This window comes from Salmo salar, chromosome ssa11 (genome assembly GCF_905237065.1).
Source record: "Salmo salar chromosome ssa11, Ssal_v3.1, whole genome shotgun sequence".
Taxonomy (NCBI): Eukaryota; Metazoa; Chordata; class Actinopteri; order Salmoniformes; family Salmonidae; genus Salmo; species Salmo salar.
Genome location: NC_059452.1, coordinates 8,523,981 through 8,596,069, shown reverse-complemented (window position 1 = coordinate 8,596,069; position 72,089 = coordinate 8,523,981). Strand labels below are relative to the sequence as shown.

The 72,089-nt window shown below is 42.6% G+C and overlaps 3 protein-coding genes across 4 annotated transcripts; 2 read left to right on the top strand and 1 right to left on the bottom strand.

Moving 5' to 3' along the window:
• Positions 1-3,401: 3,401 nt before the first annotated feature.
• Positions 3,402-6,047, top strand: arl14ep (ADP-ribosylation factor-like 14 effector protein). Its single transcript, XM_014126337.2, has 5 exons — positions 3,402-3,692; positions 3,831-4,020; positions 4,118-4,261; positions 4,412-4,473; positions 4,755-6,047. The coding sequence occupies exons 1-5, from the start codon at positions 3,622-3,624 to the stop codon at positions 4,981-4,983; spliced, it is 696 nt and encodes a 231-aa protein (XP_013981812.1). The 5' UTR covers positions 3,402-3,621; the 3' UTR covers positions 4,984-6,047.
• A 65-nt stretch (positions 6,048-6,112) lies between these two features.
• Positions 6,113-11,480, bottom strand: fshb (follicle stimulating hormone subunit beta). Of its 2 annotated transcripts, XM_014126338.2 has the most exons (3): positions 11,465-11,480; positions 7,883-8,107; positions 6,113-6,460 (listed from the first exon to the last, which is right to left on the bottom strand). In XM_014126338.2, exons 2-3 carry the CDS (start codon positions 8,066-8,068, stop codon positions 6,233-6,235), a joined length of 414 nt encoding a protein of 137 aa, XP_013981813.1. In that variant the 5' UTR covers positions 8,069-8,107; positions 11,465-11,480; the 3' UTR covers positions 6,113-6,232. The 2 variants fall into 2 exon arrangements, with proteins under 2 accessions (XP_013981813.1, XP_045544933.1); XM_045688977.1 differs by lacking the exon at positions 11,465-11,480 and having other exon boundaries at positions 7,883-8,162.
• Positions 11,481-24,794: 13,314 nt separating this feature from the next.
• LOC106561928 (potassium voltage-gated channel subfamily A member 1) lies at positions 24,795-62,337 on the top strand. Its single transcript, XM_045688976.1, has 3 exons — positions 24,795-25,568; positions 25,909-29,565; positions 61,307-62,337. The coding sequence occupies exon 2, from the start codon at positions 26,462-26,464 to the stop codon at positions 28,418-28,420; it is 1,959 nt and encodes a 652-aa protein (XP_045544932.1). The 5' UTR covers positions 24,795-25,568; positions 25,909-26,461; the 3' UTR covers positions 28,421-29,565; positions 61,307-62,337.
• The last annotated feature ends 9,752 nt before the right edge of the window (positions 62,338-72,089 follow it).

Genomic DNA, 72,089 nt, shown 5'->3' with positions numbered 1-72,089 from the left:
CAGGACGGACAGCTGATCATCCTAGCAGTGGCAGACCACGTGTATCAACACCTGCACAGGATCGGTACATCCAAACATCACACCTGTGGGACAGGTACAGGATGGCAACAACAACTGCCCGAGTTACACCAGGAATGCACAATCCCTCCATCAGTGCTCAGACTGTCCGCAATAGGCTGAGAGAGGCTGGACTGAGAGCTTGTAAGCCTGTTGTAAAGCAAGTCCTCACCAGACATCACCGGCAACAACGTCGGCTATGGGCACAAACCCACCGTCGCTGGACCAGACAGGACTGGCAAAAAGTGGTTTTGTCTCACCAGGGGTGATGGTCAGATTCGCGTTTATCGTCGGAAGGAATGAGCGTTACACCGAGGCCTGTACTCTGGAGCGGGATCGATTTTGAGGTGGAGGGTCCGTCATGGTCTGGGGCGGTGTGTCACAGCATCATCGGACTGAGCTTGTTGTCATTGCAGGCAATCTCAACGCTGTGCGTTACAGGGAAGACATTCTCCTCCCTCATGTGGTACCCTTCCTGCAGGCTCATCCTGACATGACCCTCCAGCATAACAATGCCACCAGCCATACTGCTCATTCTGTGCGTGATTTCCTGCAAGACAGGAATGCCAGTGTTCTGCCATGGCCAGTGAAGAGCCCGTATCTCAATCCCATTGAGCACGTCTGGGACCTGTTGGATCGGAGGGTGACGGCTAGGGCCATTCCCCCCAGAAATGTCTGGGAACTTTCAGGTGCCTTGGTGGAAGAGTGAGTTAACATCTCACAGCAAGGACTGGCAAATCTGGTGCAGTCCACGAGGAGGAGATGCACTGCAGTACTTAATGCAGCTGGTGGCCACACCAGATACTGACTGTTACTTTTTATTTTGACCCCCCCTTTGTTCAGGGACACATTATTCCATTTATGTCAGTCACATGTGTGTGGAACTTGTTCAGTTTATGTCTCAGTTGTTGAATCTTGTTATGTTCATACAAATATTTACACATGTTAAGTTTGCTGAAAATAATCGCAGTTGACAGTGAGAGGACATTTCTTTTTTTGCTGAGTTTACATGGAAAGAGCATGTCATAAATGTTCAAACAAAGTGTTAGAAGGTGGTGAATCTTATGCGTTCGGTCTCTGGTTATGAATGGGGTGCTGACCGACAATCGTTGATGGATATTTATAGAGCTCTGATCAGGACGACAATTGATTACTGGTGTATAGTTTATGGAACAGTGGCGACGACTTGGCTTCAGAGGCTGGACAGAATCCAGTATATAGTGTTATATATAGCTTTAAGGATATGTAATGGTACATTTAAATCAACATCTGTATGTGCCTTACTAGTGGAGGGAGGTGAGGTTCCTTTGGATATACAGTGGGAAAAAATGGTTATTAGCTTATTGGGTTAGGCTGTGAGGTTTACCATCCAACTGCTACTGTTCTAGATGACTGTTGGGAATATACTAGTAGACAAGGCAGTGGTTTTGGTTGGACAGTTGGAAAGCTTGCTGATGAGAGTGGTTTGAGGTTGGACCTTCTGTGGTGATAGGGAATGTTCCTCCATGGTTACTCCCAGATCCTGTTGTTGATCTAACCTTGATTGAGAAAGGGAAAGATTGGTCAGAAGTCAGTCATATAGTGAAACTGGTTGACAATTACATTGGTAAAAGTTTTTATGCATTTTTACTGCTTTTCACAGATGGATCCAATGACCCAAATAGTGAGTTGCACAGGAGCAGGTGTTTACCTTCCTGAATTTGATGTGCAGATATGTAGAAGACTAACAGAGAACTGTCAGTATACTCAGTTGAATTGTTGGCGATAGTAGTTGCCCTCCAGTGGGTGGAGGACATACAACCTGTCAGAATTATAGTGGGCTCAGATTCCCTTTGTGTATTGAATAGTTTATCATCTGGAAAATCTAATAGGAGTGACAAACTATTGGAGGTATTAACGTTATAATGCAGAATTGAGAGGCTGGATGTAGATGTGAGATTCTGCTGGGTCCCAGCCCATTCGGGTGTGGAATGGAATTAAATTGTAGACCGGTTAGCCAAAAGAGCTTTAAACAAGATATAATTGATATTACAAGATATATATATATATTGATATAACAAGATATAATTGATATTAATGTTCCACTGGTTAGAGGTGAGGTGAAATGTAAGATCAGAGCCATTTTGATAGATGTGTGTCAGAGGAGATGGGACTCTGAGCCAAAGGGCCGGCATTTACAGTATATGTCCTCAAAAGAAAGGTCGGTGGACCAAGATTCATAGGTCAGACTAGGAAGGAAGAGGTGGTGTTTTCTTCATTGTGCCTAGGACATTGTACATTGAACTCGTCATTACAGCTGGTTGGCAAGCATGTGAATGGTTTGTGTCTGGAGTGTATGTTCAATGAAACGGTGGCGCATGTGTTGTAATATTGTTGTATGTTAAAATCAAATCTAATTTTATTGGTCACATACACATGGTTAGCAGATGTTATTGCGAGTGTAGTGAAATGCTTGTGCTTCTAGTTCCGACAGTGCAAAAATATCTAACATGTAATCTAACAATTCCACAACTACCTAATACACACAAATCTAAGTAATGGAATACGAATATATACATATAAATATATCGATGAGCAATGGCAGAGCGGCATAGGTAAAATGCAATAGATGGTATTATATACATAAGAGATGAGTAATGCAGATATGTAAACATTATTAAAGTGGCATTATAAAAGTGACTAGTGATCCATTTATTTAAGTGGCCAATGATTTCAAGTCTGTATGCAGGCAGCAGCCTCTGTGTTAGTGATGTCTGTTTAACAGTCTGATGGCCTTGAGATAGAAGCTGTTTTTCAGTCTCTCGGTCCTAGCTTTGATGCACCTGTACTGATCTCGCCTTCTGGATGGAAGCGGGGTGAACAGGCAGTGGCTCGGGTGGTTGTTGTCCTTGGTGATCTTTTTGTCCTTCCTGTGACATCGGGTGCTGTAGGTGTCCTGGAGGGCAGGTAGTTTGCCCCCGGTGATGCGTTCTGCAGACCGCACCACCCTTTGGAGAGCCTTGCGGTTGTGGACGGTGCAGTTGCCGTACCAGGCAGTGATACAGCCCGACAGGATGCTTTCAATTGTGCATCTGTAAAAGTTTGAGGGTTTTAGGTGACAAGACAAATTTCTTCAGCCTCCTGAGGTTGAAGAGGCACTGTTGCGTCTTCTTCACCACACTGTGTGGGTGGACCATTTCAGTTTGTCTGTGATGTGTATGCAGAGGAACAGAGATGGAAAGATGGAAGTGTAGAGTCATTGAGAATGGCGGGGTTTGGAAGGGATTTTGGTGATGTGGGAGGGTGTATTGGAAGTTAGTAGGGCCCATTTTTTTATTTTCTCAGAAGTACTGAGTTAGGTAAGAGGATTTAGAAATTTGGAGCTGATCTTGTAAACCGTGATTTACGACACACTCCAGCACAGTAGGTGGCGGCATGCACCTTTAACGTTGGTTTGCAGACCGCAATTTTATCATAGAAGAAGAAGAAGAAACAACACAGGCGTTGGACTGGAAGCGGTGCTTCGGATAGTTTATATTGCTACTAAATAAATTGACGTCAGACCATACAAGCACGAAGTTCATCATGCCTGTCACCTGTGCAGTAAACGGCTGCTCCAACAAGTTTATCAAGGGGTCAGAAATAAGATTTTACAGGTAAGGAGTAAAGGACTACAAGCTAACGTTCTTCAAATGTTGTTGTCAGCTAGCCGCTATTGAGTTGGCAAGCTAGCTACATTTGGTGCGTTTATGCATGTTTGTGTTAAGCAGTGTTTCTTGTCCTATTCTTCTCAGGTTCCCCATCAGTAAGCCTCAGCTTGCCAACCAATGGGTACAAAGTTTGGGGATGAAAAACTTCATCCCTACACCTAACACTTGTCTCTGCTCAGAACATTTTAACCCAGATTGTTTCCGAGACTACAATGGCAAACAGTTTCTTAGGGAAGATGCCGTGCCCACCATTTTCGGTGCCGATTCATCGAAGGTAATGTATGGTTTCATAGTTGCTCAACCTAGTTTAGCCTACTGTCGTTTTGTTTTTATTCAGCTAGACTACAAGATGTATGTTAAAAACATTGCAGCCTGAATTACGAAAAAGGGGTATGATGACCAAGGACACAAATGCGGCTAACCGCTTCGGGGCACCGACAGACCGGGAGAGGGCTAAGACGCTGGAGAAGAGCAAGGTCAAGGAGAAACGACATAGTACCCGGGATACTGGCAAGGTGTGTCACCCCTCTAAATGAATGTTAGTGTAAATCTTTTTGCACAGTTAAGTGCTGTTTTTCAGAGCCTTTTGTTTTCACGTGCACAAGCGCATACTTGCCCTGTTTCATCTATCAACATTCACTCAAAGTTATATCTTTTTTTGGCAGGGAAGAGGTGATGGCAAAAAACGAGGTGGAGGACGAGGAGGAATCTCCTCCAACACTGACAGGTAAGAGTGGAAACGTGTTTCAGAATCCATCACTGCATGGGTGCACTGCTCTGCTACCTTCCTCGAAGGCTGCAACATATGCTTGTTTTCATTATTGCATTTCAAATGTTTGCCTTTTTTACTGGAGAGACTAGTCAGTAAAAATGTGTATCTGGGAGAAGGTAAACCAGCAGAAAGCAGTGTCATTCCGTAAATGATGCACAACCAAGTAAGCAAGACGCAGATGATAGTCACGTACAGGCAGCAGGTCAGACGTTCCCGTTGTTTTTGTGTATTTGCAGACAGACTATTGGGGCGAAGAGCAAAGTGTATGACAACAAAGGCCGCCTGCTCTCCTGCGGCAAGGACATGTGTGACTGCCTGGACGCGGACTGCATGGGCTGCTTCTACCCCTGCCCCGAGTGTGGTTCCCGCAGGTGTGGTGTGGAGTGCCGCTGTGACCGCAAGTGGCTCTACGAGCAGGTTGAGGTGGAGGGGGGAGAGATCATCCGCAACAAGTACGCTGGCTAGTCTCCCCCACCCTTAGGCCTTGAACTATGACTGTTGTCAATTATTTTTCTTATTTTTGTTTTCTGTAGAGAGAGAGAAGGGACAGAATAAGAAATGGTCTGAAGTTGCCAAAAGATACATAATCAAATGAAGTTATCAAGAGTAAATGAATAAGAAATAATACTCCCACAATGGTTTCAACCAAGTGTTCTAAACATTGCATATGTAGTTTAGTTCCTGTACCGAGAGGATCAATTCAAGAAAGTGTGTGCGCATGCACTACGCCGGTACCTCGCTACGAGAACTCATGCAAGGAAAAAGAGGTATATGACGGAGATTTGTTTCCACCTTTTTTAGAAAGTATGAATGCCTGAAGAATTTTCCATGATTCATTTTCTGCCTTTCCTCATGGTTTTTGCAATTCTCCACTTGTTTTGATTAGTGATTACATCTTTTTTTTTTGTGCCCACAGCTGTCAATTACATTGGTCTTAATTCATATAAAAAATATGTGTGTCCAGATTCCAACCCTTGTGGTGAGCCCTACAAAAAGTTTATAATAATTATCGGTGATGACTGGTGACTTCTTCAGTATCGTGTGTGTGTGGTTTTGCAACAGTTTCCTAGAAATGTCCACGAGGTGTTAAGCGGTCAAAACAAGTGTTCTGCTTTACCACAGATAATCTCCATTACTGGGTGTTCTGTGCAATTTCACAATTATCTTCTGTGACCTATTAGGTCTATTTTTGGGTAATGATAAATGTCCTATAGTCACAGTTGTTTAAAGTACTACTTAAGTAGTTTCTTTGGTTATCTGTACTTTTAAAAAATATTTTTGACTACTTTTTACTCCATACATTTTCCCTGACACCCAAAAGTACTTGTTACATTTTTAATGCTTAACAAGATAGGAAAATGGTCTAATTCACACACACTTATGAAGAGAACATCCCTGGTCTAATTCACACACTTATCAAGAGAACATCCCTTCTGCCTCTGATCTGGTGGACTCACTAAGGACATGCTTCGTTTGTAAATTATATCTTGTTGGACCCTGGCTATCTGTAAATAAAAAAAGTGGGTGCAGTCTGGTTTGTTTAATTATTTATACATTTACTTTTGATACTTAAGTATATTTTAAAAGCAAATACTTTTAGACTTCCGTAGTGTTTTATTGTGATAGCACATCAACAATGGAAACAGTACCATAGAATAGTCAAACCGTTGCTTAACATAAACTGTGGCTGCTGCAACAGCCTAACTCTACAGTATTACATTTCTAGTGGGCTTCCTAAGCAGCTGGGTGTTGCCATGCTTATGCGATCACAGTCGGTGTTGTCCGTCTTGCATTTGATGCAATCGCAGCTCTTGGCAACGGGTATGAAGAAGGGGTCAACCCCGGATGGACAGCCTTCCAGGTAGACCTTCTCGTAGGACCAGTCCTTGAAGTTACACGCCCCCTGGGAGCGCGGCAGCCATGTGCTCTGATAGTTCAGATCCTGCCAACAACAGCATTCATACCGGTAAGTTGAAATCATCTGAACACTGGCCTGGTCCCAGATCTGTTGTAATGTATAGTCAACTCATGGCATGACAATAACCATATGGCTTGGCAAGACAACTCAAACCGATCTGGGATTCGGCTAATGGAAACCATATTTTTAAATTATTGCATAATTCATAGTGTTACTCTTCTGCTGCCATTGTGATCTACACAAAACAAAAATATAAATGCTACATGTAAAGTGTTGGTCCCATGTTTCATGAGCTGAAATAAAAAAATCCAAGAAATGTTCCATATGCACAAAAAGCATAAGCATTTCTCCTTTGCCAAGATAATCCATCCACCTGAAAGGTGTGGCATGTCAAGAAACTGATTAAACAGAATGATCATTACACAGGTGCACCTTGTGCTGGGGACAATAAAAGGCCAATTTAAAATGTGCAGTTTTGTCACACAACACAATGCCACAGATGTCATAAGTTTTGAAGGAGAATGCAATTGTCATGCTGACAGGAGGAATGTTGCCAGATAACTGAATATTCATTTCTCTACCATAAACTGCCTCCAACGTCATTTTAGAGTACGTCCAACCGGCCTCACAAACATAGACCATGTGTAACCACGCCAGCCCAGGACTTCCACATCCGACTTCTTCACCTGCGGGATCGTCTGGGGGGGCCCTTTTGTGGGGAAAAACTAATTCTGATTGGCTGGGCCTTGCTCCTCAGTGAATGGGCCTAAGCCCTGCCCAGGCATGTGAAATCCATAGATTAGGTCCTATTGAATTTATTTCAATTGACTGATTTCCTTATATGACCTGTAACTCAGTAAAATCTTAGAAATTGTTGCATTTTGTGTTTATATTTTTGTTCAGTATATATTAAAGGCCTGCTGATGCAACGTCAAATAGTAGAATTAATGATTTAGCACATAGTCCTAGTCAATTAAATTAAACAGCAGAAACTGTAGCATGGCTGCACTACAATATATTACACAACAGCTCACATACAACAGAATATATATATTTTGTTATTTATTTAACCTTTATTTAAACTAGGCAAGTCAGTTAAGAACAAGTTCTTATTTACAATGACGGCCTACCCCGGCCAAACCCGGACGACGCTGAGCCAATTGTGCGCTGCCCTATGGGACTCCCAATCACGGCCGGATGTGATACAGCCTGGATTCGAACCAGGCACTGAGATGCAGTGCCTTAGACCACTGTGCCACTTGAGACCAAAAATATATATAACTCAATGTGTGTTCATTAGGGCACTCAACAGACTTTGTACATCAGAAAATAAAAATGTGTGTCCTATTGGCCAAGTAGGCCCTCCCTGTTTCAGTCAGTCTTGTCCAGTTTGGTACCTAATAAACACACAACCGTAAATAGTACTGTCTGTCCCTATTTAGCTACCGTCGTTTCGCACAGGCCGGCGCAGGTGGTGATGGTGATGCTTCCGTGACAGTCCTCTCTCTCCACGGTGATGGTCATGTTGTTTAGTCGGCAGCCATACCTGCAGTCTGTCCCCGCCCTCACTGGTGTCACCCACAGCGTTGCCATGACGACCAGCTGCAGCGTCCTTAAGCGGGTGCAGTACATAATGCTTCCACAAGGAGATCAGGTCCCTTCAGGAATCTGCTGTACAGCAGGGAAAGAGACATGCTGATCAGACCGCTCGCACGCGTGCGCCCGCGTTTGCCGTCACGCGCATGTTTATTTTTTTTCCACCAACACCAGACGCGTTCAGGACACGCAGGTTGAAATATCAAAACAAACTCTGAACCAACTATATTAATTTGGAGACAGGTTGAAAAGCATCAAAAATGTATGGCAATTTAGCTAGCTTGCTGTTGCTATCTAATTAGTCCTGGGATATAAACATTGGGATGTTATTTTACCTGAAATGCACTAGGTCCTCCACTCTTAACAATTATTCCACAGATTAATTGTCTCCACCTCCAGGCTTCTTCTTCTTTGAACTTTATAAAGCGGTTGGCAACCAACTTTAAGGTGCATTACCACCAACAACTAGACTGGAGTGTGGACCTCAGTTCATCTTTCAATCACCCACATGGGTATATGGTCCTAAAAACCAACGAGGAGATGGGAGAGGCGCGACTTGCAGCGGGTCAAGCAGAATAGAACCAAGTTCTATTTTAGCGCCAGGCTACGCAGACGTGCACGAGCAGTGTGGGTGTAATGATTGAATATCATGTATGTGTACATTTATTTTGTAACGCCCGCGCATGCGACGCGAGCGGTGTGGTAAGCATATTACCAATGAGTAGATGGGAGAGGCAGGACTTGCAGCGCATCAAGCATCACAAATGGAACCAAGTTCTATTTTAGCGCCTGGCTACAATGATTGAATAACATGCATGTGTACATTTATTTTGTAACGCGAGCGGTGTGGTCAGCATGTTACCAATGTGCCATCTCCTTGGTTTTTAGGAGCATATACCCACGTGGGTGATTGAAAGATGAACTGAGGTCCACAGTCCAGTCCCAAGACAAATTAGCTAGCAAAAGCAAGCTAGCTAGCTAAATTGCCATAAATACTTAATGCTTTTCAGCCTGTCCCTAAATTAATATAGTTGGTTCAGAGTTCGTTTTGATATTTTAACCTGCGTGTCCTGATCACGTCTGGTGTGGGTGGACAAAATCAACATGCTTGCGATGGTGCATGCGCTAGCGCTCTGGTCGGCATGTTACATTCTGACCACACCGCTCTCAGCACATGTGCGAGCGTTACAAAATAAATTTACACCGATGTTATTCAATCATTGCACACACACACACACGCACACTGTTCAGGCGCGTCTGCGTAGCCAGGCGCTAAAATAGAACTTGGTTCTATTTGTGACGCTTGAAGCGCTGCAAGTCCCGACTCTCCTATCTCCTTTTTGGTTTTTAGGAGCAAATACCCACATGGGTGATTGAAAGATGAACTGAGGTCCACTCCAGTCCAGTTGGTGGTGGTAATGCATCTTAAAGTTGGTTGCCAACCGCCATATAAAGTCCAAAGAAGAAGAAGAAGCCTGAAGGAGGAGAGATTACTAGAAACAAACTTGGTTTACCCTTTTATCTGTGGATTAATTGTCAGAGTAGAGGACCTTGTGCATTTCTGGTAAAATAATAACCCAATGTTTATATCCCAGGACAAATTACCTAGCAACAGCAAGCTAGCTAGCTAAATAGACATACATGTTTAATGCTTTTCGACATGTCCCCAAATTAATATAGTTGGGTCAGAGTTCGTTCTGATATTTCAACCTGCATGTCCTGATTACGTCTGGTGTGGGTGGACAAAATTAACATGCGTGCAATGGAGCACGTAGACATGCGTGATCGGTCTGGTCAGCATGTCAGGTCACACTTTAAACAAAGTATATCTTATAAGGCCTTCATACTCCCTTTCTAAGGCCACCCCAAATCATTAAGGAAATGTAATCCTATATGAAGGGTGGCATATAGGGTTATGTGTGCCACATTTGCCAAAGCACCAGACAAAGTACCTCACTTGTTGTATCACTTCTATTATATGGTACATTTTATTTATTCATTTACAACCTGAATATGATTATGGCCATAATGGATGTTTTCCATACTGAGATTTTCTCAGACCACATAACGTTCCCTCTTGGTCTCCCAATGGATATTTTATCTACCATTTCAATCAGGGATTCACAACCACTCAGAGGACATTGCTCCCAAGTGGCGCAGTGGTCTAAGGCACTGCATCTCAGTGCAAGACGCATCACTACAGTCCCTGGTTCGTATCTAAGCTGTATCACATCCGGCCGTGATTTGGAGTCCAATAGGAACGGCGCACAATTGGCCCAGCGTCGGCCACCATTGTAAATAATAATTTGTTCTTAACTGACTTGCCTAGTTAAATAAAGGTTAAATGTAAAAAATAAAATAAAAATATTTAAATTGCTGTGGATCTGTTAAAGATGTTTGTCAGAGATAATGCCGTCAAAATCTGAGATATACTGAAATCACCTAAAGAATACAGACAAGGTCAGATGAGTCATTTTTTATTTGGTCACGAGCCAAAACCAATAGTAGATTTGGGAGGAAAAAGATAGTATGCCGTTGGAAGCTACTTCGCTCATTGAGAAAGAGAATAGATGTTATTCTACATCAACATAGCCCTCTTAGACCTTTGTGGCCAGGATGAATGGAATGAGCTTAAGGCTATTGTTACTCTGCCATGGACAAGATAAGATTGTCTATAAAACTTAATTTGATGTAATTTAATGCAGGCATCCAAGGGAGGGAAGAAGGGAGGACAAATTTATCACCAAAATGATGTTGAATTAGATTACATTAAATGTTCAGATTAAATCATCAATTAGTTTATCAAATAATCTGTAACGCCCTAAAATAATGTGCTAGACTGAGTCTTTTGAAATGAGGAAAAATGTATTGATATTATTGTATTATTATGTTATTGTATTAGAAACAGCTACAGCCCTGGTACCAAAGTAAATTACAAGGTGAAAAGGGGAGACAATTAAGAGATGACATTACATCAGAATCTTAGTTTAAATATCCAATCTCATGAAAGGCTTTCAACTTTTCAACAATAGTAACAATTTAACATTCACGCAATTTAAAACCATTCGAATTCAAATGAGCATTACAATATCAATTTATCAATGGTAGTTTTCCCATATTTTTCTTCTATTCAGATTAGTCACGTTGAAAAGATCTCAGTAAGTGATGAAAATGCTTTCGAACTATTCTAAGTGCATACGGTCTTTGAACCCTTCCAGATCAAGTTATTCCTCTCTCCACAAGCTGTATCATCTATTTTGAGCATGACAAATACAAACATTACAGTCAAACATAAAGATTCAGGGAAAACACGCACGCCATTCAGATATACACTAGGCTACACACACACACACTAAGGAATTACATTTACCGGCAGAGATAGTCAATGAAATCAGCAGTGTACACAAAAGTCTGCAAAGCCAACATGCTCACCTGTTGGGTTCTCCCTTTTGATTTAGTGATGAAGAAGGGTTGCCCCAGCTCTTTTATCCTCTCTGCACCTATAAATATTATCATAAGGGTATTGCTCCATCTTTGATTGCTTTCATCCGACAAGGACCTTTCTTAAACCTTGCATGGGGGTGGACTCAAATCTCTTAAGCTCTGTTGCCTTGGAATAGTGAGGTTTTTCCTACCTGTCTGTCTAAGTGTAAATATAGGGGTTTAGCTCCTTTGGTACGTGGATAGGCTCAGGTCTGTAACTCAAGGGCAATACACCCACACAAGGGGAGCAAGTTCACGTATTTAGACTATCTGTATCAAAACACAAGGCAGAATGGCTTAAATGGATCAGCAATGTGTGTGCTCCCACTAGAACCAACATGTAACACTGCCAACGCATGGAAAACCCATATAACGCCTGCATGTTCCATACTGTAGGTGCCTGTCAGCCCCCTCTCAGAACGAGCACAGTACTCCAAATCTTCAGTGTCATTTCAAAGATTCGGACAGTGTTGTCCGCACTATAGATATTCCTTGGATACATTAATATGTAACAGAGATGGTTGTGTGACTAGACTTGTAGAAGTCCCGGGTTCAAACTCTGTCGGTCACAAATACAGTAATTGACCAATGCCTCCAATGGTTGACAATAACACTTCTGGTCTATTTGACCAATGCCTATGAAAGCACTTGGTTGACAATCCCATTCTGTGGTGTATCATCATTACTGCATTCCCTGCTGAACCATTGGCTCTCTTTATAAGTTCCCAATGCATAAAATGGGTAAATTCGAGGCATATCTCTAAAGAATCTTATTTGTCATAGGTCATTTTTCATGAGAAAGTGCAATAATCTGACTAAGCCATTCTTCAGTTAATTATTAATCCTTTGCTAGGGGAATATGCTTAGTGAATGACTCTAGTATTTTATAATTTCTGACACCTTCACCAACCATGCTCACACAAGATAAACCCAGTGGTGGGGAAAAGTACCCAATTGTCATACTTGAGTAAAAGTAAAGACACCTTAATATAAAATGACTCAAGTAAAAATTAAAGTCACCCAGCAAAATATTACTTGAGTAAAAGTCTAGAAGTATTTGGTTTGAAATATACTTCAGTATCAAAAGTAAATGAAATTGGTAAAATATACTTAAGTATCAAAAGTAAAAGTATAAATCATTTCACATCCCTTACATTAAGCAAAGCATTTTCTTATTTTTTTAATTTACGGATAGCCAGGGCGAGGGGCACACTCCAACACTCAGACGTAATTTACAAACAAAGCATTTGTGTTTAGTGAGTCCGCCAGATCAGAGGCAGTAGGGATGACCAGGGATGTTCTCCTTATAAGTCAGTGAGGTGGACCATTTTCCTGTCCTGCTAAGCATTCAAAATGTAATGAGTACTTTTGGGTGTCAGGGAAAATGTATGTAGTAAAACTTACATTATTTTATTTTGGAATGTAGTGAAGTAAAAGTTGTCAAAAATATAAATGAGTGAAGTACAGATACCCCAAATAACTACTTAAGTAGTACTTTAAAGTACTTTTACTAAAGTGCTTTACACCACTGGATGGACCAAACTAAGAAGGGTGGTGGCTAGTGTCCGTAGGTCTGCTGATGGACAATAACTAAACAATATGTTAACCATATTGTTAACCATATTGTCAAATAAATTGTTACCAAAATGTACACTTTGCACTGGTGCAAAGAGATATGGAGCTTATGTTGCCAATGAAGCAATGGTAGGGAAAGTTAGCCATGTCCCTAGCTGGCCAGGCTGTGCTGCATTCAGTAAAGTCAGTCCTGGAGGTTTCAACATGAAAACACACCACAGCCTAATAACAGTAACTTTGTGAGCAGCAGCCATGGTTTGTACAGAAGGTTCCTTGGACTTCAAGGTATAGTTTCTGCTCTGACATGCACTGTCAACTATGGGACCTTATATAGACAGGTGTGTTTCTTTCTAAATAATGTCCAAACAATTGATTTGGCCATTGGTGGAGTCCAATCATGTTGTAGCGACTGTTGTGGAAATTCTACACAGGTACACTCGAAGTCAATCTTAAATGATCCTTGTTTATTAACACTTAACTGGAGAAGTCACAGTCAAACTTAGATGCATAAAGTACTGGTCTGAAGTGACACACAGACAAGTTATATTTGTGTCACGTCCTGACCATTGAGTGCTCTTATTTTCTATGGTAGAGTAGGTCAGGGCGTGACTGGGGGGTTTATCTAGTTTATTTTTTCTATGTTGTGTTCGAATTTATTTTTTCTATGTTGGGGTTTTTGTATGATTCCCAATTAGAGGCAGCTGGTCATTGTTGTCTCTAATTGGGGATCATATTTAAGTAGTTGTTTTTCCCACCTGTGTTTGTGGGAGATTATTTTGAGTTAGTGCATGTTGCATCGCTGTCGTCACTGTTTGTTTATAGTTTGTTGTTTGTTTATAGTTTATTGTTTGTTTGGCTAAGTTTCACAATATAATAAAGATGTGGAACGATACCCACGCTGCGCTTTGGTCTCCTTCCTACGACGAACGTGACAATTTGCATGATTTAGCTGATCATAATTAATTCATCCTTAATGTTTGGTTCATGCATGTGACAGACCAATACCTCACGAGGCTTCTTCTCTCCAAGCTGAGACCTTGAAACGGAGATATCCTTTCGTTCTCCAAACAAGATTCTGGGCATACTGCCAAATTGCTGATACTGATAGTGAGGATTCGTTCAATCAGTCACTTGCATGAACACAGAAATTGGTTATTAGAAAAGCACAAAGATAGAACACAGAAATTCATTATTAGAAAAGCACAAACATAAAATGTTCCATCACATCCTCCTCTTATCACTGAATCTGTGATAATTATTATTACATTTTAAGGTAAGCATTAGATTATAGCTTCTATCAAAACGTTCTATACTTCTATTAAAGTAAGGGAAATCAACACAAAACTAGACACTTCATTTCAAACCATTCATTCTGGGTTATACAGTCTAATTAGTATGGTAATACTGTCCTCATAATAAAGGTTATACTTCTATTAACGGGAGTGAATTCATCAAAAACACACACACGTACACAGAATGTTAAATTTTGGCAATTTGGGATCCCCAACTTCCAAACAGGGATTCCAACCAAGTTGCAGGCGTCCACTCTGGTTGTGGGGAATTATTCTTAGCAACAGTGACAATGTATTCGGCAAAATCAATCATATTAGAAGAGTGATCTGGGACAAAAGTATGTTCAGGGCCAATGATTGAACAAGTGCCGCCTTGATCTGCCAAAATATAGTCAAGAGCCTCTCTGTTTTGCAGAGTAAATTCTTTTAGCATTACCAATTCTCTCTACGTCTCTAGAGATCTCCAGAATTTGTCTAGGGTATTTTTGTTAAGTTCACCACTTAACCAGACCCAACTCAGGGCCCAGCAGGGCTCTCCTTCCACGATGACTATCTACTTCTGGGCCTCTACTCCTTGCCGGCATTGGTCCCTTTCGCTCAGGACTCCTTCTACTTTGCCAAATACATTTGCCAAATACAAATACATTTGCACATAAATGATTCCATCTAACCCATAACACATGAATTGCTCCACTTATATAGTTAGAAACCTACTAAAAACTTGCTCAAGTCAATTAGCCAGTTACAAAATGTGTCAGTTTCCAACAATCCCTCATCTGGAACAATGATCACTCACATGTTCCACACGACCTAGAAACCATATTGACTTTCACAGGGAAGAGAGAGAACATGAGAGGACACTTTCACGCCAACCTTGATAAGAATGAGATCGGTGCAAGGTTAGCCCAAGCTACAATCTAGTGGCTCTCCTCACATTTTAGGGGCATTACTCTGTCTCTAGAAGCCTCGCCTTTCCGAATCATAATTAGAACTATTGATAAATTATCCAACCCAAATTTAGAATGACAGTCATTAGTGCGTCATGTTGGTTCTCTCACTCAAATTTTAAGACCCTCAACTTAGCACACACCGATACTGGCAGAATGTACATTTACATTGACGTACAGTATATTCATCCCATATTCATCATTAACTTTTCTAATCACGGCCCCCATTTGTGGTAATGACAGATTGGTATCTCAATGCGTTCTTAATCAACCTGATACCCCAAATAAATAATTTTGGACAAGCTTCAATCAATTATGGGGACGGTTGACCACCCCCTTCCTTCACGGCACTCATTCTTCTGCCGTTACTTCATTTTCTTCTTCAGATAGTGTTTTAATTCGTCCTCCCAATGGCACATGTTCAAAGTGGATGGCCCTTGACAATGTCCCGATTTCAAAGCAGACGAATCTCTCACCTGAGCCGCCACCCTCCTTTACAGTCCATTATGTCTTGTCCATTTTCCTACCAGTACACCAGCAGCATGAGAGACGTTTGGACGGGATCTCTCTCCATGCTCACTCCATGTGGACTCATGTCGCACTCCTGAGAGAAAAGACAAGAGAGAAAAGGCAGTTGATAGCTTCGACTGAATGCTGTGTACAGGTTGCTGGCTCGGACTCAAGTCTCATGGTAGAAGTGGTGACGTACCTTGCCATAGTGAACGCCATTGTTGCCATTACTTCAGCCAGTTAGAGGGGGTGAGGTTTACACTGTTCTTGGTCAAATTATCCCTTCCATAAATCTAGATACCATCTGTGGTCACCTTCGCTATAACCTCGAGAGAGGACAGACCAGAACAACAGTTTAGTTTGGGGCATTTCTGATTCAGGAAATCCCGTCAAACTATTCACTGTATGACAAATGACAAATGATTCACTGTATGACAAATTATTACTACTACCAATATTCTTAATACAAATGTCTAAGACAAATGTCAAAGAGAATAACAACACACAGTTGAAACAATTTTCTTTTCTCCCAAATTAGCTTATATGCCCCTATCATCTTGGCGATCTCACCTCAGAGTTACAGGGTCAGGAAGTCAGAGGGCTAATCCTTAGGGAGAAATCCCAACCATCCAGCAGACCCAATCTGGTGAGATTTGTATTGAAACAAGACAAAAACAAAACAACAACAGCAATACACTTCTTCATATATCACTCAAGGTGGGGAAAACGTCAATCCATTTGGAGTAACTGTCAACCATTACCAACATACCTTTTTTCCTTTTACAGGCAGGCATATGAAGAAAACCAATTTGCATATTTACAAAAAGGCCCCAGGGGGCTGGTAATTCCCCCTTTGGATACGACTCACATCGTGATTCATGCATCCCAAAAAAACAACAACACTGCCTGTTAAATCAAAATAACAAATAAAATTTGAATTCCAACAATTGATAACTCCATCTTAACTTAATTGTATCCCATAAGGTAAGGAAAATGGTAAAATAGACTAGAGACAGGTGTCCCTCATTCAGGGGCAGGGCTCTCTCTCTGTCCTTCTTGTGGTCCGAATCACACATAGGACTATTGATACATTATAAACTTCTTCCTAAGTATTAGTGTTTACATAGCCCATTTAAATGTCACCCAATGTCTCTAGTCCTTCCAGTGAGGGTGATCAGGCCTCACCAGAAAGTCATAACAGAGGTGTGAGGTCAGTCAACCGTATTAAGGGAGTGTCTCTTTCCCTTTTCTTTCCCTGTACCTCAGACATTATTTAAAGATATTTCAAACATTCCCAAGATTTTGTGTACCAGGTTTATATTGGGTTTTTCAGTACATTTCTTATCAAGAGAATGTGTGCAACCAAAACTCGGCCATTAGATACTTCCGAACATTTCATTTGTGTGCCCCTTAAGGTGCATCCTTAATAACCTGTGAAAAACCCACTAAAACCAAAATAAAAAGACCCCACACAATAAATCAGTATTAACACCACTAACAAATATTAATAACAGGTAAAAGCAAATAAAATGGCCAGGCCTTACTTAATTTGGGAGCTACCTTAACAACCCGATCCGGGTACTTTTATATTAACTCCCAAGGCACCTGCCTCAGAAAGCATTTTCAAAGGGAAGAGATACAGAATCATTGATTAACATGTAAAAAAAAAATGGTAGCGGACATTCCATCAGTCCTGGCAGAAAGAAAATAAACATGCATTTACAGTACCAGTCAAAAGTTTGGACACACCAACTCATTTCAGGGTTTCTCTTTATTTTTCTTATTTTCTACTTATTTTCTAATAATAGTGAAGACATCAAAACTATGAAATAACACATATGGAATCATGTAGTGTTAAACAAATCAAAATATATTTTAGATTCTTCAAAGTAGCCACCCTTTGCCTTGATGACAGCTTTGCACACTCTTGGCATTCTCTCAAGCAGCTTCATGAGGTAGTCACCTGGATTGCATTTCAATTAACTGGTGTGCCTTCTTAAAAGTTCATTTGTGGAATTTATTTCCTCAATGCATTTGAGCCAATCAGTTGTGTTGTGACAAGGTAGGGTTGGCATACAGAAGATTTGGTAAAAGACCAAGTCCCTATTATGGCAAGAACAGCTCAAATAAGCAAAGAAAAATGACAGTCCCTCATTACTTTAAGACATGAAGATCAGTCAACCCGGGAAATGTCAAGAACTTTGAATGTGTCTTCAAGTGCAGTCGCAAAAACCATCAAGCGCTATGATGAAATTGGCTCCCATGAGGACCGCCACAGGAAAGGAAGACCCAGAGATACCTCTGCTGCTGAGGATAAGTTCATTGGAGTTACAAGCTTCAGAAATTGCATCCCAAATAAATGCTTCACAGAGTTCAAGTAACAGACACATCTCAACATCAACTGTTCAGAGGAGACTGCGTGAATCAGGCCTTCATGGTCGAATTGCTGCAAAAAAAACACTACTAAAGGACACCAATAATAAGAAGAGACTTGCTTGGGCCAAGAAACATGAGCAACGGACATTAGACTGGTGGAAATCTGTCTTTTGGTCTGATGAGTCCAAATGTGAGATTTTTGGTTCCAACCGCCGTGTCTTTGTGAGATACAGAGTAGGTGAACGGATGATCTCTGCATGTGTGGTTCCCTTCCGTGAAGCATGGAGTAGGAGGTGTGATTGTGGTCCCGTTGTGAGGAGGAAGACTCAACAACGGGGCCATGCAAGCACCGCGGAACCAATGGAATAAGTCAGCTGGTCAAGAGGATTTATCAACAACTCCAAGGAGTTTTGAGGAACATTTGATCTAATTACTTGTGATCATTATGAACTTCAACAACGGAGCACCAGCATGCTAGCTAGCAAGTGAACTAGCTTTCCAGCTAGCTGGTTGATTGGGACAGAAACGTTACAGCTAATAGCGTTAGCAGCTAGCTAAGTAAGTCATCATCACAACTGTTAGCTAGCTAGCTGATTATCTATTTAGTGTTCAGTATAACCTACATGTTGTTGAACGTTTATCTAGCTTCTATAAACTAAAATCTTATATTACAACTAAGTTACGTTTACAACATTCGTGTGATAACTTTGTCTGGTGGTAGCTGGCTAGCTAATTTGTCTCCTGTTGCTATGACAACAACTATGTAGCTAGAGAAGTCAACTATCATCGCTGAATTATTTTGCAAGTTAGTACTCCACGTTTTTGCTACGTTAAGGCTTAATCATTCAGTCAATTGAGCATTTCTTGCCGTTCTTATATCTCCATTGTGTCAGTTAATGCAAGATATTTAGGCAATGGAGTGAGACATTCAGGGGTATTGGGAGGGTTTAAGTGATAGACACCGCTGCGTTCAGTCACGGGTCTAACATTGAGTGGAGAGGGCAGACTGTTGTGTCCTAACTTGTCATGGAAGGGATGGATTCTTTGTTTAAATGGTTTTGATACATTTTGCAGGGTTATTGGCGTGGAATGGCAATCTGAAGAGTTTTGTGATTTTATATATACAGTTGAAGTCGGAAGTTTACATACACCTTAGCCAAATACATTTAAACTCAGTTTTTCACAATTCCTTACATTTAATTCTAGTAAAACAAACTTTGGAAGTATGCTTGGGGTCATTGTCCATTTGGAAGATCCATTTGAGACCAAGCTTTAACTTCCTGACTGATGTCTTGAGATGTTGCTTCAATATATCCACATAACTTTCCTATCTCATGATGCCATCTATTTTGTGAAGTGCACCAGTCCCTCCTGCAGCAAAGCACCCTCACAAAATGATGCTGCCACCCCCGTGCTTCACGGTTGGGATGGTGTTCTTCGGCTTGCAAGCCTCCCCCTTTTTCCTCCAAACATAACGATGGTCATTATGGCCAAACAGTTCTATTTTTGTTTCATCAGACCAGAGGACATTTCTCCAAAAAGTACGATCTTTGTCCCCATGTGCAGTTGCAAACCGTAGTGGGGCTTTTTCATGGCGGTTTTGGAGCAGTGGCTTCTTCCTTGCTGAGCGGCCTTTCAGGTTATGTCGATATAGGACTCGTTTTACTGTGGATATAGATACTTTTGTACCGGTTTCCTCCAGCATCTTCACAAGGTCCTTTGATGTTGTTCTGGGATTGATTTGCACTTGTCACACCAAAGTATGTTCATCTCTAGGAGATAGAACGCGTCTCCTTCCTGAGCGGTATGACGGATGCATGGTCCCATGGTGTTTATACTTACGTACTATTGTTTGTACAGATGAACGTGGTACCTTCAGGCATTTGGAAATTGCTCCCAAGGATGAACCAGACTTGTGGAGGTCAGCAATTTTTTTCCTGAGGTCTTGGCTGATTTCTTTTGTTTTTCTCATGATGTCAAGCAGAGGCACTGAGTTTGAAGGTAGGCCTTGAAATACACCCACAGGTACACCTCCAATTGACTCAAATGATGTCAATTAGCCTATCAGAAGCTTCTAAAGCCATAACATCATTTTCTGGAATGTTCCAAGCTGTTTAAAGGCACAGTCAATTTAGTGTATGTAAACTTCTGACCCACTGAAATTGTGACACAGGGAATTATAAGTTAAATAATCTGTCTGTAAACAATTGTTGGAAAAAATACTTGTGTCATGCACAAAGTAGATGTCCTAACCGACTTGCCAAAACTATAGTTTGTTAATTAACAAGACATTTGTGGAGTGGTTGAAAAACGAGTTTTAATGACTCCAACCTAAGTGTATGTAAACTTCCGACTTCAACAGTATATTTTGATTTGCATAGCTTTGATATCTTCACTATTATTCTACAATGTATAAAATAGAAAAAATAAAGAAAAACCCTGGAATCAGTAGGTGTGTCCAAACTTTTCACTGGTACTGTATGTATATAGTGCATTCGGAAAGTATTTAGACCTCTTGACTTTTCCACATTTTGTTAAGTCACAGCCTTATTCTAAAATGTATTAAAACCTTTTTCTTCTCATCAACCTACACACAATAACCAATAATGACAAAGTAAAAAGAGTTTTTTTAGAAATGTTTGTGAATAAAATAAATAAATAAAATGAAATATCACATTTACATAAGTATTCAGACTCTTTACTCAGTTCTTTGTTGAAGCACCTTTGGCAGTGATTACTGCATTGAGTCTTCTTGGGACTTTCTCCCATTCTTCTCTGCAGATTCTCTCAAGCTCCGTCAGCAAGTTCGATCGGGTTCAAGTCCGGGCTTTGGCAGGGCCACTCAAGGACATTCAGAGACTTGTCCCAAAGCCACTCCTGCGTTGTCTTGGCTGTGTGCTTAGGGTTGTTGTCCTGTTGGAAGGTGAACCTTCGCCCCAGTCTGAGGTCCTGAGCACTCTGGAGCAGATTTTCATTAAGGATCTCTCTGTACTTTGCTCCGTTCATCTTTCCTTCGATCATGACTAGTCTCCCAGTCCCTCCTGCTGAAAAACATCCCCACAGCATGATGCTGCCACCACCATGCTTCACCTTAGGGATGTTGGCAGGTTTCCTCCAGATGTGAGGCTTGGTATTCATGGCCAAAGAGTTCAATCTTTGTTTCATAAGACCAGAGAATCTTGTTTCTCATGGTCTGAGTCCTTTAGGTGCCTTTTGGAAATCTCAATAAGTACAGGAGTAAACATTTGCTTAACAAGTCATATAAGTTGCATGGACTCATGCTGTGTGCAATTATAGTGTTTAACTCAGGGTTTCCAAAACTCGGTCCTTCGGGATCTCAAGGGGTGCAAGTTTTGGTTATCGCCGTAGCACTACACAGCTGATTCAAATACTCAACTAATCATCAAGCTTTGATCATTTGAATCAGCTGTGTAGTGTTAGGGCAAAAAACTAAACGTGCACCCCTTGGGGTCCCAGGGCCTGAGTTTGGGAAATGCTGGTTTAACAGGATACCCTACAAATACAATTATGTATAAGGTCCTCAGTCGAGCAGTGAATTTTAAACAAATATACTACCAAAGAGACCAGGGAAGTTTTCCAATGCCTCGAAAATAAGGGCTCCTAATGGTAGATGGGTAAAAAAAAAAATCTAAAAGCAGACATTGAATATCTCTTTGAGCATGGTGAAGCTATGAATTACACTTTGGATGGTGTATCAATACACCCAGCCACTACAAAGATACAAGCGTCCTTCCTAACTCAGTTGCCAGAGAGGAAGGAAACTGCTCAGGGATTTCATAATGAGGCCAATGGTGACTTTAAAACAGTTACATAGTATAATGGCTGTGATAGGAGAAAACTAAGGATGGGTCAACAACATTGTAGTTACTCCACAATACTAACTTAATTGATCAAGTGAAAAGAAGGAAGCCTGTACATAATACAAATATTCCAAAACAAGCATCCTGTTTCGAACAAGGCACTAAATTAATACTGCAAAAAAATGTGGCAAGGCAATTCAATTTCTGCCCTGAATACTACGTTTTATTTTTTGGGCAAATCCAATGCGACACATTACTGAGTACGACAGTTCATAATTTCAAGCATATTGGTGGCTGCATCTTGTTATGGGTATGTGTCACGCCCTGGCCATAGAGAGGGTTTTATTCTCTATTTTGGTTAGGCGAGGGTGTGACTAGGGTGGGCATTCTATGTTCCTTTTTCTATGTTCTTTATTTTCTATGTTTTGGCCGGGTATGGTTCTCAATCAGGGACAGCTGTCTATCGTTGTCTCTAGCCCTTTTTCCCTCCTTGGGTTGTGGGAAGTTGACTTTGTTTAGGGCACATAGCCTTTAGCTTCACGGTTTGTTGGGTAGAGTTTATTGTTTAGTTCTGCGTCTTGTCTAATAAAGAGAATATGTACGCTCACCACGCTGCACCTTGGTCCTCTCCTTTCAACTGGCGTTACAGTATGCTTGTCATCGAGTTTAAAAAATAAACGTAATGAAGCTAAGCACAGACAAAATGAAAACCTGGTTAACACTGCTTTCCACTAGACACTGGGATATTAATTCACCTTTCAGCAGGACAATAACCTAAAACACAAGGCCAAATCTACACTGCAGTTGCTTACCAAGAAGACAGTAAATGTTCCTGAGTGGTCAAGTTACAGTTTTGACTTAAATATATTTTAAAATCTCTGGAAAGACCTGATAATGGTTGTCTTGCAATAATCAACAATCAACTTGAAAGAAATTGAATAATTTTTTAAATAATTTTGTCCAAATGTTGGACAATCCAGGTGTGGAAAGCTCTTAGAGACTTACCCAGAAAGACTCACTGCTGTAATCGCTGCCAAAGGTGCTTCTGCAAAGTATTGACTCAGGGGTGTGAATACTTATGTAAATAAAATATGAATGTATTTCATTTTAAAAAATTCGTAAAAATGTAAAAAAATAAGTTCACTGTCATAAAGTATTCATACCCCTTGACTTTTTCCACATTTTGTTATGTTACAGCCTTATTCTGAAATTGATTCAATAGTTTTATCCCCCTCATCAATCTACTCACAATACCCCATAATGACAAAGCAAAAACAGGTTTTTAGACATTTTTCTTAATAAAACAAATAAATAAAATGAAATGTCACATTTACATAAGTATTCAGACCCTTTACTCAGTACTTTGTTGACGCACCTTTGCCAGTGATTACAGCATCGAGTCTACTTGGGTATGACGCTACAAGCTTGGCACACCTGTATTTGGGTAGTTTCTCCCAGTCCGGGCTCTGGCTAAGCCACTCAAGGACATTCAGAGACTTGTCCCGAAGCCATTCCTGCGTTGTCTTGGCTGTGTGCTTAGGGTCGTTGTCCTAAAGTGGACCTTCGGCCCAGTCTGAGGTCCTGGGTGCTCTGTAGCAGGTTTTCATCAAGGATCTCTCTGTACTTTGCTCCGTTCATCTTTGCCTTGATCCTGACTAGTCTCCTAATCCCTGCCGCTGAAAAACATCCCCACAGCATGATGCTGCCACCACCACGCTACAACGTAGGGATGGTGCCAGGTTTCCTCCAGACATGACGTTTGTCATTCAGGCCTAATCATTCAATCTTGGTTTCATCAGACCAGAGAATCTTATTTCTCATGGTCTGAGAGTCTTTAGGTGCCTTTTGGCAAACTCCAAGTGGGCTGTCATGTACCTTTTACTGAGGAGTGGCTTCTGTCTGGCCACTCTACCATAAAGGCCTGATTGGTGGAGTGCTGCAGAGATGGTTGTCCTTCTTGAATGTTCTACCATCTCCACAGAGGAACTCTAGAGCTCTCTCAGAGTGACCATCGGGTTCTTGCTCACCTTCCTGGCCAAGGCCCTTCTCCCCTGATTGCTCCGTTTGGCCGGGCAGCCAGCTCTAGGAAGAGTCTTGGTGGTTCCAAACTTCTTCCATTTAAGAATGATGGAGGCCACTGTGTTGTTGGGGACCTTCAATGCTGAAGACATTTTTTGGTACCCTTCCTCAGATCTGTGCCTCGACACAATCCTGTCTCGGAACACTACAGACAATTCCTTCGACCTCATGGCTTGGATGCACCTGAGCTCAATTTCGAGTCTCATATCAAAGGTTCTGAATACTTATGTAAATAAGGTATTTTTTTATTTGTATTTTTATAAATTTGCAAACATTTCTAAAAACCTGTTTTCGCTTTGTCATTATGGGGTATTGTGTGTAGATTTCTGAGGATTTGTATTATTTAATCCATTTTAGAATAAGGCTATAACGTAACAAAATGTGGAAAAAGTAAATGGGTCTGAATACTTTCCGAAGGCACTGTATATATATATATATATATATATATAAATAATAGCCATTAGAATATCAGTATACAGTTACCATAACATCAGGTTAACTTTGGCCTTATATACTATTCTATTCCATAATGGAATTCTCTAAATGTAGGCATAAGTTAATTGCAAGTAGTCCATTAGGTCAATACTTTGAAGACAGGTCAAAATCTGCCTGTACTTCTATCTGAATCTGAATAGAGACACAGATTTTCTTTCCATTTTATATAATTTGTTATGCCTGTTTTATTCGTTTTTTTGCTTTGCATTCGCTTTGAGATGTTATTAGGTGAGGTGCTCATCAGGTGCAGGATGCATGTGCCCCATGTGTCTTTCGATCTGGTTGCATAGTAGACGGTCAAATGATATCAATGGCATTTTGGAAGGTTACCTTTGATAGATGGCAACAGTTGCATTTGACCATCCCAGTGTTAGAAGTGGTGGTGGCTAAGGTGCGTAGTGACCCGCTCTATCCACTGGGGGATGATCGAGTTCTGCCTGCGCTGCGGCACATGCTCGACTTGGACGAGGCACAACTCCTCAATAACACGCACAATGGGAAATTGGGGAGGTAGAGGCAACGGACAGATGTGTGATGCGCTTACTTAACCGTGGGCGATTTCACATATCAACATAAACTTTTATTTGTCCTCTCTCCGACGCAGCTTCTTTGACCAGGCTGAGCTATTGATACTCGCTAGACCTGCGTTTTAATTGTATTTTTTGTTGCTGTCAGCACCGTTGCAGCGGTGGATATTTTTTTCGGGAATGGGGGTGATACTCAATAGATAGATCCTGTTGAATTGAGACAAGGCAACGCCGAGACGCGTCCAAAAAGTGTAATCCCTCGAGTGCAATCGACCACAGATGTATAGGTGATATGTTCGCCGGTTGGATACGTCGAGGGATTTTAATATTCCCAAAACAAGATGCGAAATTGGGCAAACCAAGGAATTGCATCCTCACCTACAGCACATTGTGTAAGGTGCTGAGACGATTTCGCTCGGCCTTTATCAAATGTAAGTGGAATGTCTAAATGAACGAAGGTGGGGCTTTTTTTTTTTAACAGAGTGAACACAATTTCGTGCGTAATTTAAAGAATGTTTACACAGACTGCAGTTCTCATGCGTTGTCTCCTGTTGCCATGTTAGTTGTTATTATTAGTATGATTAATTATTAATTCGTGTTATAAATATTGTCGTTATAATTACTGTTATTATTAGACTTGTGTTTTCGGCTCTTATTAAGTTGGTGATGCGTACGTCGGCTATAGTGCATACCATCGCCCAAACACGGGACATACATTTGAATACATACATTTGTAGGTTGTCTAATCGAACTGCTGTTTCTCCCTTGCAGCTGCTGAAGACGTCAGCGGAATAAAGTCATTCAGAATCACTGAAGGTGTACAGCATAAAAGGGCCGGTTTTCTCATCACCTAAAATGGCAACCAGGAGGGACCACGAAAAGGCAAAAATGCCGTATTTCTGCAAGTACTCACACTGGAGTTAAACACCTGAGGGACAAATTAGGTGGTTTTGTCAATATATTGTCCAACATCTGGTGATTTAATAGGCTATACATTTGAAAAGCCTAAAAGGCCTACCCATCCACAGCCTATATTCACTTGGCTGTAATAATGATGTCATAAAATAAGGAGTCCGTTTACAAAAATATATTCATGTGTTCTATGTCAAAGACAATGTGAACTATATTGCAAAAATGGACTTTTAATTACGCATTCTTAAGTCACCTAAGACTCACTGAATAACAGGTGCCTGCTATCTGTCAAAGCAGGAGCAACCAACCTGTGAGCCCTTTGCTACAATTTGCTACTTCCCATTGTCCTACACGTGTCGTCGCTAAAGGGATTATATCATTCACCGAGAACTGAATCTACACCCTCCTCAAAATGGAGTTTGCCATGATAGGTGCAGATAATGGGTGCAAAACTCGACTGCCTTACGGGTATGCTCGCGCACGGGAAAGGGAGCACGAAAGGGAGAGACAGGTACAGCAGGCAACAGCCGCTGCGGAAGGTGCAGCAAGTGGAGAGGGAGGAGAGTCCTCTGGCCATCTCCATAACAACCACCAGCAGCATCAGTCTCGCACCGCCTCCTCATCAAATGCCAACAACAGTAGCGGCAGTACCGCCTCGCGCCCCTCCTCCTCGCAACAGCCACAGCAGCACCACCATGAGTCCGAGCAGCAGGTTCTCCGAGAAAGAAAAAAGCAACGCGGCGTAGGACGTTGGAGAAGGAGTCGCCAGACTCTCGGTGGGGACTTGCGCCACTCGGAGTTGGCGCTACTTGGATCAGAGGAGGATATGATAGAGGAGGACGAGGCGGAAGGCGGAGAAGAGGAGGACAGGGGAAGCAAGAGTTCCAGTTTTCTCTGTAATATGGATGATGAAGATACTGTCTCACTCACAGACAGACGTCCCCAATCAGGATACGCAAATGTTTACAGTGAGTATGGGTGCTGCGAAAGAGTTGTTATTAATGTGTCCGGACTAAAGTTTGAAACTCAACTTAAGACTCTCACACAGTTTCCTGACACTCTTTTGGGAGACCCGGACAAACGAATCAGGTACTTCGACCCTCTAAGGAACGAATATTTTTTTGACAGGAACCGACCAAGCTTCGACGCCATTCTTTATTATTACCAGTCAGGGGGGCGATTGAAGAGACCCCAAAATGTACCTTTTGACATCTTCTCCGAGGAGGTGAAATTCTATGAACTCGGAGAGGAGGCAATATTGAAGTTTCGGGAGGATGAGGGTTTTGTCAAAGAGGAAGAGAAACCCTTACCAGAGGACGAGTTCAAACGCCAAGTGTGGCTTCTTTTTGAATACCCAGAGAGCTCACAACCTGCGAGAGGGATTGCAGTCGTGTCCGTTTTAGTCATCGTTATATCAATAGTCATTTTCTGTATGGAAACGTTGCCAGAGTTCAGGGACGAAAAAGAATACCTTAAACCACGAGACAATTCGACAGAACCTCATGGACAGACCCCTTTTAACGACCCTTTTTTCATTGTGGAGACGGTATGCATTATTTGGTTTTCATTTGAGATTATAGTGCGCTTCTTTGCAAGTCCAAGTAAAACGGATTTCTTTAAAAACATTATGAATACTATAGACATTGTATCGATTTTGCCTTATTTCATCACGCTCGGCACAGATCTTGCCCAACAGCAAGGCAAAGGGGACCAGGCAATGAGTTTTGCAATCTTGAGAATAATCCGCCTTGTCAGAGTCTTTCGCATATTCAAACTCTCCAGGCACTCCAAAGGACTGCAGATCCTCGGACATACCCTCCGCGCCAGTATGAGGGAACTAGCGCTTCTGATTTTCTTCCTCGTCATTGGTGTTATTTTGTTCTCAAGTGCAGTGTACTTCGCCGAGGCAGACGAACCCGCGTCTCAATTCACGAGTATTCCCGACGCTTTTTGGTGGGCTGTCGTCACTATGACCACGGTCGGATATGGAGACATGAAACCAATAACTGTCGGTGGCAAGATAGTGGGCTCTCTCTGTGCCATAGCGGGTGTGTTAACCATAGCTCTTCCAGTGCCCGTCATTGTATCCAACTTCAATTACTTCTACCACAGGGAGACTGATAATGAAGCGGACCCGCCACCGGTTGTTGAAACCCCACCACCTGTCTGCCCCTATTTCCCCAACTTTCTAAAGAAATTCAAAGGGTCCCCCTCAGGCTCTTCGCTGGGTGATAAAGCGGAGTACATGGAGATGGAAGAGGGGGTAACGGAGTCGCTGTGTGGGGTGGATACAAGCCTGAGTAAAGGAAACGGGACAGACATTGGCAGGAAAAACAGTACAAGTTCAAAGTCACAACAGACTGACGTGTGATGACAAAAAAAAAAGATTATTCTCGTGAAGAAAATATATGCTGTCATATCGCACACACATAGGTGGTCAGACTCACACAAGTGCGCACTTGCGCGCATGCACACACACACTTTATATTTAGCTAGATCTTGGGAAGCTCAAACATGGGTGTTTTATTTTGCCATGTGGCTGCTTAGAGGAATATAGGCCTACGGAAAATAGACGCCCAAATCAAAAGCTTTAAAACTATTATGACCAATGTAATCAGATGATATCAGATATCGGCTACCTATCAGGGCCTCGTAAACCTACAAATGAAATCGAAAATATTTAAGGGACAAGCTAATGCATATGCACTTTATGAGTTTCATTTGTCAATAATGGAAGGGGAGAAATAGTTATTGTTTTGCTGTTATGCGATCAAGTCAACGTTTATAGTAGGCCTAGTTTGCACTATTGTAAAAGCTTGTTTGAGACGCTGACTTTCAAGAGAGATAGACTTGGAAGTTATATTGAGAGACAGAAACTGTAGGACATATGGCAACCTAGACACCCTTCGTCTGACATAATGAGTATTGAGATGTTTTTATTCTGAACAAGAATCAATTCTTATTGCGTTTCAGTGTAGGTCTAACCCCTCTGTGTACACAATAAAATAATCATTCAATATCGACCGGAAACAAATTGAATAGCTAAATAATTTGTGAGATTCTTGAGTAAATGAGCATGATGCCTATTTTGGCAGCACACTGAGGTCAACAAGTGAGACGCTTGGCAAACAACATTCTTTGCAACGATTAGGACAAAATAAAGCCTTGTATTGACCGACCACCGAGGTGAAGCACAGGAATTACACTAGCTCCTCTGCAGACTGACATGAGAAATTGCTCCACACTGGCAGTCACGAGAGGTCCTGCACGGATATCTTGTGCGACTACAACTCCGTCCCTTTAAAACCACCTCAAACTAACGGACAATATCCCTTTACACGGACGTTGACTGAAACTTATTTGGGGAAAAAATTACTGTCATCATGGAAACTTTGGGTTTGTGAACTTAATCAGTTGTTCGCTGGACCTAGTGCACATTTCTCTAAAATGAGAAAGGAAGGTCTGTTGGTCATCCCAGAAAGCACCAAGATCTCCAGCAGGCGGCTGTTTTCCAAGGTATGTTCACCTTTTAAATACAATCACCATGTGATGTGGGTTTTCTGTATATGAGCTTGACACACACACACACACATACACACACTGATGTCACCGTACACATTATGTGACGCACTCTGGAACCTTTTGGAGACATTCCAAATGAAGTGACGAAAGACTTAAATTGCTTGCTGCATGTTTTTGAATCAGGTCAGGTACTGTCATACTACACCCACATTTATAGAAAGATATACATACATTTCGAACTATATTCAATGATGCAACAATCCAAAAAGTAAGATATGCGCGTGATTTAAAGGGATAATTTGACGCACTTTTTTCATTGACGGCAGTGATGCCATTAAATATGAATAGACTAGGCCAACTGTATCAAAACAAACGACAATGTGCTGCACAGGAATCTACTTGGTTGTACAGCCCCAATACACACACGCACAAAACACACAAACACACACTCTTGATGTTGACAGCATTGATACTTTTGGGGCCCTGACATTCTGCCTGATATAATAATAAAATATCTAAAACTGAGTTGTGCAAAGCAATATTTGTATATTCTCTGCACTCAAGAGCTCTGTGTCTTTATCCAGAAAACCTGTCATCGCCTGTCAGACAAATGCATTCACTGGTATTCACTGTTCTTTTGAAAGTACATCCAGACACACAAAGCGGCGGGGCTTAATGTGTTTTGTTACTGCATCAATACACTGTAATTAGTTATGTTAAAAAGTTGTTGCGTAGCAAATCCTCATCAAAAAGGTTACCCGGCATCTGCTTGCTGTGTCCCCAGTATTGGATTCAATGCCTTCAATTTAAACTTGTTTTACTTGACACATGCAGTCATCATGGTTACCCTACCCGATTTATGACAACGAAATGGTAAGCCTGTGTCGGCTACGGATACTTGGTTAAAAAGAGGTTGGGACGTCACATGGCAATGTTAAGTCAGATGTCATAAGTTTACATTGTTATGAGTGTGTTTGACCTCTGATGTCATGTGCAAGACAGTCTTTGCCGTGTCAATTGTTATCATACACTCACCTCATATGATGAGTAGGATAAATTAGTGTAAGATTTTCCGATTTTCACGGGGTTTCCTCATCTCCAGGATTCAATTCAAAGGATTCATTGTTCATATGGATGGCTGTTGCTATAGGCGACCTTTGGTGACCCTGGCAAATCAATTTGTGTACACTGAATTTGGTTTAGTGCATTTTCCCATTGAGGCTGTATTTACAACCAATCTGACTGAAGCTACGTATTACATGTGTGGAATACTCTGTGATTCTACAGAGTGGGTCAGATCTGATCGAAAAGATAAAAACACTTCACTTAGCACAAAGTTATCTCTCCCTTTTATGTTTTATTCCATTGGGAGAATAATAGGTACAAACTTTGCTCTGATTCAAAAACATAGTAAATGTATGTTGTCTGTTCTCTGTTCTCTTTTCATGTCTCATCCCTCTATGTATTTATTATTTATCATCACTATTTTTTTTTAACTTTCTCTAGGACAGTTTATGTTATACAGTATAATACAATATAAACTCAGCAAAAAAAGAAACGCCCCCTCACCTCTCACTCAACTGCGTTTATTTTCAGCAAACTTAACATGTGTAAATATTTGTATGAACATAACAAGATTCAACAACTGATAAACTGAACAAGTTCCACAGACATGTGACTAACAGAAATGGAATAACATGTCCCTGAACAAAGAGGGGCGGGGTCAAAATAGAAACTAACAGTCAGTATCTGGTGTGGCCACCAGCTGCATTAAGTACTGCAGTGCATCTCCTCCTCATGGACTGCACCATATTTGCCAGTTCTTGCTGTGAGATGTTACCCCACTCTTCCACCAAGGCACCTGCAAGTTCCAGGGCATTTCTGGGGGGAATGGCCCTAGCCCTCACCCTACGATCCATCAGGTCCCAGACGTGCTCAATGGGATTGAGATCCGGCCTCTTCTCTGGCCATGGCAGAACACTGACATTCCTGTCTTGCAGGAAATCATGCACAGAACGAGCAGTATGGCTGGTGGCATTGTCATGCTGGAGGGTCATGTCTGGATGAACCTGCAGGAAGGGTACCACATGAGGGAGGAGGATGTCTTCCCTGTAACGCACAGCGTTGAGATTGCCTGCAATGACAACAAGCTCAGTCCGATGATGCTGTGACACACCGCCCCAGACCATGACGGACCCTCCATCTCCAAATCGATCCCGCTCCAGAGTACAGGCCTCGGTGTAACGCTCATTCCTTCGACGATAAACGCGAATCTGACCATCACCCCTGGTGAGACAAAACCGCGACTCGTCAGTGAAGAGCACTTTTTGCCAGACCTGTCTGGTCCAGCTACGGGGGGTTTGTGCCCATAGGCGACGTTGTTGCCGGTGGTGTCTGGTAAGGACAAGGCCTCAGTCCAGCCTCTCAGCCTATTGCAGACAGTCTGAGCACTGATGGAGGGATTGTGCATTCCTGGTGTAACTCGGGCAGTTGTTGTTGCCATCCTGTACCTGTCCCGCAGGTGTGATGTTCGGATGTACTGATCCTGTGCAGGTGTTGTTACACGTGGTCTGCCACTGCGAGGATGATCAGCTGTCCGTCCTGTCTCCGTGTGCACTGTCTTAGGCGTCTCACAGTATGGACATTGCAATTTATTGCCCTGGCCACATCTGCAGTCCCCATGTCTCCTTGCAGCATGCCTAAGGCACGTTCACGCAGGTGAGCAGGGACCCTGGGCAGCTTTCTTTTGGTGTTTTTCAGAGTCAGTAGAAAGGCCTCTTTAGTGTCCTAAGTTTTCATAACTGTGACCTTAATTGCCTACCATCTGTAAGCTGTTAGTGTCTTAACGACCGTTCCACAGGTGGATGATCATTAATTGTTTATGGTTCATTGAACAAGCATAGGAAACAGTGTTTAAACCCTTTACAATGAAGATCTGTGAAGTTATTTGGATTTTTACAAATGATCTTTGAAAGACAGGGTCCTGAAGAAGGGACGTTTCTTTTTTTGCTGAGTTCAATATATGCCATTTAGCAGATGCTTTTATCCAAAGCAATGTACAATGCCTTGCAAAAGTATTCAGACCCCTTGGATTTCATTGTGTTACAAAGTGGGATTAAAATGGATTTAATTAAAAAACATTTTTTACAATCTACACAAAATACTCTGGAATGTCAAAGTGGAAGAACAATTCTAACTTTATTTAAGATGAATGAAAAATGTAGAAATACAATATAGTCATTGCATAAGTAGTCATCTCCCTGAGTCCATACTGTACATGTTAGAAACGCCTTTGGTAGCAATTACAGCTGTGGAAACAAAGGGGCTGAATACTTATGCAACAACTATTTTTAGTTATTGACTTTTTTAAGAATCAAATGTATTTATTTTTTACATTTTTCTTCCACTTTGACATTAGAGTATTTTGTGTGTATTGTTGACAAAAAAAAAATACTAAAAATTATATTTTAATCGCACTTTGTAACACAATAAAATGTGAAGAAATCCGAGGGCACTGAAATCTTTTATTTGTGCATACATTTTACGTACGGATGGTACCAGGAATCAAACCCACTATCCTGGTGTTGCAAGCATCATGCTCTACCAGTTGAGCTACAGAGACCTCTTTGGACATGTGCAGTATGTCTGCGCCTCCGTCTGACATATTTATAGACTATGCTATGTCGTATTGCATTGCAATTCCAAGTTACACAAATATTGCGTGCGCATGGAAACTGAAAGGCTAATCTGTATGGAAACAATCCTACTGTAGTTCTCGATTGCGGAAGAGATTGACTAATGTACACGTGGGAGCTTTAGGAGACTGACCTCTGTGTAAATGGAACTCCCCCTTAAGGTTTTAATGTTGAAGTCACATAATATGCCTCCATTGAAAGATAGCAACCCAAGTCTTTGTTAACAACACGACATTTCCAATGAGCTGAATTAATCTGACAAGTGCGCACAGGAGTCGATTATGTTACCTCATTCTAGACGTGTAGATAATTGTGCTAGTTACACATATGCTTTAGTGTAGGGTTTCAGGGTTTCCTGACTCACACGTATGGAGATAACGGTTGTCGCGTGAAGTCACAGTGTAATGACAGTAGTTACACTCTTATTACATACGAATGAAAAAGCATGATTCATGGTAAGGTGACGTAAACTAGCAAGTCTTTGTAGACTACGAGTCTTTGTCTTCATGATTCTTTGTAGTCTGAGTGAGCGGAGCTAGGAAGTGTGTATATAGTCCACAGAATTGACTCAAGTTTGGAGTCACACGTAACTGGGGCAGGCAGAAATTAAATCCCGGCACACCGCTGGACAGGTAAGCACTTCCCAGAGATGTCACATGGAGTCTTACTCAGACTTGGTTGTCCCTAGGGGTGCAAGCGAAGGCCCTGCAGAGATGCAGCGGTAGTGTATTAACAAGCTGGGGATTTAATGCAACGCAACAGCTGCTCAACCGTGAAACTTTTTCTTCCTGGCGACGCGGGCTGGTGGCTGGAAGGCTCGCGGCCTGCTGGTAAACTTTAATGGCTCCAGATGTGTCATCAGCTGTGGGAGTCTTGAACGGAGCGTTGAGATAGGTCAGGAATGAGTAAGCGGAGTTTCGCTGGTTGTCGTTAACACCTAACGAGCAACATCATGTGAGCTGTACAGTGTAAACTATTCATGTGATGTTCAGATGCAAGGTGGAACAATCTGGTAAAGTAACAAGGCAAAAAGGTAAAGTAGATGGAGTTTTGAATAGTAGTTGATATACTGAAGGCCTATAGATAATGCAACAAGGTTATTTGTGTAATCCAACCACAAAATGACAAAATATGTGAAGGTAAACCACTTAATTGATTTGTTTTTCCATGATTCGATCCTAAGTAAAATCATGGTTTACAATTCGATTAAAAGCACACGTTGTGCATTGGATACCATATGTAATGAAATGTAATGAGCAACGTGATCATGTTCCTAGTCAGGGATATATGTAATCAAGCACACACATTTTTTCACTCATGACTAATCAAGGCCACCCCCAATGGACGTTGAAATCAACCCTGGATGAGCCGTGATACGTGATCAGAGCGTCCCTCTGTATTGATCAGCTTATGTAAACGTAAGCCTGCAGTCCCAAAATCAAAGCAGTGGCATCTTTAGTCCAGGTGGAGCCAAAATGGCTGCCATAAATGAAGACCCCGTAGACCTATTCTCCCGCTCCCTCTCTGTGCTCTCCTGCTTTGGGGTGACTGGAAGCTTTTATGTGGAGTGATTAATGCTAGCTCTCCATGGCCCTGGGTGTATCGGTGCATGTGTGCGTGCGTTTGTGAGTGCATGCGAGTGTGCTGGACACAAGGAGCCAGCCTACAGGGGCCTCCACTCACTGTTGATGACTCAGAAGGCAGCCCGGAGGACTACAAAGACCAAGATCCCCCGCATAAAGTGCATGGGAGTTGCTGTTCAGTAAAAAATTATGAACATTCTGATAAATTAAAGACTACCCTTATTTTTATAGTGCTTGACATGCCACGTGGTTTTGTTCAAATATATGGTTAGGTCAAGGGAAGCAAGCAGAATCATATTTTCTCAACGTGAAATGATTCAAACCAGGTAACACTTTACATCATCAAGGTGTGCTTTGTAAAGGGTTTGTAAGTGGTTTATAGACTATGTATTATACGTTTATAGGTGGTTTATAATAAATAGCTCTACTCATTAATTGAAATTGTGATTGACAAATTGTGAGACCAATATTAGTTATAACTGCTTATTATCTATATCTATAGATGAATCACGAACAGTCCATAAGCTATTTATAATCCCTTTATAAACCCTTTATAAAGTATGCTTAAATCTAGTGTTACCCAAAATCAATTGGCCGTTTTAAAGAAAAAGTTGAAACTCATGGCTATAATTGGTCTAGTACAGAGTCAAAGGGAGCTGTTTTTAAAGCAACCGAGGTACGTATTTACAGGAATACTGCCGAGGGGTGGAGAATACTGTTGTTTACTTTATATTGCTGACGTCATAACATCCATAATTGAATGATTTATTCACTTCTTGAGTCTCTCACGGCTTCGTTTGATAACATAGACATGTCGTTACCCCAACCATAAATGTTTGGGATATATTTTCCTAAGGAGCCATTGTGGAATCTTTGCTTTACTATTATCCTTGTCTTTGATTTTATAAAAGGTAATGTTACAAAAAAGTACCGGGAAGCCCTTGAATGGTGAAATATCATTGGTTTTTGGATTCCTCACAGAGGTTTTGATGGAGACTTGCAGATATGCCCACTGGCAAAAACATGCTACTTCTCTTTAAAAGTAACAGTCAGTGCTCAAGGGCTTTGTATGTCTTTTAATTTTATTTGGACCAGATCCACAGAATTATTTTGGGAAGGCTTTCACTTTTTTTGGGTGGATTAAGCAGGAAACAACAAAGTTCTCTTTTAGGATTTTGTTTTACTTCTCAAACAGTAAGTCCTTTCTCCCTCAAGCCAAGTCTTGGTTTTTATACAGTCATGGTTTTCTGCTCTTTCGTCAGCTGGCACGTTAAAACACTGCTTGGAAGTGATGGAAAATTCCCTCTCCGTTTTTATAAATAACAAATGGTTTATTTATTTTCTTCCGTAATCCTTTTTACCCATACTTGAGAAACAACTCTGCTGCACCTGCAGGTGGAAAGAGAATGATTAAAGATGGATCTCTAGTGTAAATGATTATACAGCAATTACATTTATCTAGCAATGATGTGAGACAAAGTATTATTTGTTTCTTCTTTATTGATCTTCAATCCTAAATTCCAGATAACGTAGCAGTTTTTATTGTATACTGGGTAGCTGGTTGTACTGTAGTTAGTTGAAGCGTATTTGACATCGATTAACTGATCACATAGCCAGTCTACTGTACTTTTCACTGCATGTCAAGAAATACTGAAGATGCACAGAGTACTCTTTGGGTTGGTTTCCTGGACACAGATTTTTAATCCAGAACTACGCTTAATCTGTGTTCAGGAAACTGCCCCTCTATGTCCTACGTAGAATTAGGCCTACTCTTTCAATGTTCCAAAAGTTACAAAACAACTGCATTTAACAACGTTACTGAGCTGTAAAGAAATTATAAAATGTGCAATATCCTGAACAAAGTGGCTTAAGTGCTGTTCATTAACAATTTTCCCACTCTAGGCCACCAAAGGATTCTCCATTCTCCACATTATCCACTTAAAAACTGTCAAATTTCCTCGCTGCAGCCTATTACGCTTAGTCTACTAAACAACAATCATTTGTTGTTTACTGCTATTGTTTAGGAGATTAAAAATAGTATTGCCAAATACCTTCGTTGTACGGCACATCTGCAAGGCGGTGATATTGGCAGCCTTGTGAGATAAAATAGAAATATTCTAGCATCTGCCTTATCATTAGTAATCTCACTGTTTGCCTTGGTGAGTTTCCGGTGAGTTAATTGGGGTTTTGTGCCCTCCCTTGAGTGCCGGATCAAAAACAGCACGTTTGAGGCTATAAATAGCTGATAGCATTTCCTGCTGTACTGGGGAGATATTTTGTATTTTGAAAATAACCTGTATTGATGCCATTTGTTGTTGTATTGCCTATTTTTATTCTGTATAGACACACCAAGAGGTGTCATGACAGAGAACAGAGAGAACCTTGTGGCACGAGATGACCTTCGTCTTAATTTAAGTTCAAAAGAGGAGGATAAAGATCTGTAATACATTGTAGGAGCTCCTATTCAATTCAACGAGAGTCCTGCTTTTCTCTCGGTACATATGCCAACAAAATGACATTTTCATACTTTCATCATTAAGTATTACGTCATTTCCAAATTTCTTATTGAAATAATTGGGAATACTAACATCTGGAAGGTTTAACTGTATACCAGGCTCTCCGGTGTAGCTTTGGAACCCAGATTGGGAAATCAGAGTTGATCAATCAGTTAAGGCTTATGCTTTTCCATTGTTGCTTTCCCAGGCATAAAAGTTAAAAACACTTTTCCCAAGGGTGCCAGGGGCCACGATAAGCTGCAGATGAGAATGTTTGTGGTAAATGAAAGCATTGTCATAGCAACCGTGACTGAAATGTTCTGATGCATAGTGTGGAGTGATTAATGCTAGTAAAGTGTGCGTGTGCGTGTGTGTGTTTGTGTGTGTACGCTCATCTGTATATGTGTATTTTTAAGTGTTTGAGAGTCTGTTTTTCCAACTCTCACCCTCTGTTTGGAAAATATGTGTCGGGGAAGTACACAGTGCAGTTTTCCCCTAAACAAACCGCTGGCAGACTACAACGCTTAAAATACGAGAGATTTATTTTGCGACTCCATCTGGCATTTACAGCACCTGTGGGTTGGAGTCTGAAATCCAACTGCAAGTCAGCAATAGCGGGGGAAACTCGTCGGATCACCTTTCTGGTCCATTTTGATGTGCTACATGCTGTGCCCTTAAGTGGTTTCTGTCCTCTGACTGGGGAGCGTGGTTTAACTCTCAGTGCGGGGTTGCATTATTCATCACACTTTCCCAGTTGCGACGCCACGTGTTAAAATGTGGCACTTTGCTATCATTTCAATGTGGCGCAACAACATTTCACACAGTTATGGACGCAAAGGAAGTGTGTGTTTGTTCTTGTTTGGGTGTGTACCTGCGTTTCTTTGCGTTTGTTTTTGTTTTTGCCATGTATCCCCCACAACATTTGTGAATTGGAAGGTTAGAGTAACGGTGTAATAACAGTGGAATAATAACCGTATTCCCTAGGCCTAGGGATACAGTATATCAGTGTAGTGTGTTTTGCACTCTGGCTGATGGAACTATCCTATTCTAACTATCCCAAAGCTCCTGAACATGGCACTGTCAACACCTATTGACCTCCTCCTTGCACATGGCTGTCTGTATTTTTGGGCTCCTAATTGGGATATCACAAATACTATTATCACCCACATTGACATTTGTATTGGTTTTCAAAATGTCTTCGTTCACTCCTTTATCGACTTTCCTTACCGCCCATCAATCAAGTAATGCTGCTCAGATTGGTTCCTTGGAAATAGGATAGCCACTGGAGACCTGTGGTTCTGACAAACAGGATCACTTCTAGGAAGTTCTAGAGTAAAACAGCAAAAGCATTTGGTTGTTACAAAGGGCTACTGTTGAGGGAAGGGTACTTATTCTGCAGCGGATTCATTTGACATTTTAGTCCTTTAGCAGATGCTCTAAGCGACTTACAGTTAGTGCATTCATCTTCAGATAGTTAGGTGAGACCACATCATTCACACAGAAAATTCAAGAACGTTCCTGTGTGAACAGTCATCAATCACACTGGCTAGTCCATTTGCATTTAACCCAAACTGGCTAATCAATGGAAAAAGACAAGAAAGAGAGCAAACCAACTGTTTGTGTTTTTCTCAGCTGTTCGCATTCTCAGCACCCCCTTTTTCACCCCCCCCCCAACACACACATCCACCTTCTCCCTCTCATTAATGAAGTCCAAATGTTTCAGTCAGTTCCAGAAGCCTGGGCAGCGTTCCCTGGCTTTCTGGATTCCTGGCCCAAGATAATTATGTGATGCGATTTTTCACTATTCGTGCCAAATGGAGTGTGCAAAGCACTTTTCATTTGCATTTGACTTTATTTATGTGTGTCTTGTCTTATGAGTTTCTTGCTTGACCCAAACTATTTACTTAATGTGTGTAGGTGGGTCATCCATCCATTTCTTGAAGAGACATCCATGCTTTATTTACTGTAAGTTATGCTTAATGTACAGTGTGACCAACTGGCATCACTAACATAAATGGTTGTTAATTGCATTGGCCTTCTGTGGTAGGCGATTGTGGTAAGGAAAGAGGACTAAGTTGTTCTCAGGTGTTATGGTAAGATTAGGCAAAGGAGCTTCAGCAGTGCCGTGCAGTCAGGAAAGGCACTTGTGGCCAATGGCGTTACAAAGAAAGCTGTGTCTAGTGACCACCGTGTAATAGGATCCAAAAGGCAGTCCGAGTTGTGGTAATGAAGAGGAATGGAAAAGCAATAACGATCATGCCACTCGTGTGAGCCAAGATTCAGCCATGCGACTTCAGTAAGGTCATGGCGTAATTGGTTACCTAACACTCATGTAAAATACCTGACCACGGCCATCCATCCCACTCCTGACACCAGTGTAGCATATTTGGGCGGTTTGCTACCTAACTGTAACTGGGATAAAACCAGGAACCTACTGCACGCTAACTCAATACTTTGCTGACACACACATATACACACACATATAAACAACGGCATTCACGTACAGATCATTTGCATGAGCCGCAATCCATTGGAAACAAATGGCTTTATCATTCTCATATGGATGAAGGTCATTGACAGTATGAATTCCTTCGGAGAGGAGGGATGGAAGACTGGGTAGAGATGACAGCTGATATCATTTTTGTTTCAGATGTATCTGTGTGATTTATTATGTAGGAAGTGAGGCTATAAATCAACCGCTCTGGCATTTCTCCTCTGCTAGGGAGTCACAGACACGTTACCGTTCCTGCTTTTAGATGTAGAGACTTGAAAATCAGACATGCTAGCTGGACTTTCCCATTTCGGCTGTGGTTTCACACGATGCAGGGTTGTCCTGCATCTTCTATCCTCACATTTTGATGTTTTGTTTCTAGTTTTTAGGGAGGTGTTTTAACCCCAACTGAGCAAATTAGTGTAAACTTTGTACTTGGTTGTCAACACTTTATAAATATGTCCCTTTTTAGTAGTATATCCTTCCTAAGCTTACAAGCTAGACATGCAAAGTAATTCTACTGTTTGCCCTTGTGAGTTGGTGCACAAATAATGATTAGTTATTCATGGTTGAACCTCTCACTCTGTGGCAGTAATGAAGCCCTGGTCCTTTAAAAAGTTGTCTGTGGACTTGTACAATGTGGCAAAATCACGGTAGAATTGCACATGTATAGCTGTCATTATTTGTGATTATTTCAATATCTTCGGCATATATTTGCTATGGACTTCTATTATACCAGCGATGATCTCCCTACATCCCATAAACACGGATCATTTTGGAGGCGTTTCTCACTGCCTAGCAACCTGTCACAACTGCAGCCAGGCTTGCTTTCCACTTGTAAGCCAGTAGAATAGGGTCTAAACATAGGTGCTTCAACCTCACAGCAATGTCCCAAGAAAAAAAAGCTTTGGTGGGACTGAAGTGATTTGAGTTGCGGATGGATCAGCTCCCTCAGTCGGCTTGCAGGGAATCCACTCGTAAACACCGTATTTCGTAGATCTGCTCTTGCCAGTCCTGCCATCCGTGTGCACAGAGCTCGTTTAGAGGGGACGAGGGCGTCTTTGCATTAATGATGTTTTCTGACCGCCGCCACCCCGCCAGCGCCATGCCTTTAATTTGCTGTGATGTTCTGTCATGGTGTAAAATGACTCACAGTGCATTGCACAAGTGCTTTCTGAGTGGAGCCCCCCCTTTGTCGCTATGAATCAACTTGAGGCGCGCAACCGTCACATACGCCACGCTTGCTTGCATGGGCTGCCTTGGCCAGCACAGCTGACCAGCACAGCACAGCCAATGAGAAAAAGAAACAACAGCGTCTGTGTGGGCACTCAACCGTGCCAGCAAAAAGTACATTGCTGATAAATCTGCAAAGATGAACCGTAGCAAAACGACGTATGAATACTTTCAGCTGACAATTGGTGGCTGTGGGCTTAAAACGAGCTTGAGAATGGTGAACCGAATGTTGATTATTTGTATGTGCGTGTGTGGCCTGCATATTTATAGTCTGCTTTGTGTGCCTGTGAATGTCAGGACTGATCTGAGAGCAGTGCCTGCAGGGGAATGAGGCAAGAATCCCCCAGCCTTTGGATTAGTGTCAGTGTGCAGGAAGCGAAGGCTGCACTTCCCCCCCCCTGAGCTACGTGTGTCTGTTGGGTCTCTAAAGCTGTCTGTTTGAATTCTCTCCATACTACAGTACATAGCGTTCCATTATAGTCTCTCGATTGTCTTGAAGCCCTTCATGACAGCCAGTATCCTCTCCATTAGTTCAAGTTTTCAATCCTCTCCATATCGGTCTGTAGCCACTTGAAATGCATGCCAATTGAACATCAATAGAGATCTAATTCAAAGAATCTGAGTGCGGCTGTAGAGAATTATTATTATTCAATTTTTTTAGGACGTAGATCAGCTTTAATATTGCAGATAAATTGTAGCTTCCATCAATGTACGAGTCTGCATAATTTCCAATCCCTCATATATGTATTTTACCAGTTAAAAGTTTGGACACACCTACTCATTCAAGGGTTTTCTTTATTTTTACTATTTTCGACATTGTAGAATAATAGTGAAGACATCAAAACTATGAAATAGCACATTTGGAATCATATAGTAACCAAAAAAGTGTTAAACAAATTAAAATATATTTGATACTTGAGATTCTTCAAAGTAGCCACCCTTTGTCTTGATGACAGCTTTGCACGCTCTTGGCATTCTCTCAACCAGCTTCACCTGGGATGCATTTCCAACAGTCTTGAAGGAGTTCCCACATATGCTGAGCACTTGTTGGCTGCTTTTCCTTCACTCTGCGGTCCAACTCATCCCAAACCATCTCAATTGGGTTGAGGTCAGGTGATTGTGGAGGCCAGGTCATCTGATGCAGCACTCCATCACTCTCCTTCTTGGTCAAATAGCCCTTACACAGCCTGGAGGTGTGTTGGGTCATTGTCCTGTTGAAAAACAAATGATAGTCCAACTAAGTGCAAACCAGATGGGATGGCGTATCGCTGAAGAACACTTTGGTAGCCATGCTGGTTAAGTGTGGCTTGAATTCTAAATAAATCACTGACAGTGTCACCAGCAAAGCAACCCCACACCATCACGCCTCCTCCTCCATGCTTGGCGGTGGGAACCACACATGCGGAGGTCATCCGTTCACCTACTCTGCGTTTCTTGGCCCAAACAAGTCTCTTCTTATTATTGGTGTACTTTAGTAGTGGTTTCTTTGCAGAAAATCGATCATGAAGCCCTGATATATGCAGTCTCATCTGAACAGTTGATGTTGAGATGGGTCTGTTACTTGAACTCTGTGAAGCATTTATTTGGGCTGCAACTTCTGAGGCTGCTAACTCTAATGAACGTATCCTCTGCAGCAGAGGTAACTCTGGGTCTTCCTTTCCTGTGGGGGTCCTCATGGGAGCCAGTTTCATCAAAGCGCTTGATGTTTTTTTCGACTGCACTTGAAGAAACATCATTTTTTTAAAATTATTATTATTTTAATCAATTTGTAGATTTGAGTTTAACCACAATATTTGTTGTATTATTTGTTCTGTCTTTTCTGGTGGATTAAATGGAAATTGCAACCAACTTTCTATGGCTTGTGTTAAAAATAGCAATATTTGGGAGATGATTTCCTTTTCAAATAACTGAAAGTGAGAGGTTGTAATCTGAATAAAGGGAAAAATACCTTTCTTGAACATAGGGTGAGACATTCTTACTAATTTGCTAGAGAACCAGATTTTTCCACAAATAGAAAGGTATTTGCCTTTCCATGGTAGCAAGATCTTATACATTTTTGTAACTCTCTATTAAAATTGATTGGAGTGAGATCATTTATTTCTTTCGGGATATGTATACCGAGTATATCCACATCACCATCAGACCATTTTATTGGTAAACTACATGGTAATGTAAAAGTTGTATTTTGTAGTGATCCATTACGTAATATAGTAGTACACTTATCATAATTAATGATGGCGCCGGAGAGGATGGCTGCTGTTTTATGGGCTCTCAACCAAACGTGCTATTTTGTTTGTTTTGTAACTTATTTTGTACATAATGTTGCTACTACCATCTCTTATGACCGAAAAGAGATTCTGGACATCAGAACAGCGATTACTCACCTTGAATTGGACTAATAATTTTTCTTACAATTTTCTTTAACTCCAGACACCCAAACAGGCTCTCATCCCTGTCATTCACAGGAGAAAGAGATGGTTTTAGGGAAGGAGATTGGGGTGCTTTGTGAGGATTAGGCGACGAGTGGCTAACCTGCCTTTGCCATCGGTATTATTGGCCAACGTACAATCGTTGGATAATAAAATGGACAAACTAAAAGCATGTATATCCTACCAGCAGGATATTTAAAACTGTAATATCTTGTGTTTCACCGAGTCGTGGCTGAACGATATGAATAACATACAGCTGGAGGGTTATACACTGTACCGGCAGGAAAGAACAGCAGCCTCTGGTAAGACAAGGGGTGTCGGTCTATGTATATTTGTTAACAACAGCTGGTGCACGATATCTAAGGAAGTCTCTAGGTTTTGCTCGCCTGAGGTAGAGTATCTCATGATAATCTGTAGACCACACTATCTACCTAGAGAGTTTTCATCTATATTCTTCGTAGCTGTCTATTTACCATCTATATTCTTTGTAGCTGTCTATTTACCACCACAAACCGATGCTGGCACTAAGACCGCACTCAATGAGCTACAGTGAGGGAAAAAAGTATTTGATCCCCTGCTGATTTTGTACGTTTGCCCAGTTACAAAGAAATGATCAGTCTATAATTTTAATGGTAGGTTTATATGAACAGTGAGAGACAGAATAACAACAACAAAAAATCCAGAAAAACACATGTCAAAAATGTTATAAATTGATTTGCATTTTAATGAGGGAAATAAGTATTTGACCCCTCTGCAAAACATGACTTAGTACTTGGTGGCAAAACCCTTGTTGGCAATCACAGAGGTCAGACGTTTCTTGTAGTTGGCCACCAGGTTTGCACACATCTCAGGAGCGATTTTGTCCCACTCCTCTTTGCAGATCTTCTCCAAGTCATTAAGATTTCGAGGCTGACGTTTGGCAACTCGAACCTTCAGCTCCCTCCACAGATTTTCTATGGGATTAAGGTCTGGAGACTGGCTAGGCCACTCCAGGACCTTAATGTGCTTCTCCTTGAGCCACTCCTTTGTTGCCTTGGCCGTGTGTTTTGGGTCATTGTCATGCTGGAATACCCATCTACGACCCATTTTCAATGCCCTGGCTGAGGGAAGGAGGTTCTCACCCAAGATTTGACAGCACATTTCCCTGTCAAATGATGCGGTGAAGTTGTCCTGTCCCCTTAGCAGAAAAACACCCCCAAAGCATAATGTTTCCACCTCCATGTTTGACCGTGGAGATGGTGTTCTTGGGGTCATAGGCAGAATTCCTCCTCCTCCAAACACGGCGAGTTGAGTTGATGCCAAAGAGCTCCATTTTGGTCTCATCTGACCACAACACTTTCACCAGTTGTCCTCTGAATCATTCAGATGTTCATTGGCAAACGTCTGACGGGCATGTATAAGTATTCTTGAGCAGGGGGACCTTGCGGGTGCTGCAGGATTTCAGTCCTTCACGGCGTAGTGTGTTACCAATTGTTTTCTTGGTGACTATGGTCCCAGCTGCCTTGAGATCATTGACAAGATCCTCCCGTGTACTTCTGGGCTGATTCCTCACCGTTCTCATGATCATTACAACTCCACGAGGTGAGATCTTGCATGGAGCCCCAGGCCGAGGGATATTTACAGTTCTTTTGTGTTTCTCCCATTTGCGAATAATCGCACCAAATGTTGTCACCTTCTCACCAAGCTGCTTGGCGATGGTCTTGTAGCCCATTCCAGCCTTGTGTAGGTATATTTTGTGTGCACCACGTCATCACACACAGTTTTTATCTGCAACAAGTCAGTTTGTTGGAAATACACCACTGGTGGGAAAATGTGCGTATTTCCTTTATGCGGATTTTAGAATATTCACATGAAAATATCTCGCCAATTGGATGGAAACCTACAGCTTATGACAAAAAAAATCCCAATTTTTTGCTAATCCATTTCACACACATCCATGTGCTTTAATGGAAAAAAGATATAAGTCTATTACAACATTTAAGGTTATCATACATCCTAAAAACATTTTTGAAGAGCATTATGGACTTGTCAAATAGCTGTAATTTACCGACTTCATCACTGCATTCTGGTAGCACACACTGCTAAAGTGGTTCCCTTGCATCAAGCATTTCTGTTAAGGAAAACACGGTTCACTGCTGGTCCTCGATGCTTGATTCAAATAACGCATATGGGACAAAGTGGATGATTATAATGAAGTAATTGTCACGACTTCCGCTGAAGTCGGCTCCTCTCCTTGTTCGGGCGACGTTCAGCGGTCGACGTCACCGGCTTTCTAGCCATCGCCGCTCCATTTTTTCATTGTTCCATTTGTTTTGTCTTGTTCCCTGCACACCTGGTTTACATTCCCTAATCACATTGCATGTGGGAATGATTATTCCTCTGTTCCCCCCATGTCTTTGTGTGAAATTATTTTTGATATGTGTTTCGTGTTACGCGCCAGGCTGGTTTTTCCCCTGTATTCCGTGGTATTTCACGAAGGATGTTTAATTGTTAAACATTTGCTTATTTTTGTGACTGTTTCGCGCCTTGCACTTTTTACCTGTTCGCGCCTGTTCACAATTCTCTGCTCTCCTGCACCTGACTTCTCCACCAGTAGCGCACAACCTTGACAGAATTTCACACCACCCATGGAGTCAGCAGGAGCAGGTACCCCGGTCAGAGGAGTCCAGGAACACTTGGCAATGCTGCAGCATCTCGGTGCCACGATGGATCACGTTGTCCAGACCATGGACCGCTGGGAGAGACAGGAAGTCTCTCCAGCGCCTCGACCAGCGCAACCGGGGTTACCTCTACCCGTCCCTCCTGGATCCAGTCCCAGTGGGATGCGTCTCTCCCTTCCCAGGGAGTATGATGGGACGGCAGCAAGGTGCCAGGGGTTCCTATTACAGCTGGACCTATACCTGGCCACCATTCACCCAGCACCCTCGGGAAGGGAGAGGGTGTCCTCCCTCGTCTCATGCCTCTCGGGGAGAGCTCTGGAGTGGGCAAACGCCGTGTGGGGAGAAGGAGACGCAGCGTTGGACCACTTCGAGGAGTTCACCTGACGCCTCCGGGCCGTCTTCGACCATCCGTCCGAGGGTAGAGCGGCGGGGGAACGGCTCTTCCACTTGAGGCAGGGGACGAGCAGCGCCCAGGAGTTCACACTGGAATTCGGGACCTTGGCCGCCGGAGCAGGATGGAATGACAGGGCCCTTGTCGACCACTACCGATGCAGCCTGCGCGAGGACGTCCGATGGGAGTTGGCCTGCAGGGATGCCACCATCACTTTTGACCAACTGGCGGATCTGTCCATCCGGTTGGATAATCTGCTGGTCACCCGCGGACGTCCAGAGAGGGCTCTGTCGGTTCCATCTCCCAGCACCCCCGCTCCGGTGCCCATGGAGCTGGGAGGGGCTGCGCTTAGGGAGGCTGGAGGAGGGGCCTTCACATGCACCATCTGTGGCCGCAGAGGGCACACTGCCGGTCGGTCCCTCTGGGAGTCGAGGCAGCAGGCAGGGCACTCTGGCGTCACCCCAGGTGAGTCTGCACCACTCTCATCCAGAGTCCTCTGTTGTCCACCTGTTTGTACCGGTTTGTTTTCCTGAGTTTTCCCCGCATTCCCAGCATAAAGCACTCGTCAATTCAGGCACGGCTGGGAATTTTATCGACAGAGCGTTCGCCCTTAGTTTAGGGATCCCCATTATTTCTGTGGTTAGACCTTTTCCGGTACACGCTCTGGATAGTCGACCATTAGGGTCCAGGCTAATCAGGGAAGCCACCATCTCCCTGGCCATGGTGATGCAGGGGGGTCACGAGGAGAGAATCAGTCTCTTCCTCGTTGACTCTCCTGCGTTTCCCGTGGTACTAGGCCTTCCCTGGTTAGCTCGTCATGACCCCACCATTTCATGGCCACAGAGGGCTCTCACGGGGTGGTCGCGAGAGTGCTCGGGGAGGTGTGTAGGGGTTTCCGTTGGTGCGCATCCCCCCAGAATATGTAGATTTGGCTCTCGCCTTCTGTAAAAAGAAGGCGACTCAATTACCACCCCATCGACGGGGCGATTGTGCGATAAATCTCCTGGTAGACGCTACACTTCCCAGGAGTCATGTGTATCCCCTGTCGCAAGTGGAGACCGCGGCTATGGAGACATATGTCTCTGAATCCCTGCGTCAGGGGTACATTCGGTCCTCCACTTCACCCGCCTCCTCGAGTTTCTTTTTTGTGAAGAAGAAGGAGGGAGGTCTGCGCCCGTGCATTGACTATCGAGGTCTCAATCAAATCACGGTGAGGTACAGTTACCTGCTACCTCTCATCGCCATGGCGATTGAGTCAATGCACGGGGCGCGCTTCTTCACTAAACTGGATCTCAGGAGCGCGTACAACCTGGTGCGTATCCGGGAGGGAGACGAGTGGAAGACAGCGTTTAGTACCACCTCCGGGCATTATGAGTACCTCGTCATGCCGTACGGGTTGATGAATGCTCCATCAGTCTTCCAATCCTTTGTAGACGAGATTTTCAGGGACCTGCACGGGCAGGGTGTAGTGGTGTATATCGATGACATTCTGATATACTCCGCTACACGCACTGAGCATGTGTCCTTGGTGCGCAGGGTACTTGGACGACTGTTGGAGCATGACCTGTACATCAAGGCTGAGAAACGCCTGTTCTTTCACGAGGCTGTCTCCTTCCTAGGGTATCGCATTTCCACATCAGGGGTGGAGATGGAGAGTGACCGCATTTCAGCCATGCGTAATTGGCTGACTCCCACCACGGTAAAGGAGGTGCAGCGGTTTCTAGGGTTTGCCAACTACTACCGGAGATTTATCCGGAGTTTTGGCCAGGTGGCTGCTCTCATTACCTCATTGCTGAAGGGGGGTCCTGTACGTCTGCAGTGGTCGGTTGAGGCGGACAGGGATTTTGGGCACCTAAGATCTCTGTTTACCTCGGCTCCCGTGCTGGCCCATCTGGATCCCTCTTTGGCGTTCATAGTGGAGGTGGACGCGTCCGAGGCTGGGATAGAAGCCGTGCTCTCTCAGTGCTCGGGCACGCCACCGAAGCTCCGCCCCTGTGCTTTCTTCTCGAAGAAGCTCAGCCCGGCGGAGCGAAACTATGATGTGGGGGACTGGAAGCTGTTGGCTGTGGTTAAAGCTTTGAAGGCATGGAGACATTGGCTTGAGGGGGCTAAACACCCTTTCCTCATCTGGACTGACCACCGCAACCTGGAGTACATCCGGGCAGCGAGGAGACTGAATCCTCGTCAGGCAAGGTGGGCCATGTTCTTTACCCGTTTTGTGTTTACCCTGTCCTACAGACCAGGTTCCCAGAATATGAAGGCAGACGCACTGTCCCGGCTGTATGACACAGAGGAGCGGCCCATGGATCAGACTCCCATACTCCCGGCCTCCTGCCTGGTAGCGCCGGTCGTGTGGGAACTGGACGTGGACATTGAGCAGGCGTTGCGTACAGAGCCTGCTCCCCTCCAGTGTCCCATCGGGCGTCTGTACGTTCCGTCTGCTGTCCATGACCAGTTGATCTATTGGGCCCACACGTCACCCTCCTCTGGTCATCCGGGGATCGGTCGGAAGGTGCACTGTCTGAGTGGGAAGTACTGGTAGCCCACCTTGGCAAAGGACGTGAGGGTTTATGTTTCCTCCAGCTTGGTGTGTGCCCAGTGTAAGTCTCCTAGACACCTGCCCAGAGGTAAGCTACATCCCTTACCCGTTCCACAACGACCTTGGTCACACCTGTTGCTGGATTTTCTGACCGATCTTCCTCCCTCACAGGGAATCACCACGATCCTGGTCGTTGTGGATCATTTCTCTAAGTCCTGTCGTCTCCTCCCCCTGCCCGGTCTCCCTATGGCCCTACAGACTGAGGAGGCCTTGTTTACAAACGTCTTCCGGCACTACGGGGTGCCTGAGGATATAGTGTCTGATCGGGGTCCCCAATTCACTTCGAGAGTCTGGAGGGCGTTCATGGAACGTCTGGGGGTCTCGATCAGCCTCACCCCAGGTCTTCACCCCGAGAGTAACGGGCAGGTGGAGAGAGTGAACCAGGATGTGGGCAGGTTTCTGCGGTCTTATTGTCAGGACCGGCCGGGGGAGTGGGCGGCGTTTGTTCCCTGGGCCGAGATGGCGCAGAACTCGCTCCGCCACTCCTCCACTAACCTCTCCCCCTTTCAGTGAGTATTGGGGTACCAGCCGGTTCTGGCACCGTGGCATTAGAGTCAGACCGAAGCTCCTGCGGTGGACGACTGGTTCAGGCGCGCGGAGGAGACATGGGAAGGCGCCCATGTTCACATCCAGCGAGTCGCGCTGCTCCAAAAAACCAGCGAGGACCGTCACCGCAGTGAGGCCCCGGGGGACCGGGTCTGGCTCTTGACCTGAAACCTGCCCCTCTGCCTGCCCTCCTGGAAGCTGGGCCCGCAGTTTGTGGGGCCATTCAGTCCTGAGGAGAGTGAACGAGGTGTGTTACAGGTTACAGCTTCCCCCCGTTTACTGTATTAACCCCTCGTTCCATGTGTCTCTCCTCAGGCCGGTGGTGGTTGGTCCGCTCCAGGAATCTGAGGTACGGGAGGTTCCGCCGCCCCCTCTGGACATCGAGGGGGCCCCGGCGTACTCCGTTCGTTCCATCCTGGATTCGAGGCGTTGGGCAAGGGGCCTTCAGTACCTCGTGGAGTGGGAGCCGTATGGTCCAGAGGAGAGGTGCTGGGTTTCCGGTGGCGGTTGTGTTGGACCCTAAACTGCTGCGGGACTTCCACCGTCGCAGGCCGGATCGCCCGGAGCCTCGCCCTCCGGGTCATCCCCAAGGCCGGTGTCGCCGCGCGTCAAGGGGGGTGTACTGTCACGACTTCCGCCAAAGTCGGCTCCACTCCTTGTTCGGGCGGTGTTCGGCGGTCGACGTCACCGGCTTTCTAGCCATCGCCGCTCCATTTTTTCATTGTTCCATTTGTTTTGTCTTGTTCCCTGCACACCTGGTTTACATTCCCTAATCACACTGCATGTATTTATTCCTCTGTTCCCACCATGTCTTTGTGTGAAATTATTTTTGTTACGTGTTTCATGTTACGCGCCAGGTTGGTTTTTCCCCTGTATTCTGTGGTATTTCACGAAGGATGTTTAATTGTTAAACATTTGCTTATTTTTGTGACTGTTTTGCGCCTTGCACTTTTTACCTTTGGCTGGAGGTTTTGACGCAGTGGCGTCTGTCTGTTTTATTGCCTCTGCCTAAATAAAGTGTGCGCCTGTTCACAACTCTCTTCTCTCCTGCACCTGACTTCTCCACCAGTAGCGCACAACCTTGACAGTAATATAGCCTATAGTAGCAACGATTATCTATGTAGCTATAAGGTATGCGTAACTGGCTGTAAGGGAGTCAGGCGCAGGAGAGCAGAATTTGGGTAGCAAACGGAGCCTTTTATTTAGGCGAACAAAACACACGGCACTAAGAACACTAAACACAACACGAAACAATAACAATTTCACACACAGACATGGGGGGGAACAGAGGGTTAAATACACGACAAGTAATGAGGGAAATGTAAACCAGGTGTGTGGGAATACAAGACAAAACAAATGTAAAATGAAAGGTGGATCGGCGGTGGCTAGAAGACCTGTGACGTCGACCGCCAAACGCCGCCCAAACAAGGAGAGGAACCGACTTCGGCGGAAGTCGTGACAGTAGCAGTGCCAGTAGCCTGCAAGAGGTATTATAACTAGAAGCACCTCATTAAATGTATTCGTCATCTTCATTTATAAAGTTTTCCTGCCCTTTTCTTCTCAACACACTAACACAATAAATGTAATCCTATATTTTCAAAGGGGGAAAAAACGAGATCAAACCCTTGGCACAATCTGCGACAATTACATGGAGTTAGGTACTCCACACAGAGAGCTATTTGACCAGTCAGTCAAATACATTATATATTGTAGTTGCTTTGATTATCAGAACGTGCTGTTGGACTTCTTTTAAGGACGCTTTCATGAACAAGTGTTGGATCACATCCAACTAGGTCAACGATTTGAATTGGCTGATACGGAATTTGAACCAGATATAATCACAGCCATCTGTCTGCCAGGTTATCTGATGGTAATAGCTAACATATAGCGTGTGATCACACATGCAACTACGTCAATGACTTTAATTCGCTGATGTGCATTTTGAGATGGATAAAAGGTTTAAATTTAAACTATTTCAAATGTTCGAAAGTATGGCCCCAAAGAGTATTGTTGATTAATTTGAGGCATTGGCGGTGTTGAAGGTGTTAAATCGGTGAGCAGCTGCTCTTGTGATCATTGTCACGAAGCCACACCCGTCCCACTCGCATTAGAAGTTCAGAACGAGAAAGTAGGTTATATAGAAATAATGATGCTCAAATTGGGTTGGTTCCCACCGTTCAGAGTTAGCTAGCTGAACTGTTGAGTGTCCTATCTAGATGGATAGCGAACGGCACCACACGTGTCAAAGCTAGCAACCTCTCGTGCTTAGCCGCCATTTGTTTTGTTTGGCTAACAAGGAGCGGGGCTGTTTCTTCAAAGTTGTTACCCAACCATTGAATCACCATCCCCCTTTTAATTCCCTTGTAAAGGATAAGCCTAGCAGTGCATTTTACCTCAAGTTACTTGGTTTAAACACAGTCGGCACATGGTGTTAACACGCGCTGACTTGGCTAGCTACCTTTGGTGGTGGTTATAGCCAGCTAATTAGGTAGCATCACTCTTAGAGCTACTTTCACTAACCTGAAAGTATATAGAATGACTTTATTTCCCACTCCCCTGGTGAATAAAGCTCTCTTTTTCTCCTTACCTGACTTCCAGCTAATGTTACCTCGTCTGACTTACTTGTTGAAAGCAGCTTGTGGTGCGGGTATCCATCGCTCCCCCCCCGAAGTGAGATGTCGACAGGTTTAACGACCAAGTCATCAGGGAAGGGGGAGAGAATGCAACGCAAGGCTAGCAAGGCTTGTTCTGGCAATTGCAGCAATTACATGGCCCATTCTGATTCCCATCAGTTATGTGCTGCCTGCCTCGGTGTGGACCACACTATGGCAGCTTTCGTGGACCACGCTAGATGTGCACATTGCGCCCAGCTGGGCCCAGGTGTCCTTAAACGTAGAGCAAGCTCCATTCTCTTCCCCAGAGCAGCGGCGCCTGTACACATTGTGTCAACTGTAAGCCCTGCACATCTACATGGACAGGACGAGGCCATTCCGGGGGTGTGACCAACGGTTAGTTTGCTTTACCAAACTTGCTCAGGGTAGGGCTTTGTCCAAACAACGCCTGGGTAGTGGAGGCTATCACCAAGGCCTACAGTTGTCGGGGACTGCAGTCTCCTCTGGGTGTCAAGGCGCTTTCCACTAGAGAAATTGCTACGTTATGGCCACTGTTCAGGGGTATCTCCGTCTCTGAGATTTGTTTGGCGGCTAGTTGGGCTTCCCATCACACCTTTGGGAGGTTCTATCGTCTGGATGTCACTGCGCCCTTCCTGGCACACACAGACCTCGGCGCTGGAACTGAGTAGGATGGATCAGGTACATTACTACAGTTGAAGTCAGAGGTTGGAGTCATTAAAACTAGTTTTTCAATCACTCCGCAAATTTCTTGTTAACAAACTATAGTTTTGGCAAGTCGGTTAGGACATCTACTTTGTGCATGACACAAGTCATTTTTCCAACAATTGTTTACAGATTATTTCACTTATAATTCACTGTATCACAATTCCAGTGGGTCTGAAGTTTACTAAGTTGACTGTGCCAGTTGGTCTGAAGGTCTGAAGTTAACTAAGTTGACTGTGCCTTTAAACAGCTTCGAACGTTCCAGAAAATGATGTCATGGCTTTAGAAGCTTCTGATAGGCTAATGACATTATTTGAGTCAATTGGAAGTTTACCTGTGGATATATTTCAAGGCCTACCTTCAAACTCAGTGCCTCTTTGCTTGACATCATGGGGAAATCAAAAGAAATCAGCCAAGACCTCAGAAAAAAAATTGTAGACCTCCACAAGTCTGGTTCGTATTTGGGAGCAATTTCCAAATGCCTGAAGGTACCACGTACATCTGTACAAACAATCGTACGCAAGTATAAACACCATGGGACCACACAGCCATCATACCGCTCAGGAAGGAGATGCGTTCTGTCTCCTAGAGATGTACGTACTTTGGTGCGAAAAGTGCAAATCAATCCCAGAAAAACAGCAAAGGACCTTGTGAAGATGCTGGAGGAAACCGGAACAAAAGTATCTATATCCACAGTAAAACGAGTCCTATATCGACATAACCTGAAAGGCCGCTCAGCAAGGAAGAAGCCACTGCTCCAAAACCACCATTAAGAAAGCCAGACTACGGTTTGCAACTGCACATGGGGACAAAGATCATACTTTTTGGAGAAATGTCCTCTGGTCTGATGAAACAAAAATATAACTATTTGGCCATAATGACCATCGTTATGTTTGGAGGAAAAAGGGGGAGGCTTGCAAGCTGAAGAACATCATCCCAACCATGAAGCATGGGGGTGGCAGCATCATGTTGTGGGGGTGCTTTGCTGCAGGAGGGACTGGTGCACTTCACAAAATAGATGGCATCATGAGGGGGGGAAAGTATGTGGATATATTGAAGCAACATCTCAAGACATCAGTCAGGAAGTTAAAGCTTGGTCGCAAATGGGTCTTCCAAATGGACAATGACCCCAAGCATACTTCCAAAGTTGTGGCAAAAAGGACAACAAAGTCAAGGTATTGGAGTGGCCATCACAAAGCCCTGACCTCAACCCTATAGAAAATTTGTGGGTAGAACTGAAAAGGCGTGTGCGAGCAAGGAGGCCTACAAACCTGACTCAGTTACACCAGCTCTGTCAGGAGGAATGGGCCAAAATTCACCCAACTTATTGTGGGAAGCTTGTGGAAGGCTACCCGAAACGTTTGACCCAGGTTCAACAATTTAAAGGCAATACTACCAAATACTAATTGAGTGTATGAAAACTTCTGACCCACTGGGAATGTGATGAAAGAAATAAAAGCTGAAATAAATCATTCTCTCAACTATTATTCTGACACTTCACATTCTTAAAATAAAGTGGTGATCCTAACTGATCTAAGACAGGGAATATTTACTAGGATTAAATGTCAGGAATTGTGAAAAACTGAGTTTAAATGTATTTGGCCAAGGTGTATGTAAACTTCCGACTTTAACTGTACATACCACCCCACAGGCTTCTAAGGAAATGATCAATTGGCAATCGGGGCGTTTTTCAAGTGTGCCATAGTGAGATGTCGAACCGAGTCAATTGAAAGCACTTTGGGTTACGGTTTTACCTCTGGTTCTCTGAAGGAGATGAGGGAGACATTTAACCAGATTGCCCCTCTTGCACAACTCGTGTAAGAGGTAGTTCTTAGGAGGAAACCAGAGCATTGCAGAGGTTATATAGGCAAAGCTCTGATTAGCCTGTTAGGTGTGATTGAATAGGCTTCAGCGAGTGACACGCATGAGCTCGTGTTCCATAGTGAGGGGTCTCACTCATTTCTTTCAGGGAACCGGGGTTACAGCTGTAATCCAATGATTTCACATCTCTAATGCAGTTCCACACCCCCAAACAACCGATATGCGGGTGTTGGCTAGCACGGATCTGACAGAATTCACAATGCCTGGGCAGAACTTGGTTCACCAAAGGTCTGCTTTTCTTTCATACTCCATTCATGTACCTTACAAGCTTTTTTCTTGGTCTGTTAGTAAAAAGATGGCGAGCGTTTCATGAAGTCATTAACTTACCTTTGGAGCCAGAATTATTATTGGGCCACTGTAGACTACTTTTAGCATTCTAAAATGTTTAACAGTCCACTGGAAAGCACATGAGAGTTTTGTCTAAATTGTGATGCGTCATGCAGGGCCTCTCCAATCTATTAACCCCCCCAAACCCCTCCTTACTCTCATACTTCCTGATTCACATTCCATTTCTATGACAACTAGCCTACTTCAAGCCCATTCCATAAAATCTAACAACCAATCAGCATTCATCACACTTTCGACTCAGGTGAAACATCCGAGAAGAATGCTGTTGGTATTGCAGATTCCCGAAAGTAGGAAGTAATGTTGTAAATAAAACGTCACAGGGAAAACATTCTTTTAAGCTATTATTTGATTTTCCTCTGGCCAGGAAATGTTTTTTTCCTTTTTTATTAATGTTATTTGGAGCATTTTGTGTGAGACTGCTGCAGCTCAACGAGAGCCCAAGCATGACCTTTTCCACAGCAATTTAAAAAGGAGCTGCTACAGTGTTACATCGTTGCTTGGAAAGCTATGTTTGGGAGTTAGCCTGCATCATAAAACACATGCCAATAGTTTAAAATGTCTCATATTTGAAGTTAGAACTACTGAAATGATTACTCCAATACCAGGCTGGTATTTAATGGGGTTTATTATGAGATGATTATAATAGATTTAAGTGGGGTTCATTCATGCTCGTGATAACTGCATATTTTTTGGGGTGAGCGAATATCTTGTATTATATTAAGTATAAGGTAACGTAGAAGCAGTACAGACAAGCAGTACACAGGGGAGAAACATCATAATAAAAAGAACTAAGAATAAATAAAGTGAAGAATCAAAAAGAAAACACAAAACAAATAGTGTCACAGTTCATGTGTATTCTGTGGTGAATGATGATAACTGCATCATAATGCATTATACCTGCAGGTTTTAAGTAAACTGTTACCAAAGTGGAATTTGTGGTATTGTGCTTAAGGATATATTTATGGCATCAGCTTTGGTTCTGAAGTCGTTGAGCACACCGATCCACCCTTCTTTGCATGCTGATAGGCTCCTGTTTGACCTTGTGCCCTTGGCAAAATATTCATATCAATCTCTGTCAGAGTAAAGGGACTGACGATAGGTATTTTAGCCCTGCATTTCCCTCGTTAGTCACCTTCAGTCCTGTACTTCCTGCAAATAAAGAGTTCATTTTCAACAAAATGTAAAGGGAACCCTTAAAGGGGAATTCCAGTCAGAGATATATGTTGCTCCTCACATTTATTGGTATATTTGATATAATTTATTATGTATGTTTCAAATCAAATTGTATTTGTCAGATGCTTTGTAAGTGACATGCTTACTTACCCAACAATGCAGAAAGAGAGAAAAATAGACAAATATTAACACGAGGAATAAATACACAACGAGTAACGATAACTTGGCTATATACACAAACAGGTAGGGGTAAAGTGACTAGGAAAGAGGATAGGTAATAAACAGTAACAGCAGCGCATATGATGAGTCAAAATAGTTAGTCCAAAAAGGGTCAATGCAGATAGTTAAAGAGTTAACCATTAGCTACCCGGACTATTTAGTAATTATATGGCTTGGAGGTAGAAGCTGTTCAGGGTCCTGTTGGTTCCAGACTTGTTGTATTGGTACCGCTGGCCGTGCGGTAGCAGAGAGAACGGTCTATGACTTTGGTGGCTGAAGTCTTTGACAATTTTTAGGGCCTTCCTCTGACACCACCTGGTATAGAGGTCCTGGATGGCAGGGAGCTCGGCTCCAGTGATGTCCTGGGCTGTCCGCACTACCTTCTGTAGCGCCTTGCGGTCGGATGCCAAGCAGTTGCCACAATAAGCGGTGATGCAGACAGTCAAAATGCTCTCAAAGGTGCAGCCAAAGAACATTTTAAGGATCTGAGGACCCATGCCAAATCTTTTCAGCCTCCTGAGGGGGAAAAGGCATGGTTGTGCCTTCTTCACAACTCTGTTGGTGTGTGTGGACCATGATCATTTCTTAGTTTGAATTTGAATTTATTTTATTTTTACAGGGACAGTGCACATTAATCACATTAATCAGTGATGCGGACGCCAAGGAATTTAAAGCTCTCGACCTGCTCCACTACAGCCCGTCGATGTGGATGAGGGCGTGCTTGCCCCTCCGTTTCCTGTAATCCACGATCAGCTCCTTTGTCTTGCTGACGTTGCGGGAAAGGCTGTTGTCCTGGCACCACACTGCCAGGTCTCTGACCTCCTCCCTGTAGGCTGTCTCATCGTCGTCGGTGATCAGACTTACCACAGTCGTGTCCTTTGCAAACTTAATGATGGTGTTGGAGCCGTGCGTGGCCACACAGTCGTGAGTGAACAGGGAGTATAGGAGAGGACTAAGCACGCATCCCTGAGGGGCCCCCGTTTTGAGGGTCAGCATGGCGGATGTGTTGTTGCTTACCCTCACCATCTGGGGGTCAACCCGTCAGGAAGTCCAGGATCCAGTTGCAGAGGGAGGTCCTTAGCTTAGTGGGGAGCTTGGAGGGCACTATGGTGTTGAACGCTGAGATGTAGTCAATGAACAGCATTCTCATGTCGGTGTTCCTTTTGTCCAGGTGGGAAAGAGCAGTATGGAGTGCAACAGAGATTGTATTATCATTGGATCTGTTGGGGCGGTATGCGAATTGGAGTGGGTCCAGGGTGTCTGGGATGATGGTGTTGATGTGAGCTGTGATCAACCTTTCAAAGCATTTCATGGCTACAGATGTGAGTGCTACAGGGCGATAGTCATTTAGACAGGTTACCTTGGCGTTTTTGGGCACAGGGACTATGATGGTCTGCTTGAAACATGTAGCTATTACAGACTGGGTCAGGGAGAGGTTGAGAATGTAACTGAAGACACTAGCCAGCTGGTCAGCACATGCTCTGAGTACGCGTCCTGGTAATCCGTCTGGCCTTGTGAATGTTAACATTTTTAAAGATCTTTCTCACATCGGCTATGGAGAGGGTGTTCACACATTCGTCTGGAACAGCTGGTGCCCTCATGCATGATTCAGTGTTGCTAGCCTCGAAGTGAGCATAGAATCCTTTTAGCTCGTTGGTAGGCTTGCGTCAATGTACAGCTCGCAGCTGGGTTTCTATTTGTAATCCGTGGTAATTTGCAAGCCCTGCCACATCTGACGAGCTTCAGAGCCATTGTAGTTGGATACTATCTTGATGGCTTGGGGGTAAAAGCTGGCCTGTTTGATGGTTCGTCGGAGGGCATAGCAGGATATCTTATAAGCATCCGGATTAGTTTTCCACTCCTTGAAAGCAGCAGCTCTAGCCTTTAGCTCAGTGTTGATGTTGCCTGTAATCCATGGCTTCTGGTTGGGATGTGTACGTACTGTCACTGTGGGGACTACATCGTTGATGCACTTATTAATGAAGCAGGTGACTGATGTGGTAAACTCCTCAATGCTATCGGATGAATCCCGGAACATATTCCAGTCTGTGCTAGCGAAACCGTCCTGTAGCTTAGCATCCGCTTCATCGTACCACTTCTGTATTGAGCACGTCACTGGTACTTCCTGTTTGAGATTTTACTTGCATGCAGGAATCAGGAGGATAGAGTTATGGTCAGATTTGCCAAAGGAAGGGAGAGCCTTGTATGCTTTTCTGTGTGTGTGGAGTAAAGGTGATCTAGAGTTTTGTCGCCTCTAGTTGCACAGGTGACATGCTGGTAAACATTTGGTAAAACTAATTTTAGTTTCCATGCATTAAAATCACCGGCCACGAGAAGCGTTGCCTCTGGATTAACATTTTCTTGTTTGCCTTAGGCCATATACAGCTCATTGAGTGCGGCGTTAGTGCCAGCATCGGTTTGTCACATACAACACTTTAAGGAACACAGAGAAAAATACAAAGTAGTCTGTGATGTCAGAGGTTTACGTTCCCTCTCCTCTACCTATTCATGGGAATAGTTTTAAGTGTTGTCATCAACAATGATGGTATATCATGGCAGGGGATACAGTAGCTGTATGATAGTATTGTGGACGCACAATTAGCTCAATTGAGACTGGGATTTCCACTTCTAATTTACGCTAACTCCTGTGGCAGTATTGAAGATTTGAGACACATAAACATTAGTGAATACACTCATAAAACTCATGAAAATCATTATAATGGCATGTTTAACCATTGTATACATTTGAAAGTAGTGCCTTCTTAGGTTTAGACAGGGGAGATACTGTATAATCCATTGTATAATTTACACTAGCTAGTGTGAAACTTGTGAAAAGCTAGCCCATTTGCTACTCATATGTTCCTACGTTCTATGTTCTACTCCTAGAGCCAGTTTGCGCTGTTCTATGAAGGAAGTAGTACACAGTTGTACCAGATCTTCAGTTTCTTGGCAATTTCTCGCATGGATCAGCCTTAATTTCTCAGAACAAGAATAGACTGACGAGTTTCAGAAGAAGGTACTTTGTTGCTGGCCATTTTGAGCCTGTAATCGAACCCACAAATGCTGATGCTCCAGATACACAACTAGTCTAAAGAAGGACAGTTTTTTGCTTCTTTAATCAGCATTTTAATGGACAAAAGATGTGCTTTTCTTTCAAAAATTAGGACATTTCTAAGTGACCACAAACATTTTCGAACCGTAATGTAAGTGCCATAAAGTAGTCATAAAATAGCCGTAAAGTCATCAGAAGAAACTCTCTACAACACTCTCTATAGCTTACTGTATGTTTCACTTATTAAAAGCTAACAAATGTTGATTGTTGACACCTGAATTAAACAAAATGCAGCAGGAGAATGTGAAGGAGTTTCATGTATTGTCTGTATGTGTCAATATGGGAGCCTATTTCTATTTAGTGGTTCTGGCTTCAGTGTTGTAAAATGAGACAGCAGGACATGTCACATAAATGCAATGCTAATTCAGTTATTTCAGAGAGCAGCCTAAAGACAGACATGACTGTCCTTGAACCTGACCGTTCACAACACAACCACTCAGTAAGAAAGTTGTAGTTGTCTAGTCTCTGGCATAGCTTGGAGTTAACACAGAACGTCTGGGTCGAGGCCTAGATAGTGTGAGAAATCTGGGAATCCTGCAATTACTGATATACTGAAACACCAGCTATTTCATTCAAAGAAGAGGGCTGTCTTGAATTGATAATGTCTTTACTATTAAATGAATACACATGAAATCAGGTACATTTACATTACATAGAAAAGGAAGAGAAATGCTATGGAATTGTACTGCTAATTCATTCAATGTCTCATATATAGATATTATGAGACGTGTCCACTTTCACAATATGCTCTGGGCAATAAAAAATATCTTTAATACATTTAATCTATCCAAATGTTTAAATCTGGGTTTATTTTCCCAATGAGGCCCTAGCCTCAGAGGGAGCATGCAGTTCACCAGCAGTGGAACTGATGTCGGCAGGATGTCACGACGCAACCCTTCATGTTGGCCTCCAGTTCCCACCCCATGGCACTGGCAGTCCAGGTTAATGTTTTGGAACTGCATGAGGTGTTTGGCCCCGAGCTGAACGGCGTGCAAAAGCGTGTCAGGGACCCAATAACTCAGACTTAATGGCTGAGCTAGGGCGATTGTTATCTGTTATGGTATGCTGTAGATATTCCACTGGACCTTAATAAAGAAGAGACTGCAGTGTATTGGTACCCGTGAGATTCTAATATGGGAATGGTTTCATGTTCATAAACGCTGACACCAGTTGCTAACCTGATAGATATTGTATATACTGTATTGATAACATGGAATGATAAGCTGGTATTTGTAGATAACATGGAATGATAACCTGGTACCCACATAAATAACCTGTAATGATAACCTTAATGATAACTTGGTCTTTATAGATAACTGGAATGATAACCTGGTATTTATAGATAACCTGGAATGGTCTTTGATAACCTGGTATTTGTAGATAACTTTGAATGATAACCTGGTATTCATAAATAACCTGGAATGGTCTCTGATAACCTGGTATCTGTAGATAACCTTGAAAGATAGCTTGGGACGATAACCTGGCATTTGTAGATAACCTGGAATGATAACCTGGTATTCATGTGCTGTTTATCTTTTGTTACAGTGCTGTCAGTTGATGGCTTAGGAGAGGATGTGCTGGCTGGTACTCTTGGAATTGGCAGAGAAAGAGCAAATATTATGACTGGTCATCTGGGGTGAGACAACGGACATCGATAACCACAGATCTACTGCAAGAGTGAACCCAGCGATCGGACATCGGAAGTTTGAATGGACAAATTAGACAGTGGGACACTATACGGAGTGCACAAGGAACGAAAATCTTTCCTAGTAAACCTGGAGGCAGGGAAATGAGTAAGTCATGGCCCAAATGATTGCCTTAATTATTACATATATACCAATATATGAAGTGATGAAACTAGAGACTTATCTGAGTTCAAATATGTTTTTCTTTATGTGTGAAACAGTGTCTTGTAAGGAACAGATGTGAATATTTTAATAAGATAGAGAAAAATTGTTTGGTTGTAATGTCGACAATGTTTTAGTTGGGTCTGCTTTGTAGGTGTCATTGATAACCAAATGGTGGAGCTGCTCTCTGCTTACTTGCAGCCAGCAGAATGAGTTGATCTATTTTTATCTCGTTTCGTATTGTCAACCAAAATAAGGCTGGCTTGAGGCGGAGCTGCTCACTCAGCTACCAGCTACAATGTCTTTCAATTCACAACATCGTGTTATGACAACTATATTCCAACTCAGAAAGGAGTAGGGAGTCAAAAATTAGACAAAATGACTCTACAATATACATGAAACATATCTGATTATTTTTCTCCTCTTTTTTTTCACATACTGTAAGCATCTGTTCACACACTCTCAAACACAAAAGATGTCAGGTACGCACACACACACACACACACACACACACACACACACACACACACACACACACACACACACACACACACACACACACACACACACACACACAGAATGATCTACCGAAGTGACACAAAGGGTTTTCCCTAAGATGCAAATTGTATTATGTTAGTGATAGAATTGACCAGCTGCTTTGTTGACGCAAACCTCGATCCATTTAAAGTTAACTGTATGCAAAGTAACATGGAAGTGTGTTCTATATTTTTTTAAACCTAGCCTTGACTATATTACTTAACCAAAGTTTAAACCCTGATTTTATTGTACGTGGTGGACACTTCCTCTGGAGATGTTGTGAAAATAGATACACATTGAATAGAACATATGCTGATGTTTATATTTCTGTGTCCAACAATGTGTCGCAAATCATGACATTCGAGACAATTCTATTTCGTTTGACTGTTAACAATGTTCAGATCTTGAGAAGTCATGTTCCATTTTTATTCACATGTACATTGAACATGTTGTGGATGCTGCGCCAACAAGGTCCATGATTTTCCCCTTCAATTTAGTTTTTTGACAAGTGGGCTATTTCTTTTTTTGTGCTAGTTCTCATATAACTGCTCGTAGAAAATCCGCCCACTCTCTTTTGGCCTGCTTTCAAAGACACAGATTTCTTTGCACTTCCTGCTTTTTGCAGCTTTGTCAGACAAATCAAGTGTTTGCTTTTTTAAAACATAAACGACATCTTATGTTTGTTATGTTTAACCCCATCGTTCTTACATTCAGTCAACAGCCAAGAACTTAGTAATGCTCGCTCCTGGGCGTACTGTCTATTATTGTCAGGTCAGCCCATGATGACTGTGCTTTAGAACATCAACTACAGAGTTCTTTAATCCTTTTATGTTATTGAAAGGGGTGGAACCTAATATTTTATACTGTATTATTTGCATAGGCAATGTATTGCATTTCTATTCTCTTCCATAAAAAGAAAATGAACATATTTCATTGTACTGTCTGAAAAGACAGAACATTTTAATCTGGAGAAGGAAATTCCTCTCATATCAGTGTCTGCCCCCCCCCCACACACACACACACCACCACCACTCCACCAATATGTGTCTATTTTTATTGGTTATGATATATCCCTCTATTACAAAATAGTTAGAGGTCTGTAGTCAAGATTTTCCTCAATGTTCAGAAAACCCTATCAAACTTACCATGCTAGCCTCTGCTAAAATTGACTTTGTTATCAAATTCTTAAGTATCATTGGCTATTTACCCTTGATTGCAGAAAGAGTAAGTGCTGTTTATTCCCTGATCCCATAGTCCCATTGTTCTACATTTTGAAGCAAACACAAAGCGCATGCACATTCTGATAATTGATGTCGGTCAATCAGTGTATAAGTTTAAAACGAAATCCCTCGGCAATTAATGGTATCATTTAGTGTGCCTAGCAAGAAGTTGCTGTGTCTTGCCATAGTTAAGCTAAAATACTCTGGATTCCCAAATTGTAGTTGAATAAGCAGTAACTTAAGGGAAAACAAAGAGAAAGATGTATCTTTCAAAATCCAGTTTTTCTAGTATATTACGATGTTACTATACTGTTAGATACTGTATACTGTTAGCAAAGCTGACCTTCTTCCTAGATAACTACCCAATCCGTAGTACAACTCCGAAGTGGTGGCTTCTTTTGAAAATATCAGTCAGTGTTATGTCCCAGCCTAAAGCACTTTGCATAATGATGAAAATGTAAAAAAAAAATCTAAAATCATTCTAAGTAATTGGTATAGCCTGAGAACCCAACAATGATATTTGACTACATTATGGTAGCATATTATGGTAATGGCCTAATTGTGATTGGACTGAACTGAAAAGACAAAGTTAAAGAAAAGGCGTTTTACAATGCCCTAATATCAAAGATGGGGCTTAGGCCTGTCTACAGTATCTATACGTATCCTTAGTATAGATATGAGGCCTGCTTCAAGGTGTGGCTAGTTACAGTGAAAAGGTCAAAAAAATGTACATGTAGCTAGTCTGTCTTTGAACACTAACCTGGGCCCGTACTCACACAAAGTGTCTCAGAGTGCTGATCTAGGATCAGTTCCCCTGTCCGGGTTATCTTATTCGTTGTAATATAAAAGGCAAAACGGATCCTTTATCAGCACTTCTACTCTGACACGCTTGATACATACAGCCCCAAATATTACAAATATATACAAATCAAATCAAGTTCATCACTTCAATATCATTATAAAGACATGTTGAACCGTTGTATACATTTGAAAGTAGTGCCTTCTTAGGTATAGACTGGGGAGCTGCTAAGGGTCCATTGTGTATATATAAATATAACAAAAATATACAAATCAAATCAAGTTTTATTTTTCACACGCTTCATAGTCAACAGGTGTAGACTAACAGTGAAATGCTTACTTACGGGTTCATTTCCAACAATGCCGAGTTAAAGATAAAAAAATGTAATACGACATTTAAATAGTGACACAAGGAGTTAATACACAGCGAATAACAAATCAAAATAAAGAGTAAAAGTAACATGGCTATATACAGGGAGTACCAGTAACGAGACGATGTGCAGAGGTACGAGGTAATTGAGGTAGCTATGTGCTGTACATATAGGTAGGGGCAAATTCACTAGGCAACAGGATAGATAATATACAGTAGCAGCATGCGTATGTGGTGAGTGTGTGTGTGTTGCGTCAGTATGCATATGTGTGCATGTTATGTGTGTGTGGACGTATGTAGGGTGTGTGTGTTTGTTACAGTAATATGTTTCAGCCATGGAATCATTGTACCATCACTAAGTACGTTTACCGTGAACATCTACATGGAAATGACATGGGTTATTTTTCTGTTCAAATGTAACTCACTGTTAATGCAGTCTGCGTATGTGTGTGTGTGGGTCTGAACCATTCATTTTCATGAACACTGGAGGGTCGTTAAGGGAGTGAAATCAAAATGGAACTTGATATTAAAACAAGTCGGTTGAAGTGTATTTCAGGAAGTGTATAATATTTCTACAGTCCAAATGTGATAAAGTACCCATGTTTTGGTCAGCCTTGCTTTTCTTCTGCATGATGCTTTGTTTTTGAAACGTGCATCCTAATCTGAGATGTTTGTATTCTTTTCTTGCGGTTACTTCTTCTCTGTGTATTATCTTTGGAGCTCGTTCATTTCCTACCTATATTTTTATTTCCTTTTTATTTAGGTAAATCTTCAGACTTTTTGATTTTCTACATTAATATCATTTTTGTAGGCAGCAATATGAGATGTGATCAAACGGAGTATGTGCAATGTTGAATAAAGAAAAATATAATATATGAAATAGAAACAACTGCGAGAGTGACTCGAAGGTATTGCAACAACGTGATCTATGAGTGGTATTCCTATGTCACCTCATCATTTACTGGTTATGTCCTTATGCAAGAAGCACGTTGGACATGTTTTGCCTTATTTTCTCTCCCATAGCCGTTGATATATAGTGTTTGGCAGGATTCACGATTTAGACTTTTACAATAATAGGACCCATGTTGGCACCAAAAGTTCTAAAACAATGACATAGGATTCCAATGTTAACATTGAGGAGCACTTCATCATCAACAGCATTGCTTGACCAGTACAAAAATATTCAAAAATCCAAAGACGCATATGACAATTACAATAAATAAGGACTTTAAGAATTCAATTCGGAATAAGATGTTTCCCTAAAAATGTTTATTGCAGCCGTAGGCATTCTGTGACTCATCCTAGTTTTTCCAAATTTGAAAACAGACAGTGTCACCCAGGGTCTTTTAGAATGTTCCAAGCTTTCTTACGTCTGTCACCCAGTTGCCTCGAAGGCTTCCCAATAACCAGAAATATTCTGTATAAACCACTCTTGACAATTTTCTTTTACTCTTATCTCATCATTTGAAAGATATTCTTGACAAGACCTTGTACACCGTTTCTAAAATATGTTAGTCCACAACAATGTCCTCAGAAAATCTTAGAGCTGCATGGATTCCTCGAGACTATAACCAGTGTAGCCTTGTCGCGAACCAGGCTTCCCGAAAACAAGTTCCATGGCAGAAATGAGCTAAAGAGGGGTCAAACCACGTCAAACCACTCAAATGCCTTGCTTGGGCAGAGCTCCAAAGGTGGTCACCAGATGAATGCTGTGAGGATGTAAGATGTCTACAATACAAGCACTGGTGACAAAACATTTTAGAACGTTTTTTAGCACGCTGGTTTTCACGGAATTTATATTTTATTTCGAGATGAGCTAAAGCTGCAGCACGGGAGAAATGGTCTACAATACTGGCCATATCAATAATTAAAAAAAATATGTTTCTGGAGTGATATTTGGCTGTGCAGGCTAGCATGAGGGACAGGAAGTAGCTAGCCACTATGAGGTTCACTTTGAGAAAAGTCAGCTAACCTTGTATTGTTAGCCACTAGCTAGTTCAATTTCTGTCACGATTAGAAAGCCATTAAAAAAAATAAAAAAATAAAGAATGTTATTGACATAAAAGGTTAGCTGTGAGCCCAGTATCTAGCTTATCCAGGGTCAGTGATAGACCTACATAGAGCAACCATGTACTGTCTATCTCCCTCAAACCTCGAAGCCTTTTTTTCTTTGTTCCCCTGTAATCACGGACTGATTTAGACCTGGGACACCATGTGGATGCAATTAATTATCAAGTAGAACAGAAAACCAGCAGGCTCTGGACCTTGTAGGATAAGAGTTGAATACCCCTGGTCTATCTACTATGGGAACAACCGCAACCTTTTTGCAACCAACACTGCTAAAATGAATTAAATTAAACCTCATAATATGTTACCTATAATGCTAACCTCCTGTAGCCAAATTGTCATCTCCTTATTTTTATATGGTACCTAAATTACAAGGGTTGGATTTGCACTAAACATTTTTATATGTCAACACTTAAAAAATCTGGTATATGGTTTGCCTCATATACACTGTCTGCTGGTATCATTTTAAATTGAGAACATATAGCTCAACATGTAAAGTTGAGCTATTCTCTGTTTCAGATGACAGATCCCCATAAGGCCAGTAATGCCTCCATACTGTAGGCCTATGGTTGCATTGGTGATGCATGTCATATGATAAGCTGCTAAATGAATTCAGATAGCTGATATACTGAGACAGTTACAATCAAACAAAACAGATTGGAGAACTAGACAAAAAGGAAATGTCAATTTGGGAATACAACAGAGAAACACAGACAAGAAAATGACTTTAAACCTACACAATTCTCTCCACCAACAAGAGGGGTGTGAACAGTGCTTGTGCCCATTGAAATAGACGTGGCGCCGGATGTTCCCCAATGCTGGAAGGTGGGCCCCGAGTGAAAACGTTTGGGAACCCCTGGTCTACAAAACAATAGATCATTGAGTAGTAACAAGTAGGCTATTATTACTAAAGCATCATTTCAGGTGAACAAATAAAAGTCCATACCAGCGGTGGCCAACCTTGCTCCACTGATCCCTGATCTACTGGGTGTTCTGGCCCAGCAATAGCACATTTGATTATCAACTCATTAGTTTGGATAAGTTTAATCAGGTGTGTTATTGCTGGGCTGAAACATAACCCTGCACACCCAGCAGACCTCCAGCAGGATTGGCCTGCTCCAATTGTCATAGGTTTATACATTATGTATGATGTTTAACTGTATTTCTGTATACAACATGTGCTTACATTAGGTAGGAATACACATATAACCCATGGCATATACACTCAATGTCCAGTTTATTAGGTACATCCATCTAGTACCGGGTCGGAACCCCCTTTGCCTCCAGAACAGCCTGAATTCTTCAGGGCATGGAAACGTTGATCAATTGGTATCAAGGGACCTAACGTGTGCCCGGAAAACATTCCCCACACCATTACACCACCACCACCACCAGCCTGTACTGTTGACACCAGGCAGGATGGGACTCATGCTGTTTACGCCAAATCCTGACTCTGCCATAGACATGACGCAACAGAAACCGGGATTTGTCGGACCAGGCGATACTCTCAATTGTCCAGTGTTGGCGATCGCGTACCCACTGGGGCCGCTTCTTCTTGTTTCTAGGTGATAGGAGTGGAACCCATTGCGGTCGTCTGCTGCAATAGTCCATCAGTGACAAGGACCGATGAGTTCTGCCTTCCGAGATGCCGTTCTGCACACCACTGTTGTACTGTGCCGTTATTTTCCTGTTTGTGGCCCGCCTGTTAGCTTTCACGATTCTTGCCATTCTTCTTCGACCTCTCATCAACAAACTGGATGTTTTTTGTTTGTCCCACCATTCTCGGTAAACCCTAGACACTGTCGTGCTTGAAAAGCCCAGGAGGTCGGCCGTTTCTGAGATACCGCAACAGGTGCGCCTTGCACCGACGATCATACCACGCTCAAAGTCGCTTAGGTCACTCGTTTTGCCCATTCTAACACTCAATCGAACAGTAACTGAATGCCTTATCTGCCTGCTTTATATAGCAAGCCACGGCTACGTGGAGCAAATCATTTTCGTGAACGGGGTGGGGTATCAAATAAACTGGTAGACCTACCTATGTTAGCAAATGTTCTATACAAAAATACCGCTGGTATGCACAGTTGCTTTGTGAGAATGTGTTAAAGTTCACAGTTAGCCATTGTTATGTATGTATTTCACATAGCTAAACAGTGTGTAAAGTTAGTTAGCTAGCTAGCAGCTTATTTGAGTTAACCTACAAAGTGGCCTATTACTAGTACTGTAATACATCGTTTAACATTTTCAAAATGTATTTACTTACTTGAATAGGTTCTCCCACTTCCTCCGTTTTTTGAATCCTTAAAAAAACTAAATAATAATCTTCCAGATTTTTCCAGTGATAGCAAAGTGCAGCCAGCAGCCAAATGGATGAATGGAATTGTCACCAGAGCGGTTTAGAATGTGTTGTGATGTTTGACTTTACCAGCATAATCCACTTTCAGTTTTTAGAAACATAAATCACAGACTATCGGCCACACTTGACAACTTCAAAGCGGGCACTTGAAACTAGCAACTCCTCTCTACAAAATGTGTCCTACTGGATGGAAAACAGTGATGCACATAACACACAGCACCCCTTCTATGGGCGTGTGGGGGGAGGGTTCTTGAAACGTAACATCCAATAAACATTCAAACTGTTTTTGCGATACATAATTCTCCAGTCCTCCAAGGGAGGCATGACAACGATGTGATTTTGAAGGTATGGCAACGCGAGACTATAACCAGTGTAATCTCTTAAAGTCACATCTAAATATGAAATCATGTTTTTCAAAATCGTCCACTACTTCAGCAAGTAAGCCATCAACTGTTGCTGGTTGGAATGAATGTGAACTGTCCCTTTGGTTACCTAATGATTTATTTATTATAAAAGCAGGATGTTAATGTCATGGAACATTTGACGCCAACCAGTGGTTCGCTGGCTCTGAGTCTCTCCCTCAGTTACTGTTCAGTTAGATAAAAGGATCCAGCATGTTTTTTATGACTGGCCCCTTTTGTCTCTCACTCAATGTCAGCTCACCTCCGTCACTAGAGATTGAGGATCACAATAACAGGACGTTTTCTTCCAAAGGCGTCTTTAGGTTGTTGTTTTTGAAACCTGATGCTCGAGTCATTCATGTTTGGCACTGTTTAAATATTTTAAATGGGTCTGTCGTGCTGCAATTACTTGACTCTTGGACAAGCGCCAGCCGCATCAGTCAAGCCCTCGACAAAGGCATTGAGCTGTACCTGCTCTCTGTGCTTCTCACAATTAGCTCCATAGGGACACGTCCACAGCAGCAGCCACTGTTCGCAGCAGCCAAACCACACGCATCACCACAGGGACATTTTACCCAGCTGTTTTTAGACAAATATCACTGAAGCCAAAAATCTTACAAATGCCTAAAGTATTTGAAATGTTGATAAGTGCATTATTACTTCATTACATTTTTTAAAGGGGACACAACATTTGAAATGCACCTGAAGCAAGGGTAACAAAATAATTGTCTCCTTGATGATTCTGGATTCTTATCATACTGATCATCAAGGAGTCAATTATTTTGTTACCCTTGCTTCAGGTGTATTTGAAATGTCCTCTCCCCTTTAAGAAAGGGAATGGGGAAATAATGTACTTGTCATTGTGTGTGATAGTTTTCTCTCTCAAAGGTCAATGTGTGACACTGGGGCAAGACCACGGGTGCGTAGACTAGACCTATGTGGAGTTATATATAGCCGGGCGCCCATCACAGCTGTCCTCTGAAACTGGGTGAACCTGCAGAGGGGGATACAAAAGGTTCTGGCCACATACACTTGCTGCGCACACAAACACATGCCGGGACACACATACGCAACACATACAGAAACACCCCCAGACCGCATATAGAGTAATGTTTGTTGTTGGTTCCATAACTTTTGTTAGCGCCTGCCACTGTCTTCCAGGAATAGGCTCCATCACTCAAAGGCGTAACACAAGACTTGACAGGGAACAATATCCCTGCACATGGTAGGCCCAACGCTACGTTCCCATGCCAGCAAATGTGACGCTCATCTTTTCTGCCGCCTTCCACTCGGAGCACTGGGAAACAAAATGCCTCTGTACGGTACCGGCCCCTGAAATGGGACACCCCAAATCCCCAACGGTACCTGTCTACTACTCTACACACCACTGTTCCTTCCTATCCCTCCCTCCTACGAGCTATCTTACCATTTGCAATAGGGGTCTGTACAATTGGACAGCAGGTTGTCAAAGACATGAAGATAACGTATGTATATGTCCTACAAAATCACCCCTCATGTCAACAGGTGACCAAAAAAACATGTCACGTTGATGGATAAGGCTGATGGATAAGATGTCCTTGTACTGTTTTGAAAACGATAATAGTCAAAGACAACCGTGCTATGACTCACGCACCAACCTTCCCTAAGGGTGTGTTTACAAAGCATTGCAGACAGCGTGACTGGCCCTGACCTTGGATGTGGAGCAATAGCATTTGTCTTTCTCTCTCAACTCACCAAATGTAGTGATTTAATAAATGTATGACGGCTAAGGTGAGCACATTAAAGGCCTTCATCTGAATAACGTAAACAGGAGGTTTTGAGATGCAATAGTGTTTGCGGTGAGGTGCTTTTTCTGCAAAGACTAAATAGAAGTTTGTTTACCTAACCTAAGGGTGAATTTAATCACACCTGCTTTAGCAATGTTCATGCATTATCTTTGTTGACACGACTGCTAACCCTGCACGTGTCTAATTCTGAGAAGCGGAAGCATTTCCCCGTGTTTACGTACTGCACTGTGAATACTGAAATGCAAACTTGAGAGAAGATGAGAAGTGTCACAAAATGTAATAGAAGACTTGAATTCGAGTGTGGGGGGGGGGAATCGATGAAAATACAAATAGGCTTTCTCAGTCATTGTTCAGTTGTCAACTGGCCGTCATCTCACAAAACAAATAAAATCTAAATTTAAGCAGAAATTGCTTTATGTTGGGACCGCCTAACTTGGTAGAGGTGGTACCCAAGATAACAGACAATAATGTGCTCCCACCTTATGGCACTAAAATCATGCATTTACAGGGTAGTTATATAAACCAGTACATTTAAATTACATTGTAAGTATACATTGTTAATTGGTATTTTGCTAGTACTTACAAATTGTGATCCTTCATATAAAGTTGGAACAAACTGGTACTATGGGGTGAACAGGCAGACAGTTAAGCCCAGTAATGTACAATATCTGTGGTTGAACCCATGACACTGAATTCATAACATCTGTAATCAACTCACAACAGTACATTCATCATGGCACCTCTGTGTGTTTGGGGTTAGGTGGTCACAGGTCAACTGCCAAAGGGAGGTCAAGTTCCAGTAAGGAGGTCTTGGCCTATTGCATTGATATGCCAGCCAGAGCTTTGGAGCATGTTGCTATGTCTTTACTGTTCTATAATCCCACCAGATCCAAGATAACCACAAGGTTGGGGAGAATTATATTCTTGGATGGATTAAAAGCATGT

What these genes read in the sequence shown, in the direction of transcription:
- arl14ep (XM_014126337.2), top strand. Translation starts at nt 3,622, where the DNA reads ATGCCTGTCACCTGTGCAGTAAACGGCTGCTCCAACAAGTTTATCAAG. An exon ending in GTACCCGGGATACTGGCAAG is followed by an intron (nt 4,262 to 4,411) that starts GTGTGTCACCCC and finishes TTTTTTTGGCAG; the next exon opens with GGAAGAGGTGATGGCAAAAA. An exon ending in ATCTCCTCCAACACTGACAG is followed by an intron (nt 4,474 to 4,754) that starts GTAAGAGTGGAA and finishes GTGTATTTGCAG; the next exon opens with ACAGACTATTGGGGCGAAGA.
- fshb (XM_014126338.2), bottom strand. Translation starts at nt 8,068, where the DNA reads ATGTACTGCACCCGCTTAAGGACGCTGCAGCTGGTCGTCATGGCAACG. An exon ending in CCGGCCTGTGCGAAACGACG is followed by an intron (nt 6,461 to 7,882) that starts GTAGCTAAATAG and finishes TGTTGTTGGCAG; the next exon opens with GATCTGAACTATCAGAGCAC.
- LOC106561928 (XM_045688976.1), top strand. Translation starts at nt 26,462, where the DNA reads ATGGAGTTTGCCATGATAGGTGCAGATAATGGGTGCAAAACTCGACTG.